Source organism: Pinus tabuliformis, chromosome 9, assembly GCF_031772625.1.
Source record: "Pinus tabuliformis cultivar Carrire ecotype Pingquan chromosome 9, CPIR1, whole genome shotgun sequence".
In the NCBI taxonomy this organism is placed as follows: Eukaryota; Viridiplantae; Streptophyta; class Pinopsida; order Pinales; family Pinaceae; genus Pinus; species Pinus tabuliformis.
Window position 1 is genome coordinate 931,598,912 of NC_142307.1, and position 72,089 is coordinate 931,671,000.

At 38.6% G+C, this 72,089-nt stretch overlaps 6 pseudogenes; all 6 read right to left on the minus strand.

Annotated features, from left to right (window-relative positions):
• Positions 1 to 41,265: 41,265 nt before the first annotated feature.
• Positions 41,266 to 42,287, minus strand: LOC149151809 (putative inositol transporter 2 pseudogene; annotated as a pseudogene).
• A 1-nt stretch (position 42,288) lies between these two features.
• On the minus strand, positions 42,289 to 43,324 carry LOC149151810 (putative vacuolar membrane protein YML018C; annotated as a pseudogene).
• Positions 43,325 to 46,485: 3,161 nt separating this feature from the next.
• LOC149151811 (putative inositol transporter 2 pseudogene) lies at positions 46,486 to 47,507 on the minus strand (annotated as a pseudogene).
• LOC149151812 (putative vacuolar membrane protein YML018C) lies at positions 47,483 to 48,542 on the minus strand (annotated as a pseudogene).
• A 3,189-nt stretch (positions 48,543 to 51,731) lies between these two features.
• LOC149151813 (putative inositol transporter 2 pseudogene) lies at positions 51,732 to 52,753 on the minus strand (annotated as a pseudogene).
• LOC149151814 (putative vacuolar membrane protein YML018C) lies at positions 52,740 to 53,790 on the minus strand (annotated as a pseudogene).
• Positions 53,791 to 72,089: the final 18,299 nt, after the last annotated feature.

A 72,089-nucleotide genomic window follows, 5' to 3' on the forward strand; every position in this document is an offset into this window, starting at 1 on the left:
CTACTAACCATGACAGACATTCCATCAAACATGTCATAAATATGAAAACTACAGGTCATAACAACAGATCTGAGCATAGGGGTATCATACTTATCTAAGAATTGTTAAGAAGCATTGATGCCTTATCACAATAGCTACATTATCATCTATTAGGTCATATATTCATTGTACATTTATTTATTAATCAAAACATGATGAGAGCCAAACATCATCATTGTCATAAAACTTACTCATAACCAACATATAACCAACAGAAATAACAAAGATATGGCAGCGATAAAAACCACACACTAACCAATACATTTACACATAAAATACCGAGAAGGAGCTCTTATTAATGAATGCATAGACTGACCAAGTATGGGACTTCCACGAACCACCCGACCATAGATTGGGCTGAACCCAATCTCTCTTTCAGCTAATCACCCTCGTGCCATATTCCAAGCATGAATGTGAGATATCATGAAAAAAATCCAACATAACCGAACTAGGGCTTCCAGAGGCCAAACCACCTTAACCCTTAACCAGTGATCCCACCTCATGATCGGAAATCACTAACCATCACCAGATTGGTCTCCGCCCAAGTTGACCAGGGCTCCAACGTGTTTGTTCCTACCAAGGCTTCCAGGACTAGTAACTCAACCCATAAATGTTGTTGGGCTCGAGAGCATTTGTGCAACCAAGGCTCCACGACTAGTAACTCAACCCATCAAGGGCTCCAGAGCGTTTGTCCAACCAAGGCTCCACGACTAGTAACTCAACCCAAGCTGTTAGAGGGCTTCCAGAGAATTTGTCCAACTAAGGCTCCAGGAACTAATAACTCAACCCATAGCCACAGGAATATGAGAACCAACCAGAAAACAAAAGTAAAACCCACAATACCATGGCTATCGAGGAAATTGCAAGGCTAGGAAAAACCACTGTCAATCCAGGCAATCCTCCATGCCAATGATAGATCACAACCAAATAACCACATGCATATGCGATGCATGCCAAAACTAGCAAGGAAATCATACATGCAACTCGGTACCTACAATAAAAACCTGTTGTAGCTGTTGACCTCTATGTTCTCTTGCACTTTCTTACTTTTCCTTTGCCTTCTTGCTCTAAATCCCAAGTATGCCACACTCCTCCAAGATTGATCCAAGAAAACTTTGTTTCCAAGAGTATGAGAGGGGGAGAATAGAGATAAATCTCTAAAACTGAATTGACAAAAGCCATGAACTGATCCTCAGAAGCCTTTTTATTAATGAGGCCTCTATTTTCTTCAATTTCCATTATTTTCTTCATTTTCCTCCTCACATGCAACTTGTGACCTTTCACCTTCCTTTTCTCCTAATTTCCATTACTTTCATAAATAAAATGCCAATCAATGCCACTTTGTCTTTCCAAAGCCTTAGCCATTTCCTTTTCCAATTTCCATAGCATTAATTAATCACAAGTGATCCCCATCACTATGTTTTTTCCCAACATTTAGCTTGGAATACGTGGCCCATTACAAAGGTCTTATTTTTCCTTTATTAACTTTTTTACATGGATTTTTTACCAGGTTTGTTACACACCCATTTGTTGGTCAAAGTTCCCAAAGTCAAAAACCTATTTGTTTGTCAAGGTCCCTAAAATATGATGATGTGGTAGAATAATATATGTTGAATTAAATTGAAAATTTCTCCAAGGGAATACGATCCAGGGAAATAGTTTTAAAGGATCATGGAAACTATTTAGAAGGAAATCAAGTTAGCCCAAAAAAGGGGGATTCTTCAATAATTCGTTAATCCAAGCATGGGTTTCTATTAGTTGTTGGGCTAAAGAAATAAAAATTAAAAAGGGGTTTTTCTCTTGGTAAAAAAGAATTCAAATTTCAAATTTCAAAAAGGGTTTTTCACTCCGAAGGAAGGATAACTTGGCACCATTGAATCCTCTCCTAATTTCTATAAATTGAAGCTAGTTCTCACTTGATTTATGAGGAAGTGTAGCATGATTCTATCTCTGAATTTCGATCTAGCTTTGTCATGCCTAATCTGAAGGGAAAATCGAAGCTTGAAATATTTCTTGTGGAGTTTATTGATGATACTTTGGCCTTGGAACAAACATATATGAGGCATCTAATTCGACATTATTTACAACATGTGGTTTGCGGATCTCAAGCAGAGTTAAGGCTTTTGGTTCAACCTTCCTATTGGGATTCGTTGTTTCTTTTGCACAAGGGTTTTGGTTCGGGGTTCGTCAATTATGGGTTTTGCTAGTTTTTTTTTTGCAGGTGGATCATAGCTATGTCAGTGGCTTTGTTAACCATGTGACATTCACCTTTGCATCCATCTATGCAGCTAAGTGAGAGGAGTTCACATGGTGTAGAGTATGAAGTATATTATTCCAAATCATGTATCGTGTCATTCTTAAACCTTTGTAACTAGTAAACTCGTTGAAAGATGTTGGCCCTCTACTAAGGCATGGTTATTTGCCAAGATCAGACCTTTGAGACTTGTTTTCTCTTGGAGAAAATATGAAGAATCACTCTCACATAATGTGTGTTGATCTTTTACATTCTCTATAACATTGTGACCAATTCACTACGACAGATACAAGTCAAGATAGTGTGAGGTGTGACAAGTATACAACTCCTATGGTGTAGGCATATCATTGAGAATTTTGACTTGTTGAAGTGTTATAGTGACCTGTGAAGTGCATTACACTCGCTTGCTCTGATATGAAATTTGTTGGGATAATAGATGCAAATTAATTTACGTGATGTATGACATAACAATGATTTTGAGGTGTAGTAGTGAGCTTAAATAGGACAGTGACCTTAACAGCTTGATAGTGATAAATAACCCTAATGAATGTCTTAATCTAGTTCATGAATTCTAATCGTTGAATAGTGATAAAGGTTTGTAACATAACTAAAGGCAAATCCTGGAGCAGTGATGAAGGACCAATGGAAGTCATGACCTTGAATTTCTAAAACTGTGATAGTGAATTTTTTGAGCATGAGATCTTCAAAGGTTGACCATAAGGGTCTTTTCCTGCATATCTTGAAGGGTTTGCATAGTATTTAATTAAAACTAATAGAAGTGCACCTTCATGCATAATTACAACATTGAGATAGTATTTTATGCAAGTGGAATCTATCATAAACATATGGTGAAGGGCTTCAGTACTAGATGGTGTATGTTGGTATTGCAAGTGTATCACCTATGCATTTTTGAGCTTGTAATCCATATCCTACATACCTAAGATATTATTCATAGGGTTCACATTTAAGGTATGTCATTGGCAGGGTTCTTATATACTATGAGGTAGACAAATGTCCAAGGAAGTGTAAGGGTTGTTCTAAGAAGGATTGTATTAAATGTTTGAAACATTAGTATAGGAAGTATTTGAAGATTGTATTGCTTGTAGCACAGACCTGAACAACGACTGGAGCAGTTAGGTTGTATTAGTCTGTTACATGACAATATGTCCTATGACAGTTTAACCTTGGCAACAATAATGGAAAGACTCTTATGGCAACGAGTGGTATTTTAATGGTAGTGAGTGCCATATGACAAAAGGTTATGGCGGTGATAGAAAACTTGGTAGGTTTACATACCTAATGACAATGTGATGTATGAAAATACATTTAGGACAATCATGAAACTCTATGACAGTTGTGACCTTCTTACATAACAAATATCTTTGATATAATGATGATCATTAACGTAACACAGTGAGTAGTAACCTTGGCGTATATCTATATATGACAATGACTTGGAAGTATGACTACAATAACCTTTACAGATCTTGATGACAATAATATTGTCATATAATAATGATGACAGTGATATTGTGATTGTATGACAGTAGTATTGTGATTGTACAATGATGGTGTGATGACGGTAATGACACAATCTTGTTGTGGACTTGTAGCATGATGGTGACACCCTACAAAAAAATTTATGACAATAAACTCTGCAGTAACCTCATATAGCAGCTACCTTGGATAGTGACATTTGATGTGGTAGTAGTAGCAATAGCAGACAACAACACCAAAAACAATGGTGAAGTAACAACATGAGTAATAGTGAAGTAGCAACAAGAAAATGTGGATTAGTGGCAAGGACGGTAGTAATGACAACAATGGACAGTTGGAGCAGTTCCAATAGTAGCAGTAGTGGTAGGAGTGGATAGTTAGAGTAGTAGTAGCAGCAGTGGCAGTGAGAGTGGATAATGTTAGCAGAAACAACAATAGTTGAAGTCGCAATTTGTAGTTGGTTCATTGTCCTTGGTACGAGATCCCAAACTCTTTCAGGGAGCATTTGCTTCCTTCCAAACATGATGTTAAAACCCCTTGGGGAGTCTTATACTTCCTTCCAAATTCTTCTAGTAAATTTGCATGTAAATCATACATAACAAAGCACTTGGTTGAGGCAAAATTTATGTGTATCATTCATGTGATGTTGATTTATGTTGATATGATTTTAATGATAATTAAATCTCTATGAATTTAAAAATACTAATTGAAGATAAATATTGATTCACACCCCTCTTAGTATTTCCAACGATTGGTATCAGAGCATGTCCTTCTTAGAAACTTAATTGCTTGAAGGCAGATTCGTAGCATTTAGAGTTGATTAATGGAGACTACAATTGAAGATACGATGGTCGTTTATCCCAAAGAAGATGTTAATTTCCTTAAAGACAAACTTGAAAAAGTGGAACGTGACAGGAGTTGACCACATATATGTATAATAAGCTTAGTTTAGAACATGAAGAGTTGAATAAGGAGAATATGAAGCATTATGATAACTTGAGATGGTGCATAGTTGAAAACACCCAACTTGAAAATCAAATTAATAAACTACAAATGATAGAAAAGGATCGTGAGCTCAATGAAGCAAAGAAGGAAGTGGATCACCTCAAAAGCATGTTGCAAAGGGCAAACAATATGGAAATCACCTTGAAAAACTAGCTCAAGGAAAAGGAAAAGATAAGTGGAATAAGCACGATAAAGAACTTGGCAAGCAAATCACTTCCTTGAAGAAGCCAAAAGGACTGAGGAAGTCTTAAGAAGTCAAATGAAGAATAAGAAAGAGGATTGCATAAAACATGAACAGGGAATTGTCACCTTAAGAGTAGAAGTGAACAAGATAAATAAAAATTTTAGGAGCTCATAAGTCTTGGATGACATTCTAATTTTCCAAAGATCACCACTTATCAAGACAGGTCTTGGATATGTTGGTGAGTCCTCATGCTGCAAGGATGAATATGTCAAATAAGAAGAGATGTCACATGATGGAGATAAGCCTCATACAAAATATGAAGGTAAGCCACATGTCAAAGAATAAATGAAGCCTCATGCCAAAAATGAATAGAAGCCCAAAGTCAAAGTTTTGCATAAATCAACAAACGCTGAAAGATGGAAGACCAATGCCTCAAGAAGTCAAGATGATGGATGCATTCAAGACACCAAATCATAGAAGATAATTCATAAGCAGAGAGTAACAAAGCCTTGGATATTCTCATCATCACCCTATACAAGCACATTTCACGGTTATTGTTATGCATGTTCTAACTATGGACATAGAGTTGGAGAGTGCAGGGAATATAACAGGAGTAATGATAGAGGGTTTTATCAAATCCCTAGAAGAAAATTTATTGGAAGGTGAGATAGAGTCCCATATGTGTATGACAACAGAATCTACAACACCTTTTCTTCATTGTTCAGACCAAATGTTGAGTGCTACCTATGTCATCACTTTGGCCATTTTGCATGAGATTGTAGAAGTAGCTTGACATGGACCTCACAGAACCAAGAAAGAAAAGCATTCACCAGGCAAGAAGACAAGACCACTAGGGTCTAGCAAGGAAAAAAAGTTTCACAATGAATTCTTTGACAAAGACATGGAGACACAAGGAATTACATCATAGGATTAGATGATTCCACAAGTAAGCATATTGTCAGGGGGGGTTTGTGTAATGGAAGAGATGATGTAGTAGGTAAGAGCATTGTCAAGCGGAGCCATTTTACATGAAGATATTGTCAAGGATGCATCAACCACTATTTTCCATTGATGTCAAAGGGAGAGAGAATCTCAGAAAGGAACAAAGAGAATAAGCATAGCTTATGAAACACACCATAAGATGATCAGTGTGTTCAAATCAATGACAAAGGGGGAGATTGTTGAGTATGTTGTCATTGTTGTCAAAGCGAGAGCATGTGTAGGATGTCAAAATAGTTGCAGGATGTCATTAATGTCTTCAGTAGGTTGGTATGCATGGATGAGATGATGCAGTTATGAAACCCTAGCTCTAGGGTTTGGATTCCCTAGACGATGAACATACCCCCACAATTGTTGGAGATATTGATGATGTAGATCACTGAATTTGCCTTGGATACCATCGTGAGTGGATTCTAATTTTCATGTTGCTTCCATTGGTATGTGGATCACCATGAGAGGCCTCATGGTTGGAGAGATATTTTTAGTCAAAGATGGTGCACCCATTTGTTGGTCAAAGTTACCAAAGTCAAAAACTATTTGTTGGTCAAGGTCCCTAAAATATGATGTGGCAACACAATATATGTTGAATTAAAATGAAATTTTTTCTAGGGAATATGGTCCAAGGAAATAGTTTTAAAGGATCAAGGAAACTATTTAGAAGGAAATCAAGTTGGCCCAAAAAAGGGGGATTCTTCAATAATTCGTTAATCCAAGTAGGGGTTGCTAATAGTTGTTGGGTCAAATAATAAAAAATTAAAATGGGTTTTTCTCTTGGTCCAAAAGGAATTCAAATTTCAAATTTGAAAAATGGTTTTTCCCTCCAAAGGAAGGAAAACTTGGCGCCATTGAATCCTCTCCTCATTTCTATGAAATTGAAGCCAGTTCTCACTTGATTTATGAGGAAGCGTAGTGCAAATTTGATCTCTGAATTTTGATCTAGCTTTGTCATGCCTAATCTAAAGGGCAGATTGAAGCTTGAAACATTTCTTTTGTATTTTATTTATGATACTTCGGCCCTAGAACGTACATTTGAGGCATGTAATTTAGCACTATTTATAGCATGTGCTTTTTGGATCTCAAACAGAGTTAGGGTTTCTGGGTCATCCTTCCTATTGGTATTTTTTGTTTCTTTTACACAAGGGTTTTGGTTTGGGTTTCATCAATTATAGATTTTGTTTGCTTTTTCTTTTTACAGGTGGATCATAGCTATGTCAATAGCTTTGTTAACCACGTGACATTCACCGTCGCATTCATCTATGCGACTTAGTGAGAGGAGTTCATATGTTGTAGTGCATGAAGTATATTATGCCAAGACATGTATCATGTCATTCTTAAACCTCTGCGGCTAGTAAAGTCATTGAAGGATGTTGGCCCTTTGCTAAGGCATGGTCATGTCACCAGATCAAACCTTTGACACTTGTTTTCTCTTAGAGCGACTATGAAGAATGACTCTCACATAACGTGTGTTGATCTCTTGCATTCTCTGTAGCATTGTGACCAATTCACTGCAACAGATTCAAGTCAAGACAACGCGAGGTGTGACAAGTATACAACTCCTATGGTGTATGTGTATCATTGAAAATTTCGACCTATTCAAGTGTTCAAGTGTATAGTGACTTGTGAAGTGCCTTACATTCGCTTGCTTTGATCTGAAATTTACTGGGATAGTAGATGCAAATTAATCTACATGATGGACGACATAACAATGACTTTGCGGTATTACAATGAGCTTATATAAAACAATCACCTTGGTAACTTGACAGTGATAAATAACCCTAATGAATGTCTTGATCTAGTTCATGAATTCTGATGGTTGAATTGTGATAAAGGTCTGTAGCATAAATGGAGGCAAACCCTGGAGTAGTGATGAAGGACCAATGGAAGTCATGACCTTGAATTTCTAAGACTATGACAGTGAATTTTTCAGAGCATGAGATCTTAAAGGTTGACCACAAGAGTCTCTTTCCTACACTATCTCAAAGGGTTTGCAGAGTATTTAATTAAAACCAGTAACAATGCACCTTTAGGCATCATTACAACATTGAGACAATATTTTATGCTAGTAAAATCTAGCCTAAACATATGGTGAAGGGCTTCAATACTAGGTGGTGTATGTTGGTATTGAAAGTGTATCACCTATGCATTGTTGAGATTGTGATCCCTATCCTACATACCTACAACATTATTCGGAGGGTTCACAATTAGGCTTTGTCATTGGTAGGGTTCATATATACAGTGAGATAGACAAATTTCCAAGGAAGTGCAAGGGTTGTTCTAAGAAGGATTGTATTAAATGTTTGAAACATCGGTATAGGAAGTATTGGAAGATTGTATTGTTTGTAGCACATACTTGAGTGGTGACTAGAGCAGTTAGGTTGTAACAATGCGTTACATGACAGTGTGTCGTATGATAGTATGCTTTATGACAGTTTAACTTTTGTAACAGTAATGGCAAGACTCTTATAGCAGCGAATGGTGTTTGTATGGCAGTGAGTGACATATGACAAAAGGGTATGGAAATGACAACAAACTTGGTAGGATGACATACCTAATGGCAGTGTGATGTATGAAAATTAATTTATGACAATGATGACACTCTATAACAGATGTGACCTTGATACATAACAAAGACCTTTGATATTGCAGTGATCATTGACATAACACAATGAGCAATAACCTTGGCATATATGTATACATTACAGTGACTTGGAAGTATGATTGCAGTAACCTTTACAAATCTTGATGATAGTAATCTTGTGATATAATAGTGATGTATATCATAATGATGATACTAATATTGTGATAATATGACAGTAGTATTGTGACTGTATAGTGATGGTGTGATGACGATAATGACATAATCTTGTAGTGGACTTGTGCATGATGGTGATACTCCACATAATTATTGATGAAATAAACTCTGTAGTAACCTCATATAACAATTACCTTTGATAGTGACATTTGATGTGACAACAATAACAACAGTGGAAAACAACAACAAAAACAATGGTGAAGTAGCAACATGAGTAACAATGAAGTAGCAACAATAGGAGGAGTGGCAGTGGCAGTAGTAATGATAACAGTAGACAGTTAGAGTTGTGGTAATAGTGGATAGTTGGAACAGTAGTAGCAACAGTGGTAGTGAGAGTGGACAGTGGTAGAAGCAACAACAACAATTGAAGTGACGATTTTTAGTTGGTTCATTGTGCCTCGTGATCCTGTTGTAGTGAAAACACAACACCGCCATTTTATTCTATCATAATAAGCACGGGGACCCTTTTTGCATTGCATGCAGGCTTTGAGTATGTTTGCATCATTTCAAGTCTAAGTTTTCTTTTATTTACACTTGTTTTATTTTTATATTTTGCCCAGGTTTGATTAAGTTTGTTTGTTAATAAACTTTGTAAGTAAGTTTTTCTAAACAGATTAGATTAATGAATAAAAAATAGCCCCGAGACCAAGATCTTCATTATTATTTATCAGTGTTTATATTTTCCAAATAGTGGTTGTAACATATCAGAATCCCGAAACTTATCGATATCAAAAGATCCCTTTCAAAATCCACGATATCATAAGTCCTAGGCCCATTTAACAGTGATTGTATTTTATTGGATGGAATACCCATATATATCATAATTCTCCTCCGCTCCCGTATATTGGAGAATCCTATATCGGAGTTTTGTTATTGTCACCACTCAAAACCTTCGATCTCCGAACTCCGATATCATATTTCTCTGATTTCAACTTTCTCCGATCGTTTATATCCCTAAAGGCCTCCACTCCGATATGCGATATTCATTCACCTCTGATCTCTAAACTCCAATATCATATAATCTCCTACTTTTGATAGGCATTCACTCCAACCTTTGACATACCATTCCTTTCGATACGTGGACCCAATATGCATATTAACTATGGTCTTATCGGAATTTCATGTCCACCTTCATATCAAAACTGTCTAATCGGAAAAATTGTAAACCTTCGATATTATAGATCCGATATAGTTATTCAAAAGAGTTGATTATGAGATCACATCCACTCCATATCAAAGCTACCCAATATCAGAAATACTTTGTGTTGTCTCATTTTAAAAGTTGTGATGATATCTTATCCGATACCACTAAGATCTTGACACGTGTCACCCCTACAATGGTCACTATTATTATTATTACAAAATGCCACTTATTAAAATTAAAAAGTCCCACGACATATTAAAATTCATATGTGTATTGAGTTTTCTGTTATTTTTAATGACTAATTTCGATTTCTTTGTTACAGGGAAATGCTTGGGCCAAATTGAATAGATCATTCGATCAACAGCCACTCAACCACGTGTCAAGATCCAAACCAAAATAGATAGAGGAAGTCAAAGCAAAATCTTAAATGAAGACTAATATCATGAAGAGCGTGACCTTGTCTGGAAATCTGCTCAGTGGTTATCAACAGAAGCAGACACCTAATTTAATTGCTTTTATTATTATCTCGGTTGTTGAGAGATACATGGAGATGTTATTTTCCTGATTTCACCTTAAGCTCTATATAATACAATCTCTTTGACAGGAATAAAAGGGGGGTCACGATCACACAAAGGGGGCTCTGTAATAATTCGATTTGTGCTTCCACACTATTGTAGAGCGCAAAGAGTTTTGTTGTAGAGATTGCAGAGGAGTTATGGCTCTTCTATAATTATTTTTCACTATTGCGGGTAGTTTTATCAAGGGCCAGAGCTACTCTAAGCACTGTGGTAATATAAATTTTACATGGTTTTAATTTATTCTTGTTCTTGTGTACTATTACTTGAATGCAAAATTATTGTCTCACTATTAAATTTTCATTATTGGTTCTGATCTTTGTTCTAAAAAATATTATGTTTATTTGATATTATGCACTATTGTTGTGTCATTGACATTTTGTTGTTGAAGCTTTGTTAGAGCCACCTTTTCATGGTAGAATGAGATCAGAAGCAATCTTAGTTCATTGAAGTATTCCTGTAGTGACTAATAACTATTTATTATTCATTTGCAAGCTTATTTTGCGTTCACTTGAATTAGTTAATGTGAACTACTTACTTTAACTAATACAAAATCATATGATGAATTATATCAATTCTTTACCCTTGTTTTAGTTAACTTTCTCTCGGATTAGGAGAGGGCTATCCCATTCTAGTTCGAGATAGGTTTTTCATGTTTTAGATTAGTTCTGCATCTACATATTAGTTTGCATCAAGTCCTCTCTCAAAGAGGAAAACTTTAGTTGTGGCTTGGCTGAGCCCCAAATCAGCTTAAGGATCACTTTCTTGCCTGATCAGCAAGAGAGCTGATCTAATGTCTCTTCTCTATTGGTAGGTGAAAGTCATATTTTAAGTTAGTGGAGATAGAGAGAAGGTAACTGGACCTAGTTTAACTAGTTAGAACCACCATTTAAATGGAAAAGGAGATGCTTTAAGTTCTTGATCGAGTGGTCTCCCTTATAATGTTGTAGGGAAAGATTTTCGGCCTTCAACATTTTTGGCATTAGAAGGAGGCTCTCAAGACTTGTTTCCTTTTGAAGTTTTTTGTATTTTAAAGTTTTTATTTTTTATTCATAATGGTTCCTCTTAAACTTCCAATTTGGAGTTGTATCTTTGGACATTCATCTGCCAATACTCCGCTAGAAATAGTAAGACACTTGTCAAAGGTAAAGTTTAATGGTAAGAGCAATACTTCTGCATTTGATCATGCCTTACAATTTATTAAATTTTTTTCAAATTCTACTTTTCATGATATTGATGAAGGTATTCTATGCAGGATTTTTACTCTTACATTCTCAGGAAAAGCCAGAAATTGGTGTCAATCTCTTCCAGTTGCCTCTATTCATAGTTGGGATCAATTTATCACAATGTTCCTTTATAAATTTGACGGTTATGATTATGAACATGTATGTGATGAATTAGAAGATTTACGAAGATTTGAAAATGAATCTCTCTTAGATTTTACTGTTAGATTTCAATTAATTTGCTTGAGATTCAAAGCTGAAGATAAACCTTCAGGAAATGAATTGATAGATTGGTTTGAATATATTTGTTCTCTTCCTCCCATTTCAAATCCATATGAAACAATTTCAAGTTTTGATGACTCTCCTTCAACTTCCAGTAGTATTATCAAAAACTCTGATATAGAGGTGCATATCAATCATGATGAAGTGGCCTCAACCATGTATGATAAATTCTTAAATCTAGTACACACCTCTTACAGTGTTAATGATAATCAGGCTAATGAACCTTTATCACAAAACTTGCAAGAATTTGATAAACAACTACAAGAAGAAATCACAAATAAACTTGAAGGACCATCTGCCACGAAATCTGAAAATCACTATGAATTAAATTCAGAAAATCAAATTATAAATCAGCGAGAACAAGCGAAAATTAAAATGTCCAATAACATGCGACTTGTTGTACAAATTTCTGAATATGATCATGTTTATCAAATACAAAATTCAGGGCATCTAGAGAACATTCTTCAAGAAATCACAATTACCTAAGAAAATGACATGGAATCTGAAATTTGCAATGAAGAAAATGCAAAAAAATTCACAAATAAAGATATTTTTAAATTCATTGCTTTTGATTCTCATTTTCACCTCTATCCTAATATTTTTACTAATAGCAATCTATCCCTCTTTATTTTAATGTTGTTTCAGAAAAGAGAGAGGTTGATATAAATAAATTGTCAATCAGTTTTCACAATATAGAGAATCATTCATTGATCATTATTCTCGCATTAATAAACATGTGCTCCATATTCCTTCTTGTTTTGATACATCAAATGAGAGTGGTGAGAATTTTAATGAATATTCTAAAGTCATTTACGATAATTACTCTGACTTTGAGGATGTTCGTTTATCTTCTTATACATTAAATCCTCATAATCAAAGTCAAATCATTCTTAAAAATGAAGAGAAACTCAACTCAGAAATTGTTTCAACTAGTTCTCATTTTCAAACAATTAATCATACTCATGATTTCAACATTCAAAAAACTCATTCCAATCTATGATTTTTATGATGATCAAATTCTCACTTCTAATCATAATCCTGAGCTTCTCTCTAATTCACAAATTAGTGTTGGAAATCATTCTAATTCCATTATTATGGCCAATCCTTGTGAAGAAGAAATCACTTCAAACTAGTCCCAATTGTGTTGTAACAATATTGTAAATTGTGATTTGATTTCATTGTTGTTCCTTCACTTATTTTGTTTTATTTTAGATCTATTTTCTGTTTTTATTTTTTAGTTTTTTGATATCTTATGCTAGCATATTGAACATTCAATTGATGCATTGCCTGAATGGGAAAATGAAGTTTCAAATCATAATCATGAACATCAAGAGCTATTACTCTTCCAATTTCAATTGATGTTCATCTCTTATCAATTGATTCTTTCTTCTTAAAACCAGTGCCAACAAGAAAGTGTATTCTTACAACATGACCAACCATCTAACACAATTGACGATCTTCCATCATATGTACATAAAAGTGACAATTTGATGCAGGTCATTGAATTTAATAGAATATTTTCACAATATGACTTGTTATCCTCTTCTTCAGATCACTTCCAATCTCTAACTAATATCCATCCATATTTTTATGATCCCATCGAGATCTCTTTGGAAGAAAATATCCAAGAGAGGGTGAACGTAAATAAGCTTCTTCTTGTAAATACATTAACAATAGTTGTACATAATGTTTTTAATTTTATTTATTTTGGTTTAATTATATTTATGCTTTTATTACTGATGTTTGATGTATATATTCATGCAAAAAATAAAATGTTTGAATGGCTTCATTGGAAGTATGATTTCACTTATCCTTAGTCTACTTTTTAGATTAGGATTAGGTGTAGTTTATAAATTAGTTTAAATTGAATAAGAAGATGATTTTGAACTTTGATTAATACATGGGAGAATATGAAGATTCATGAGGTAAAATTATGATCGAATTCTTCTAGGTACACATTTATATGTTCATCCTCATCTGATTTGAGTTTTATTTCATTTTTTATTTTCTCATTACTCCTTTCTTATATTTTGTTGTTCTTCTTGCAGGTTCCCATGGATTTGATTTGTAGATTCAGCTTTGCTGGCAACTAACATTTCGGAAGAACAATCATCATATGACATTAGGGAGTTTTCTCTTTTCTAAATTTGCTTACATTTTTAAATTGATTGTCAATCTTATTCTTAAAATACAATCTTTAAATATTTGTAAGCTATCTTTAAGAAAGTTTAGCAAAAGTAAGAAAACCCCCCTCAAAGCACACAACAATAACTCTAAATCAATAACTATGCTTTGAAACAAAAAGAGTTTTATTAACAAATCATCATACAAGATAAAATCAACATAATATCATTTTTATGTTAATCCTCTATTTATCTTGTAAGATGTATCTCAAGATTCATTCTCTTGATTGTCTTCTTTCTGATTTGATAAGCATTTTAGGCTTAGCCGAATTTTCATTTCATTTCATTTCACAATAAAAACGAGTAATGTTTTCTCTTACAACTTGGTGGTGGGTCTAAAATGCGGATGCAAATTACAGTTTCATTTACTATTAATCTGGATAAGTAAACTTCGAGGATCATCCAATATATATGGACTTAGAGACAAACTAAACTAAGCTAGGTGAAGAAATGCCAAAGCTTCCTTACATGAGGTCTTTCATTGGGATCTCCAACACCTATTTAGTCATTTAATCAAAATGAAATCTAAATACATTATGACAAGTGTAAGAAATATTAAAGTTCCCTTACAGGAGACTGTTCATTAATATTTCTAATCATCTTAATCAACAAACTCTTTAAACTAATGAAATTAAAGCGCTTAAAACTAATTTTGATTGATTGCATGAAATATTAAAGCTCTCGTACAAGAGATTATTCATTTATATCTCAAGCATATGAATCAAAAACTTAAACTAATGAAATCAAACATGAAATAACAAATCAGATTCATTGAAAGAAACATTAAGAATTTGAAAGAAACATTAATACTTTCTTATGAAAGGTCATTCATTAATATTTCAAACATATGTACCAATAATTTAATCTAATTAAATTCACAAACAAACATGAAATGAAAGTTTACAAAAACAAAATGAGCATGCAAGTGAGGCAATGGGGGCCCTCCATAGCTCCACAAGCACACCTAGAAAGAAGTCAAATGTAGAAGAAAATCCAATCCACTTTATTTATCATCAATTGCAAATTGCAGTTACAAGCTCCAAGTTCTACATTCCAAAAGGTCCTAAACTCTACATTACAATGATTCTAAAATCTAAAATTACAAATGAAAGATTAAGTTTCTAAATTCTAAAAATTAAGATTACAAATGAAGGAGATAACACTCCTTTTTATACAACAAGATGAGATAACAAACTCATAATGATGATCCACTATTCCCTCTTCAAATCCACATATCTCTCAATCAATGGTGACACATAACCCTATCCTCCATGATCTCCATAAGGTCCATGATCTTATCCATGATGTCCATGATCTCCTCAAATTCGAATTTGAACATAGAGTGCCACATAAGGGTGCCTTAGAAGTTTCCTTTGTACCTACACATGTTAACAAACTCATTCTGATTGTTAGGTATAAGTATATGGATATTATTTTCTAAAGTTTAACCACAAATTCACTTAAAAATACTAAGAATTAATAACGTTTTGGAAAAAACAATGGTAACCCATTTAATGATGAAAGTGAAGCTAATGTGATGACATGGTGGTGGAATAGAGGTGAGAAAATGTGTGAATGGAGAGAAAGAGAATGTTGAAGGGAGTGAAAGTGGATGAATTTTAAGGATAATTCTTAGGCCCAACACGAGCATAATCATTAGGCTAGTCATTTTTATGCTCTAATTTTTATTAATGAAACCTAATCTCTAAGGATCACTTCAATGAAGTTGATTTAGTTTATTTTCATTTTTAGCTTTCATAACCAAGTAGAGTCCCTAGTTTTTGTTCTTTGAGCTTAAATCTTTCCGTTATTTGTTAATGAAATATCTTTAACCCTTATCTCTGAAGAAAGTAAAACACATTTAACAACAGTTACTTAAAGTCATGAGTTCTTTTGGTGAGCAGGTTTAATCGAGAGAATAGTAGTCAACTTAAAGATTTTTACGCCATCCCTTGCTTTTGAGGAGCAATATGCCACCCCATATATTAAGTAATCTCTATGAGATTAAATATAACTATAGTTTAAAAAAATGGTCAATTGAAAAATAGGAGGTCTCATCACGAGCCGACCTACTATGATCATGAGTTTTAACATTGTGACGTTACCATTATTGGTCACCAAGCCAAGGTAATGGCTTTCGATCGCAAGGTTGAAGGACAAGAGGTCCCATCACGAGCCGTTGGGATGGGGTCCCCTGGATTAGTTTGGGGTTAAGATAACCCAAATTTTGGTACAATTTTGTAAATAATGTAAAGTCTCTGCGATTTGTGGATGTGGAGCACGTAAATGAATAGGAGCCAAAGGGGCTTAGCCCCTTGTTTTGGACAAGTTTTGAGACCCATGCATGGTCTGCGGACCATGGAATTGTATGAAAAAGACTATAATTAGGTGTGTCTTAGAGAGTCTAAGGCAGTAGAGTAGAAGATGGTGGGATAGAAGAGTGAAAGGCTCAGGAAGGCTTAGAAGAAGAAAGGCTCTGCAGCTGAGTGCGCAGAGGCCTAGGTAGAGTCCGCAGTTGAGTGCGCGGACCCCTGCAATTGTGTGCATAGGGTAGTTTAAGTCTGTAATCCTTGAATTGAAGATCAATAAAGACAAGTTTATAAAGAATTCTTGAGTATTCCGGTTTATCTCTGTTAATGTTATATGCTGCTGATAAATGACATGTTTTATGAATTATTGATAAATGCTACACGATTATCTTGAATCTATCTTAATAATGTACGTAATGAATGTTTAACAACTTATCCGAAGACTCTAGTGATTTCTCTTATGTTTATTGACTACGTAAGTAGATTTTCGCGAACACCAATTTAGGATTGCTTTTTGATGCATGTAAGTAGGTAAATCGACTGTTAGAGGTCCGCAAGGACTGATCGTGGACCTTCGCGAAGGTGTAAAGGCTGCCCTAACAGAGTTACAGTAACGAGCCCAAGGAGTCTATTGATCTGCGCGAAGGTAGATCTAAGGTGCTGGAAGACATCACACTAGTCTCTGGATGCAAAAACTTGGTTCTTGCATCCCCCCATACTGCTTCAGGTGAGACTGCAGCCTACGCTACACGGGTTGTTGCCGAAAGGGCCAGTAGTGTAGGGTTTGTTGGTTGGCGCAACTAACTCCAAACTTGGGTCAAGACCCCCTAAGCCAACAAATGGTTTATTGTCGGTATCGAGATCTTCTCAATGAGATGTGTGATGTCACATCATTGGAATCCGACTAAGAAAGGAATTGAAAAGTGTTAGATCTAAGACTTTTGTGATCCATAATGTAGAAATATGTCTTCCGAATTAATCACATTATTAGGATTTGGTCGATGTTTCGAACCAACTAATGTGGTTCATCCTCAGGACAAGGTGAGAAATCAATTGATCCATAGGAATAAAAAGCATGGATGCATCATTGCCCAGAGTTAGCCGTTGCAAAATTAGTTACTAAGGTAAGAAAAATATTATTTAAATTTTTTTTGGTAAAGAGATTGTGTATGAGAATATTAAAATTTTATGAATTTAGTTAAAAATTAGCTATTATGAATAACTAAATCTAGAATATTCTATTTCAATGAATTTAATAATTATTTCTATAATATTAGAATATTAAAATATTAAGAGTTTAGTTAAGGACTCGCTGTTAGGAATAACTAAATCTAGAAAATTCTATTTCAATGAATTTAATAATTATTTATATAATATTATTTGTTACGAGAGCACCTATTCTATTAAATAGCTAGGTTGACTTAAAAAATATAATAATATAAAACAAATAAATAAAGAATCTTATTGTTCCCAAATAAGGGGAAAATATATGTTAACTAAATTAATAGAAGTAGACGTTTTAAAATAGATGAAAAAAAAGAAGGAATAAGATAGAAATAAAGAGGAGAAAGGAGAAGAAGGGGAGGAGGAATCATGCTAAGAGAGTCCGAATCCATCTTTTACTCAGTTTCCAACCATCATCCCTATTGAGATTTCTGGGATGTCTCTTGATCTCAATCGCTTCTCTAAGCTTCCTGTGGTGGAAGTGATCAACCCTAGCAATGACTCTGGAATCTTCAATGCAAACATGGTGTTTCGATTTCTCAGTATGTTTTGCTAGGGCTGATGAGTGAGAGTGATTGTGCCTAATATCGACAACATGTTCATTGATTCTCTGCCTAATAGACCTACCAGTTTCTCCAATGTAGGGAATACCACATGAGTAGGGAACCAGGTAGACACCCTTCGTGTCCTTAGGGTCAATGGGGTCCTTAAAAGATCTAACAAAATTTTTAATGGTACAGAGAGGTTTAAATGAAGAAGAGACATTACTCTTCCTAAGGATATGGGCAGTCTTGTCCGTGGTTCCTTGGATATACAGGAGATGAACCTTGGAGATAGGATCAACGCGAGCAGTCTTAACTCTTGGCACTTTGCAAGCCTTGTGAAAGGCTTTGAGGGGTTGGGATCTGCTATACCCATTAATTCTAAAAAATTCAAGAAGATGGAACTTCTCTTGTTCAAGGTGGCTATCATCAGAGATTATTAGAGCATGGGTAGCAAGAGTGCTTAGAACATCGAGTTTCTGCCCCGGAAAGTGATGAGAACTAGCATGGAGATATTTTTCCGTGTGAGTTTTCTTACGAAAAATTTGGTGACAGACGAAACCATCATCCATCCTTGAAAAGAGAATGTCTAAAAAGGGAAGGCAATCATTCACCTCGACTTCCATCATGAACTCGAATTCGTCAATTAATCCTCTCTCCTAAAATCTCATTGAGATCAATCCCTCACCCTAGAATTTATGGCCTTCCGAAGATTCATAAATATGGGGATCCCTTAAGGCCTATTATTAACACAATAGGTGGACCTACCTATCTTTTTGCTAAGTTCTTAGCTTCCAAGCTTAAACCTCTTGTTGATTGTACCGATTCTTTTGTTAAATTCTCTGCCTCCTTTCTTCAAGAGTGGAAGGATATCAAGTTGGAACCTGGGGATTTATTGATTAGTTTTGATGTTGTATCCTTATACACCAAAATCCCCATCCAAGAGGCCATTGATATCATTAATCACATCACTGACAAAGACACTACCAAGTTAGTTGGCCTCTGCCTCACCTCAACTTTCTTTAGTTTCCAAGGTGAGTTCTATGAGCAAATGTGCGGTGTTGCAATGGGTTCCCTTCTTTCCCCTATCATCGCCAACTTGTTTATGGAAGATTTTGAGAACAAGGCCTTAGCCTCAGCTCAATTTCGCCCTAAAAAGTGGAAGAGGTTTGTTGATGATACTTGTGTCATCTGGCCTCATGGTCGAGAGAAGCTAGACTTGTTTCTTGACCACCTCAACTCTCTTTCAGACTCCATCAAGTTCACGATGGAAGTCGAGGTGAATGGTTGCCTTCCCTTTTTAAACATTCTCCTTTCAAGGATGGATGATGGTTCCGTTTGTCACCAAGTTTTTTGTAAGAAAACTCACACAGAACAATATCTACATGCTAGTTCTCATCACTTTCCGGGGTAGAAACTCGGTGTTCTAAGCACTCTTGCTACCTGTGCTCTAAGAATCTCTAATGATAGCCACCTTGAACAAGAGAAGTCCCATCTTCTTGAAGTTTTTAGAATTAATGGGTATAGCAGATCCCAAGCCCTCAAGGCCTTTCATAAGGCCTGTAAAGTGCCAAGAGTTAAGATTGCTCGCGCTGATCCTATCTCCAAGGTTCATCTCCCATATATCCAAGGAACCATGGACAGGATTGCCCATATCCTTAGGAAGAGTAATGTCTCTTCTTCGTTCAAACCTCTCAGTACCATTAAAAATTATCTTATATTTGTTAAGGACCCCATTGACCCTAAGGACACAAAGGGTGTCTACCTGGTTCCATGCTCATGTGGTATTCCCTACATTGAAGAAATTGGTAGGTCTATTAAGCAGAGAATCAATGAACATGTTACCGATATTAGGCACAATCGCTCTTGCTCATCAGCCCTAGCAGAGCATGATGAGAAATTGAAACACCGTGTTTGCATTGAGGATTCCAGAGTCATTGCTAGGGTTGATCACTTCCACCACAGGAAGCTTAGAGAAGCGATTGAGATCGAGAGACATTCCAGAAATCTCAATAGGGATGATGGTTGGAAATTGAGTAAAAGCTAGATTTTGGCTCTCTTGGCATGATTCCTCCTCCCCTTCTTCTCCTTTCTCCTCTTTATTTCTATCTGATTCCTTCCTCTCTCTCTTTTTTTTCCATCTATTTTAAAATGTTTACTTTTATTAATTTAGTTAACATATATTTTCCCTTGTTTGGGAACAATAAGATGCTTTATTTATTTGTTTTATATTATTATATTTTTTAAGTCAACCTAGCTATTTAATAGAATAGGCCCTCCTATAACAAATAATATTATATAAATAATTATTAAATTCATTGAAATAGAATTTTCTAGATTTAGTTATTCCTAACAACGAGTTCTTAACTAAACTCTTAAACATCAAAGTTACATCAACAAGATCCCTGACTGGTGATAAATTAAGTTATAGCAAAAGGAGAATGAGGCTCACGGTTTATCTGAAGTGGAGGCCCGACAAGGGTTAGGGTTTGGGCTCATGTACTCAAGACTGAAGCGGTTCCCTCCTGCGCCTGTTCTGTTCTGGCCACACTGAACCGTACCTGCCTGACGTCATTTCACCTCAGCCACCTTCCCGTTGCGGTTTGGGTTTTACCTCTCCGTTTTTTTCACCATTTTCACTTTGACCTCCCCTACCCGCTCTCGGTCTCAACAGTGACGGGCTTCAAAAATTTTATGGCGGCAGCTAGCGCGGGTCTTTCGGAGCGGTTATGGAGGACCCTGTGGACTATTCGGAAGACCCACTAGAGGGCGCCTCCATCTAGGCATCTTCCCATGCAAACCCGATAGGCATGTTCCCTTATAGTTGTGAAATGACTGACACCATAGTGATGTTGCCCTCGATCTCAGGACCCTCGTGCTCGGTCGTTACCCTCCCAGAGGTCACCCTCGCCTGGTTGGCTTTTTCAACTCTGCCCCTGTCGCTGTCCACCCTAAACTTTGTGGCTCATTCCATAGGCCCTAATATAGCCGTCTGCTCCACGGGCTACCCATCTTTCCCTCCATCTATCGGTTCTCACAACCCCTCAGTTGCTCCCTCCAGCGAACCCTTGGCCACTTCACTTGGGTTTCCTCTGGTGGTGAATACTTCGCCCCCCCCATCAGGTAGTTTCACCGACATCCCTCCCATCTCTAGCGCCTTCCCCTCTGGTCTGATTTTAAACTCTGCAAACCCTCATTCAAACCCTCATTCGAGTGGCACTCAGCCAACCCCCTCTAATGCAGGGCACAAACCAAGTAAGAAACAGAGGTGTGTAAAATCCAAAGCACAGGATGTCATCCTTAGCTTGGGTGAAGATATTCAATGGGGAGACATCATGGACACTGCGGATAGAGTTCTGGTTGGAAGAGTTTGGGGAGGGAACTATACTGCGCTTAGCTGAAATAATGGACGGTTGAAGTTTGGGGACAACACCTGGTCGAGCTTCCTTTCGTCCAAACCTTCATCAGGGGCTGGTTCGCATTGAGGTTCGCAAGAGCTGAGCATACAAACTGGGTCCTGTCATTAGTTTGGCATATTGAATAGGCCCTCGTCCTCCTGCGCTGGTGGAACCCCCTATTTGATCTAGAGAGAGAGCAACTCGAGGTTGGCCCTCTTTGGGTCCACCTACCAGGACTTCCTATGTAATTCTGGAACATGAAAAATCATTCCTTTCCACTAGCATAATGGCATACGCAAGGATACTGGTACACTTAGATACCAGGGAGGGCTTACAGGAACACATTACCCTCCAATGGAGGAACTTCTCTCGACAACATATTCTTGACTATGAAGGGGTGCCTTTTAGGTGTAGGAGGTGCCATAAGGTGGGTCATCTCTTTCGAGACTACCTCCTCAACAACAAAGCAAGAGCAGGGGAATTCGGCAAGGCTATACTGACCAAGGAACCACAAGCTCAAGGGGATCACCCCCCTCTGAAGATGCAGAGATTCACACCGACCCTGAAGAAACAAAGGAGACACCAGCTAAGGAGACCCTGAAGAAGCGTGGCAAGGCACCACATCGGCCTCCCTCTCCTCCTCTCACTAGGGTAAGAGTGGTTGTCAAGGCTACGTTATCTTCGGGTATGAATACTTCTATACCATGCTCTGTTCATAATTTTTCTCCTTCTGAATCTGTATTTAATAAGGCCTAAGTCTTCACCTCTCAGCCCCCCATTTATCTGGCATGCCCCCTCTATAATCTCTCTCCCACATTCTCTAGTACTCCACCTTCCCTCTTGGACAATGCCCCTAACCCCACCCCTTCTTCTGATCTTGGGCCACCATCCCCCAGATATCCAATTCGATCCCGGGTGAAAATACAGGCCCCTGATTATATTGGCATCAGCCTGGATACTACTCCCATCCCTCCGAAGCCTCCCCAAGGATGTCCTTCCTCCCTTTCCAAAGCAAAGTTGCAGCCGGAGAAGAGATTGCATCTGGGAAACAAAACACCATCGACCAGGCACTTAGAGCTATCAACACTCTGGCCATCCCCCTCCATGAAGCTTTTCTCATTCAATTGCCGAGGGCTAGCTAGGCCTGACAAAAAACTAGCTCTTTGAAGACTGATCGTCTTTGAATCAGTAGATATTATCTTCCTTCAAGAAACCTTGGGCATTGCTGAAACCATCTCCCACCTGCTTGAATCGATGCTCCCGAGCTGGTCCTTTCTAGCTCTTGATGCAAATGGACGCTCAGGTGGCATAGCACTGGGGTATAACACTCGATCCATCAATATTTGCAACAGCTGGGGAGGCAGTGGGCACATTGGGGCAGACATTTTCTCATCCGACCTGGGCATTAAGATTAGGCTAATTAATGTGTACGGGCCATGCCATCACCGACCAGAATTATGGGATCGTCTTTTGAGCTCTGATATCTTGCAAAGGGGATCTAAACTTTTCCATAAGCCTCTCTGAATATTGGGGACATCGTGCCTAGATTGATCCCCTAATAGCATACTTTGAGAACATCCTGGAAATCCACAGTCTTATGGACATCCCATCAACAAAATTGCAGCCCACTTGGAGGAACAACAGAGTTGGTGAAGACAGCCTCGCCAGAAGACTTGACCATTTTCTTATCAAGGAGCGCCTTCTGAACATGGGTCTTAATTATAGACAATGGGTGGGATCGGGAGGTATCTCAGATCATCTGCCAATATGCTTAGAAATAAGAGGGGGGTTTGATAAGCCTAAAGGCCCTTTCAAATTCAACTCTTCCTGGTTAAAGGATGCATCTTATGCCTGCATGGTTACTGATTTCTGGAAGTCCCACCCCCTTGATGCTAGAGGGCATATAGCAGAAGGCTTTGCACATAACCTAAAAGAGCTTAAGAGACTCTCTAAAATCTGGGCTCACAACAAGAGAGTATAGGATGATCAAACCCTAAGGGATATCGAAGCAGAGATTACTGACTTTGAAAACAATCAGGGAGGGGTCTTCACCTCAATTGAACAAAAGGAAAAGCTCACATACTTATATTCTAAGAGATGCAAAATACTAAAGGATAGAGAAGAATCCTGGAGATTGCAAAGCAGGGCAATCTGGCTGCTAGAGGGAGACGATAACACAAAATTTTATCACAAATTTGCAAATGGTCGAAAAGCAATCAACTCCATATGGAAGCTCACGAATGAGCAAGGGAATACAATAAACACCTTTCCACACCTAGCATCCTTGGCCACATCTCATTTTAAGCAGATATACAGGGCTCCTCCAAATGCCACCCTTGCTGAAATCATTCGAGTGGCACAACTATTTCCCTGATTTGTGGATTAGGAGACTGCCATGGAACTGAACAAGGAAGTCACTCTAAGGAACTTGAAGCCACACTAAAATGGTTCAAGCGAGACAAGAGCCCAGGGCTAGATGGATGGTCGGTGGAGTTCTATTTGGCTTTCTTTGAGACACTTGGAGCAGACCTCCTCAAAGTCGTTGAGGATTGCAGGATCAATGGCAAGATGTATGAAGCTTTCAATACCACTTTCATTGCCCTCATTCCCAAATCCGATAACTCGATCTCTTATGATGATTTCTGGCCCATATCCCTGTGCAATTGTATCTATAAAATCATTTCCAAAATCATAGATAATTGCCTCTGCCCCATCCTATCCACCCATATCTCTCCAGAGAAATTTTCTTTCTTGCAAGACCGACAAATCCATGAGGCGGTTGGAACTGCACAAGAGGCATTGCACACTCTGCAGTCCAAGAAAATGAAAGGTATGATATTAAAGGTAGATCTTTCAAAAGCATTCGACAAAGTAAGTTGGCTATATATAGGAATGCTCCTAACTCACCTTGGTTTCCCATATGAGTTTATTAAATGGATCATGTGTTGTATTACTAATATATCCTTCAGTGTTCTGGTAAATGGAGTGGCATCGCCTTTCTTTCACTCAGAAAGAGGTCTCAGACAAGGATGCCCACTATCTCCACTGCTTTTCCTTCTCATCATGGAAGGGCTTAGCAGACTCATCAAAGAAGATCATAACAGGGGAAGGCTCCAAGGAATCAAAATTACTGAAAAATGCATCTTGACTAACTTATTATTTGTGGATGATGTGCTGATATTCCTCAATGGAGGCATAGGGGACCTAACTATAATAAAGAATACCTTCTCTTTGTTTCAAAGTGCCACTGGCATGGAATTTATCTGCAACAAGTCCATGATGACATATCTTGGATGCTCTCCCCATGAGATTCAATTTGCTCTCCAAAGATTCCACTTTACCCTGCTGCGAATGGAGGATGGTCTTAGATATCCGAGATACAATCTAAAGCCCCTGGAATATAAAATAACAAAGTGGACATGGCTTATATTCAAATTGGAAAAAAGGCTCAACATATGGTATCACAAGTACCTATCGAGGGCAGGCAGATTAGTTCTCATAAAAGCAGTACTAGAGGCCACACCGATATACTATATGTCTTTAGCATGGATTCCCTGGGGCATCCTCTCTAGAATACAAAACCTATGCTGCAGGTTTCTTTGGAAGGGTAAACAGTCAGGGAGAATCTTTGCTTGGGTCAAATGGGAAGCACTTACCCTACCAAAGAAATGGGGAGGATGGGGCATTAAGAAGCTGGAGGACTTCTCCTCAGCGCTGGTAGCAAAACTTGGTTGGCAACTAATCACCACGAACAACTTGTGGAGTAAGGTGGCCATCTCAAAATATATTGCACCTCTCAATCTGATGGACTGGCTAAGACAGCCACAACAAAGCAATACAGGGATATCAGTCATATGGAAGGCAGTGCTGAAATCACTGGCCATCATTAGAGCAGGCCTTACTTGGAGAATACAATCTGGCACATCTGTGTGTATAGGGGAAGATCCCTGGATTGGCTGTGGGAACGCCCACAGATTATCTATAGAGCTTAAAAACCATCTTAGCTCTAAAGTCATCACCCACATCTGTCATATTGCGGACCCTGATCATACCACTTTGTTTCAACAAGCTTGGAAATCTGCCTGCATCCTGCACATTCCACAGCAGTGGGAGCAGTAATGGGCTAAATACATTGTGGCCTTAACTGAATCTCACATTAGAATTGTTGAAGGGGAGGACGAGATAATCTGGGCGCTTGCAAAATTAGGGAAATACTCCCCCAAGGAGGGCTATCTTGTTTTAGCCGAGACTCATCGACCTCAAGCTATCGAGCTCTGGTGGAAACACTTGTGGAAGCTCAAAGCGCCTCCCAGGACCCGACTTCTCATGTGGACAATTCTCAAAAATAAGATCCCCACTGGCGATAACCTCCTTAAACGTGCTCAGCACGGACCATTTTGGTGTTTCTTGTGCAAGAACAACAACGAAAATGTAGACCACCTTTTCCTCGATTGCCAGGCTACAAAGGATCTTTGGAGCTCGATATTATTGACCTCTTCCTCCTAGAACAAATGGCAGGGATTGACAATTAAGGAGGCCTGGTCTTCATGTTGGACCATTGCAGACTCGTCAAAGGCTAGGAACCTACCCCTCCTTATTTGCTGGGCAATTTGGATAGCTCGCAATAGACTCATCTTTCATAATATTGCTCCCCACTGGCCCTCCATCTCAGCTCATATCCTGACTAACTACAACATCATCCCTGATGATGAGGAAACCCCCCAGCCCAAAACCATTGTCCCCAAATCCATAAATCACTTACATCCATGGGCATTTTTTGATGGATCAGCACAAGAAGCTGGATGTGGGGGAGGTGCCATTTTGCACTTATCTGAATCCCACCACTTTCATATTCAAATGGGACTGGGGAGAGGCACAAACAATTTCGCTGAGCTAATCACAGCAAAATACCTCATACAATTTGCATTGGAAAAACACTGTAGAAATCTACAATTGTTTGGCGACTCAAAAATTGTCTATAACTGGATAAACAAAACATCAAACTGCTTTGCATATTCTCTGAGACATATCTTGGATGAGGCACACCGACTTACTACACATTTTGACTCATTTGTATGCCATCATATTTACAGGGAATGAAACACAACTGCCAATCTACTATCCAAAGAAGTTGCGGTCAGGCCTTTCGGCACTTGGCTGATTCAGGAACAGAGGGATGGCACTCATTACCAGTTTTACCATCAACCATTTATGGACATCATAGACTAGATGGCTCAGCTGGAGCCTGGTTTTATATATTTTTGCTACCATTTGTAAATATTCATACATGCTTTTAAATTATCAGATGTATATATAACAGACATGCACTCTCTATGTAGAGTTATTTTGTTTATTTTTTCTGATCTTCATCAGAGAACAGTGCCTCCCTGCGTGGATACAAGGCACTATTTTTTGTTAAATTGGATACTTCTTATATACGACAGGCACTCTACCTCACATACAGCAAATGCATTTTTCATATACAACATGTAATTTTCTTTCACATAATGAAAATTGTGATTTTTCCAAGGGGAAAAAAACTAAACTCTTAATATTTTAATTTTTAATATTATATAAATAATTGAAATAGAATTTTCTAGATTTAGTTATTCCTAACAGTTAGTTCTTAACTAAACTCTTAATATTTTAATATTCTAATATTATATAAATAATTATTAAATTAATTGAAATAGAATATTCTAGATTTAGTTATTCATAATAATTGATTTTTAACTAAATTCATAAAATTTTAATATTCTCATACACAATATCTTTACCAAAAAAAATTTAAATAATATTTTTCTTACCTTAGTAACTAATTTTGTAACGGCTAACTTCGGGCAATGATGAATCCATGCTATTTATTCCTACAGATTGATTTATTTCTTACCTTGTCCTGAGGATGAACCACATTAGTTGGTTCGAAACGTCGACCAAATCCTAATAATGTGATTAATCCATAAGACATATTTCTACAATTGAAAAGTGGTTGGATTGCAAGATTCACGAGTTCGTGGCACAAGAAAATAGGAATCCACACCTGTCAAAGGAAGATTGGTTGAACAGGTAACTATATGTAGAGATACACGAGATCTTCTTTGCACCTTCCCAATTGAACTATACGAGTGGTTAGCCAAATTGACAGACAGTCAAGGAAGGTGGAATCTCGATAGTCCTATAGTGTGGACTCCAGAACTAGTGCGACGACTAGAAGACTTTGAAAACAAGATTGCGCGGGTGGTCGATCATTGGCTCGATCAAATTCTAGGAGGATTTGTTACAGAATTTGCAGTTGATATCTCAGTCAGCTATAACGAAGCAGAGTGAAGATTCTTCAAGGGGCCGCTAGGTAAGTACTTAAGATCATTAAATACTTGGATTAAAATGTTGTTATTTGAAAAAAAGGTGATGCCATTACCTTGATGTTCGGAGCTACGCGAAGCTGACGATTCTTTAGAAAGCGCAAAGGATCAGGACCAGAGTATAGTCCATTGATTGTACCCCTTCAAGCGACGATGAAGGGGCAAGACATACTACGTCACGAAGCGTTATTCAACTAATCACTCGGGGGTTTCCCAGAACGAATCATTCGTTGACCCCACCTCTGCCTCCACCTCCACCACACACACCTTTACCCACCTCTCCACCTCCACCTCCACCCTTCAATATGGCAAATACAATGAAGATGTCGGTCTTCAAGGGCATAGGAAGTGAAGAACCAAAGCAATTATGGTTTGTTGCGGACACTGTATGGATAACGCAACATCTTAATGATGACAATACAAAGAAGGCACAATTGGTTACCGCTTTGCAGGATCACACGCTAACTTGGTACAATAAGTATTGTTCCGATAATCCTCTTGCAACGCTAGCAAAGACTAAGGAGGTTTTCAACAAAGAGTTTAGTAAAAACATAGTTACCGATCAAACGAGAATGTGAACTGGTACCCGTTTTTTGAGGTTGCAAAAAATCACCCGATTTTGAAAAGTGGTGATGCCAGAATAAACTTTTTTTTAAGCATATTTTTGGCACTTTAAATTTTCTTATGTATCTCCAGCTCGAGAGCTCCTTTCAGACGCAACACTGGATTTACACCGAACTCCGACACCTACCAAGTAAGATAAACATTGCTCTCTTTAATCTCTATTTTCCTGTACTCTATATAGAAAAGGAACAATGCTGGCAAACCCTGACTGCTTTTTCGGAAGCTTACTCCCTCAATAATATAAGCATTTCCGAAGACTACAATCTATCCTAGACCCAAAGGAAAAAAGAGGAGGAACCAGCAGCAGGGATCGCTTCCTCCCCTTAGTGGAAAACCTAATTCAACATTGGGATTTAATGGACTTCAAGCCAAAAAAAGGGCTATACACTTGGACAAATAACATAATAGGGGAGGAGCATATCTCGGCCAGGCTGGACATACTCCTTCTTCAGAGCTCCTTCCTCTTCGAGAAGATGATCATTTCCACAAAAATTCAGCCAAAGTGGAACTCAGACCATAAACCCATCCTCCTTCTGATGGAAGAAGAAGAAAACTTGGGACCAATCCCCTTCCGGTTCAACCCACTATGGGCAAACAGGGAAGGGTTTTTGGATACAGTGAATAAGGCATGGTCCATTCATGTTCAAGGATCACCCAACTATGTTTGGGAGAAAAAGATAAAATCCCTAAAGCAATGGATAAAAATGCCCATAGTCACTCCCACTACTTAAAGAAAACAGAGCATAAAGCAACTGCTGGATCTCCAAATGGGCCTGGACACTCAAGACATAACTAGAGCATAAATTCATAGGGAGCAAGAACACCAAATCAGCACCCTCCGAACATTTAGAGAAGAGGAAGAATATTTGAGGCTCAAGTCACGCAATCTCTGGCTTGTGTCTAGAGACAAGAATACAACCTTCTTCCACAAGAAAATTCGTACCCGTCTCTCTAGAAACCACATTGCTGAAATCACCTCGCCAGATGGGACTGTTCTTAAAGGCACAACTCTAATAAAAGAGGTGGCAACCTCTCATTTTCAGCTATTGTTCAAAAAAGAAGGAGTGGAGGATAATGAGGAAGCTCAAGACTTCCTCAAGCATGTTCCAAGGATGGTTAACGAGGAGGACAATGCAACTCTCCTGAAGCCATTCACTGAAGAAGAAATCAGCAATGTCATATGGAAGATGGAACTAGACAAAGCCCCAGGACCTGATGGATTCTGAATACACTTCTACAGACTTTGTTGGAATATCATCAAGGCTGACTTTTACCGAATGATCAAAGGATTCCTTCAAAAAGCCAAAGTGGAAGGAAGCACAAACTCCACCTTCCTAGCCCTAATTCCCAAAGAAGCCAACCTGGAGACTTTTGACAGATTCAGACCAATCTCGCTTTGCAACGCGTCCTAAAAAATTCTCACCAAGCTACTTGCAAATAGAATAAAACCTCTGCTGGACAACTCATCTCTCCCAATCAAGGATGGTTTGTCAAAGGAAGGCATATCCTGGACAATGTGATTCTGGTGCAAGAAATCATCCATTCCAGCCACCAATGCAAAGAGCAAGATATGCTCATCAAACTGGATATGGCGAACGCCTTTGATAGAGTAAGACATTCCTTCCTTCTCCAAGTTCTTTCTGCATTTGGTTTCAGTTATGAATTTGTAGATTTGATTAAAGCATGCATTGGAGAACCCTGGATAGCCCCTCTAGTAAATGGTAGACCTGCAAACTACTTCAAAGCTACTAGGGGAATCAGGCAAGGCTACTCTCTGTCCCCCTTCCTGTACATTCTGATGGCAGACCCTTTAAGGCGAAAACTCTCTGATGAGAAGCTCAAAGGGACTCTTCCTGGCATCAGGGTGATACCCGAAACAACCCCTATCAACCATGCCTTGTTCACAGACGACTCTATCCTTTTGGGTGGAGCCTCTATTAAAATAGCAAGAGCCTTCAGTGGAGTAATCCAAAGCTTCTGCAAAGTCTCTGGAGCTATGGTCAATAATAGGAAAAGTGCAGTGTACGGCTGGGCTGTAGACCAGCAATCTATTCTCAGGATTGCCCAAGCCCTAGGCTTCATCAGATATGTATCTTGGGAAAAATTCAAGTATCTTGGCCTGCCTTTAACCTTGGGCACTACTAAGGCCCCTCATTGGATGGAAATTGTCAGCAAAATCTAGGCAAAAATGACTGCTTGGGGTGGAAAGTGGCTTACCACAGCAGGGAAGCTCACTCTGGTCAAGTCAGTCCTCTCATCCCTTCCTATCTACCAGGCCTCTTTCCTTTTAGCACCAAAAATGATCACCGATCAGTTAGCAAAGCTGATTCGAAATTTTCTATGGCAAGGAGGAAAGGGGAACCAAAAAAAATTCCATATAGTAAGCTGGGACATAATGAAAAGGCCAATACCTGAAGGTGGACTTCAGGTAAGAGATCCTGTGTTGGCCAATCTGGTAATGGGAGGGAAGATCCTTTGGAAAATATTCTCAAGCCAAGACACCTTGTAAGTCAAGTTCTAATTAAAAAATATTTGCATAGACTCTCAATAAAGAATATGGAAGAAGGAGCTTCACACAAAGGAACCACGCTGTGGAAGTTGTGCAGCCAAGGCTGGAATTTTTTAAAAGAACAACTCTACAGAATTCCAGGAAATGGGAAAATAATTATATTGTGGGAGGACAAGATCATGGGTCTCCATCCCCTAAGCCTTGCACAAGAAATAACAGACTTGCGTAACTGGCTCATCCAAAAAGGTATCCACAAACTTGCTGAAATTTGCACATGGGATTCAACAGGGAACTTGAATAACTGGGACCTACATTACCCCCTTGATTGGATGCTGCCTCAGCTCCACCAATTATTAAAAAACTCACTGGTCTGGCTCTTGTGCACTTGCATTCAAGGGACAAGTGGGGCTGGGGGAAGACCAGATCTTACTCAGCTTGGCTGGGTTTTGTAGCTCTCCAAGAACAACAAAATCAGATCCATACTGCAAAGCTTTGGCAGCATATTTAGGACCCATTTGGACTCCCAAAAAATCAACTTCTTCTGTTGGACTCTCATGCACAGAAGGACCCTCACTGGGGAAAACTTAGAGAAAATAGGTCTAGTACGTCCTCACAGATGCCCTTTATGCTGCAAGGATCAGGAAACGATCGATCACCTATTCATTGACTGCCCCTTTTCTCAAGAGGTCTGGTTGCAAGCAATCATGGGGCTCAATGCCCAAATCCCTCATCAGTCTTCAGTGGTTAGTCTTTTCGCATCCTGGAAAGATCGATATCCACACTCTTTGAACAACAACTCAACTTGGACTAAAATCTGGAATGCAATCCCAAAATATATCTGCTGGGGAATCTGGTTGGCTAGGAATGAAGCCATCTTCAACAATAGACTTCAATCCACCAACACAGTAACTACCAAGGCCAAAGCCTTGCTGTTGGAAACTTTTGAAAATAGACCTCATAAGTCAGACAACTCCCTACTCCCTGAAGAGCTCAACTGGCTAGGTGATTCCTTGAGACGGGCAAGCATCAAGAAGAATATCTACTTGCCTAGTCATAATCCAGAGTGGCGTCTCCGGATCTTTGAGGCGGACTTTAAAAAATGGTGGAAAAAATAGGGAAAAGTCACGATCTTCTTCGACGGAGCCTCCAAAGGAAACCCGAGGATTTTAGGGGCAGGAGGAATAATTTACTCCAAAGATGGACAAAAACAGGACAACTATAGTTGGGGTCTAAGACAAAGCACCTACAACCAGGCCGAGATCCTAAGTCTACTCAAAGCGTGTCAGTTGGCTCAAAGGAACATAGGGGAAAACCTTTAAATCTTCGAGGACTCAGAAATCCTGATCAAAACCCTTAATAAGGGCAACCAACTCAATATCTCTGCTCTAAACAAGACTCTAGAAAGAATCAGAAAGATGACTCAAAACTTTGCATCCTGCTCATTCTACCATGTCCTGCGAGCTCAGAACAAGGAAGCTGATATAATGGCTAACAAAGGATGCCTTCTAGCTCAAGGTGTTCTAGTGAACAATGAAGATGAAGCTGAAAGGCACCTAATCCCTTAACAGGCAAGTAGAGTCGTTCAAGGACAGATTCTCGCAGTACAAAGACTGGCACAGACTGACTTTCACTGTCGAGAAAGAGTAATAACAGTGCGCAGATTGAATTTCATACAGAAGAAGGCCTCGATGGACGAGATGTGTTGGCTCAGGGTGGGGGATGATCCGACGACCATCGCACGCTGGAAAAGGTGGGGGGTTAAAGATGCGGGGAGTGGTAAGTAGTTTTTTTCGCACCGCTTTTGGCTGCTGGGCAGTGTTCCACGAATTGGATGCAATGTACCTCTCGGCCTAATGCGTGGCAGGATAAAACTAACCATTTCGTGTGCTCTTGTGGGAATAAAGGTCGGGCAGCAATTGGATGCGATTAGCGTTGGATTTGAGTGAGGGAAGATCTGACGGTCATCGCGCGCTTTTCATGGCGGGGTCTTATCCTAGTCGTGGGGCTGGGTACGGAGATGGTTCAGGTTAATTCTCAGACAACGAGGGATGCGATAAGCGTCAGATCTGGGCGGGGTCGATCTAATGGTCACCGCACTTTGCAAATGAAGGGGAGTTATTTCACTAGGAGCGGTAAGCGGGTTTCATCGCACCGCTCTCGGCTGCTTGGCAGTTTTTTATGAAACAGACGTGATGCCACTTAAGGGCCGACGCGTGGCAATACAAAAACACCCATATCGCGCGCTCCTGAGGAGATAAGGATCAAAAAGCGTTGGACGCGATATGCGTTGGATCTGGGTGGGGGAAGATCTGACGGCTATCGCTTTTTGAACTCGGCGGGGGTTAACCCTGAAGTGGGGTCGGGTATGGTGGAAAAGTAAAGTTTTAAATAAAATCATTTTAATATTTGTGGGTTTGTAATTTGGTTGTGGAGCAAGGAAAAGAGGAAGGAAAGACAGGACACTAAGTCGACAGCAACAAAGCAAGCATCTCTCAGCCTGCCAAGTGTGTCAAATTCAGCGGCTAATCTCAGATACAAAAGTCAGATTAGGAGGACTCTATTGAGCCAAAAGTCTCGCATTTGTCTGTATTCGAGGTGTTTGGCACGCCCAACCTCTTTTTTATAAATGAAAATCAATTGTTTCTGTTAAAAAAAAATAAAAAAAAATCTTATGTATCAAGTACAAACATTTTTTTTTCGATGTTAGTGATTTTCATGTTGATTTTGAAAAGTGTTGATGCAGCATCAACCCCTTTGTTTTAGAGGGTTGATTTTTGACACTTTAAATATTTTTTATGTAGCAAGTATGAACACCTTTTTTAAATGTTAGTGCTTTTCATCTTGATTTTGAAAAGGGTTGATGCAGCATCAACCCTTTTTGTTTAGAGGGTTTATTTTTTACACTTTAGATTTTCTAATGTATCAAGTGTGAATATTTTTTTTAAATGTTCATGATTTTCATGTTCATAATAAAACATAAAAAATAAAAATAGAAAAAGATGACCAAAAAACTTAAATAATAAAAAAACTAAAAAAACGCCCATAAAAATGTAAAAATAAAACAAAAAAAATATAAAAAAATAAAAAAATAAATAAAAATATTAAAAAATAAATAAAAAAGTAAAATATTTCAAAAAAGCATAAAATTTAAAGAATTTTTTTGAATGTTAATTAAAAAAAATACATCCATAGCGATCTTTTTAAGTTAAAAAAAAAAAAATACAACCACATAATAATAATTAAAAAAAACCTAAACAAAATTATAAAAAAAAAGATTGAAAAAAAAATTAATATTTAAATTAAAAAACAAAATTAATTAAAGTTTCTAACTGTTTTCTTTCTCCTTTCTCTTCCCCCAATTATCATGTAGTAAAGTTTCTAACTTGTTTTCTTTCTCCTTAATTCCTCTTTGATTTTTTGGTCCTTTTTGGAAATCTCCCTCATTTTTCTTTTCCTTATATTTATTAGATAGTCATTTTCATAACTAACTTAATGGGTTAAAATTATCTATTATAGATAGCTATTGATCTAAAATGAGATTTAAGTAGAAAGTTCAAGTTTACACTAGACAACTCAATTAGTAATGATAATAATAAGAATAATACTACTATTATAAGAATAATAATAATAATATAATCTTATGAAATAATAATTAATTTTATAATATTATTATTTTAGTTATAATAAGGATAATAATAAATCCATACTATTACTAATATTTATAATCCCTAGATCTATTAAACATAAATATGTTAACATTTTACTCAATTATTATTATTAATGTTCCCCAGATTTATTATTTTTAACACTAATATGGTTAACTCAGTGAAAGAGTTAAGAACATACTCTATATATTCTTCGCATATATTCTTCGATGAAAGAGTTCTGAGGCTCGGTGAAAGAGTTAAACACGTACTCTATATATACTTCGGTGAAAGAGTTCTGAGGCTTGGTGAAAGAGTTAAACACGTACTTTATATATTCTTTGGTGAAAGAGTTAAACACGTACTCTATATATTCTTTGCATATATTCTTTGGTGAAAGAGTTCTGAGCCTCAGTGAAAGAGTTAAACACGTACTCTATATATACTTCGATGAAAGAGTTAAACACGTACTTTATATATTCTTCGCATATATTCTTCGATGAAATAGTTCTGAGGCTCGATGAAAGAGTTAAAAACATACTCTATATATTCTTTGCATATATTCTTCGGTCTGCGGGCTGCGGGCTGCAGTGGGCACGGGCGATCTGCAGTTAGGTTTGCTGATATTAGGTGCACACATTCCTTATCTTTTTCTTTTTCTAATACATATTTGCTCATATAATTTCAAGTATGAATATTTCACCACAGTTACCAAAGATTACCAAGGGCAGACCTAGCACAGTTACTCTACAAGGCCTTTATGAGTATATAGAGTCTTTAGAGAAACGTAGAGAAGAAAGAGAAGCCAAGCTACAAAAAGAGTTAGAAGCCATGCTGGAAAATAAATTTGCATCTCTTGAAGACACGATCCAAAAACAAATAGAAAATAAAATAGAACTACTGGAGAATAAAATGGAGGCAATGGAGACTAGATTGCAGGTTATAGAAAAACAAAACCAAGATACTAACCAACCATCCCAGCAAGGAGATGCTGATACTTTAGAGAGTCTTAAAATGAAAGACATGATTAAAGAACTAGAAGAAAAAGTTAATAGCCGCCTCACCCTAAATAATGTGGTAGATAAGTTAGATATCAAACCAATTAAAGATGAAATGAAAAAATTAATAAAATTAGACCACGAACGTAACAAAAGGGCCTTGAACCTTATAATCTTCAGTTTAAAAGAGGAAGTAGATGAGGATATTTTAGCCTTAGCCCAGACAAAATTACATAATAGATTACAAATTGAAATAGTGTGTCTCACAGAAGCAACAAGGTTGGGGAAATTAACTGAGAATAAAGGAAGACTAATCCACATAAAGGTGAGCTCCACTAATCATAAGTACGACATACTTAGTAAAACCTCAAGTCTAAAGGGAATGGGAATATTCATAAATGAAGATCTCATTCCAGAAGATCAAGCAGAATTAAGAAAGGAGGTTCAAAAGATAAAAGAAACTAGAAAGGAAGGAAAATGGGCAATAATTAGAAATAGAAAAGCCTTTATTCGAGATAGAAACCAAAAAGATAGTAATCAATAGCAATTAAACATGCTCCGGATCCTTTCTTGGAACTGTCGGGGCTTCCCATGGAAGAAAGGCCCCAAGCTAAGTTGGATTTCAAATGATGTTGATATTATTTTGCTTGTTGAAACTTGGGAGCACGAAGAATCTAAGGTCCCTAACATAGATGGATTTACGCTATGGTCTACCTGGAACAAGCGATCCTCCCATAGAGGCATTGGGGGAATAGCTTGTTACATTAAGAAGAACATCTCCCCCCATGCTAGGATTTATAAAAACGACCCTCACAACCAATATAGTTGGATAGAGATTAGTGACATTAATAATAAAAAGTCCTACATAGCAATATGTTATTTCCCCCCCATCAATTCTAACTTCTATAAGAAGAAGAATATAGATAAAACTAACCCTTACAATGGTTTAGAGAATGATATTTCTAGCCTAAGGAATGACGGTAATATCCTTTTAATAGGTGACTTTAATGCTCGAACTTCAAACAACCAAGTTATTATTCTAAGTAATCATTCCAAGCCTAATCCTCTTTGGTTAGACGAAGACCCTACTCTGGCTAGTAGGTACAAAAGGAGCTCTGAAGACCTCGGGGAAAATTTGTTTGGGTTGGAGCTAGTCAAGCTCTGTAGTGCTCAGGATCTCATAATTTGCAACGGTCTAAAGAAGTGGCCCAATTCCAGCAAGATGACCTGCATCCATGGACTTGGTAGCAACGTGGTAGACTACGTTATTTCCGATCTCCCATTATACAACGAAATAATAAATTTTGACATCTTAAACAACCACGAACCTGACTCTGATCATAGGCATTTACTTATAACTCTCAATTTTGTCATGCATAGAGTTCCCACAGAAAATAATACTTACAGCCAAAAGAACTTAATATTTGATTGAAATAAAAATGATCTCTTTCTAAATGAATTAAAAACTAATTTGCTTCCTTTATCTAGTATAGACAACATAGAAGACCTCTATCATAATTTTACTACAACCCTCTCATATTCTATTAACAAGTTCTCAATTGAAGTTTCAAATAATAAAAGAAATAGCAAAACCAATCCATGGTATGACAAAGATTGTAAAAGTGCGAGGAGAGCAATTAAGGAAGCTGTTGATGAATCTCTTAAAATGGACAAGATAAAAATATACAAAGCCCTAACTAAAAGGAAAAAGAGGAAGTACATTTGTCAAAGACAGGAGAATCTCTTACACCTCTCTAAGGTAGCTCCTAATAAATTTTGGAGGTAGATTCTAACTAGGAAGACTAATGATAATAATAAAATTGCTCTTCACGATTGAAATTCCTATCTTAAAAAGCTTTATGAATCTCCAAATGTCATGGATAATTTGGAAACCCTGCTCACAATGAAAGAAGTTTTCTCTTCAGAAGACATTAAGTTTGGGGTTAATCGCCTCGCTAATGGGAAAGCTAAGGACATTGAAGGTTACCAGGCAGAAATCTTAAAAATTGGAGGTCCTATCCTCATCCCCCACATCCATAAGCTTTTCAATCAAGCAGTCAAGCAAGGGTTCCCTAAACCTTGGACTGAGAGCCTCATTATCCCTATTTTTAAAAGTGGGGATACAAATAACCCCTCTAATTATCGGACAATTATGATCAACCTTCTCTTAGCCAAGTTATATTGTAGTATTTTGGAAAAGACGTTAAGCATATGGCTTGAAAGTGAAGGTAAGCGGGCTAAAGGCAAAGCAGGTTTCAGAAGGCATCACTCAACAACAGACCACCTTGTTACGCTTAGGATCATTGTGGAGGAATGTCGTAATGATCAATCCAATTTATTTTGTTGCTTTGTGGACTTTAGAAAGGCTTTCGATACGGTTCCTAGATACAACCTTTGGAATAGATTAGAAGAGCTAAAGGTTCCTCTCGAGTTGAGAGCCGTCACTATAAGGTTATAAGAGAATGTAATTTCCAAGCTAAAGAGCAATGAGGGGTGGTCGAAAGATATTAAGTGTAACATCGGAGTTAAACAAGGTTGCCCCCTCTCCCATACCCTATTTGGCATTTACATTGATAAGCTCGAAGGCTATTTAGAGGAAGCAGGATGTGATGGCACGATCTTAGCTGGGATAGTCGTCATCCTTCTTCTCTATGCTGACGATATTGTTATTTTCGCAAGGTGCCCATTTGATCTTGATAAGCAACTCGGGATTCTTAAGGATTTTTACACTACCATGGGTATGACTGCTAACACTGACAAAACAAAAGTTATGATTATCAAATCCAAGAAGGACACTTATGCTAATTTTATGTATGACAATAATAACTTGGAGGAAGTGTATTCTTACAAGTACCTAGGAATTGATATTCATCACAAGCTCAACTGGAACCATAGCATTGAGAAAAGGATTAATGGGGGGTGGAAAGCTTATTTTGGTCTTGAAAATAATTGTAAAACAACAAACCTCGTAATGTGGGATAAAAAGAAGTTCCTCTTTGGAACTTTAGTCACTCCTGCTATCTTATATGGCTATGAGGTTTGGGGTTGCAGCATCTCCAGAGAATCATGGAGAAATATTGAGCAAATCCAGAAGCGTTTTATAACTTATAACCTAAAAATTAAAAGTAATACACCCTATCCTATTCTCCTTATAGAAGCAGGTCTTTCCCCTATTGAGAACCTAGCTATGATTAGGTTTCTGTTGTACAAGCACAAACTCAATAACATAGATGAACATAGACTTCCTAAGCTAGCTTTAAATTCCAGCCAAAACCACCTAAGGCTCAATCGAGGGTGGCATAAAGACACAAGGGCCTAGTTAAACTATTGGGAGATCAACGAGAATGATGCATTGCAAAACATAAATAACATTAAAGATATTGTTACTTCTAAGTTTAAAGAAAAAATGTGGTGTGAGAAAGATTTAGCGGCTAAAAGAAAATTAAGTTATTATAAGAAGGTCATCAACCCCATCCTAGAAGATCAAAATTATCTCTCTATTTTAACTAGCTCAAAGAAGAAAATTAATATAGCAAAGATTAGAACAAATTCTCATGAGCTCCATTGTGAAACAGGTCGTTGGGCAATTCCTAAAACACCATGGATGGAAAGGATCTGCCATATATGTGAGAATATGAACATCGAGGATGAAAACCACTTCCTCTTAGAGTGCCCCGCGTACGACCACATTATATCTTAGTTTCACAATCTTTGTTACAATACTGACCTTCCTAGCCTTTTACAATGTCAAAATTATAGTGAGCTCGAGAGGCTTCTCTCCAAGTTTTTTGAGCATAGAAATAAAATCTTAAATCAAAATAAATAATCTGTTTCTTTAGGTACGATAGAACTGTTATCTCAAAATCAGGCCCTGGAAGGCTACAGACCAGGAAGACTTCAAGTAATTGTTTCAAACTAATCTTTTAGCTAAGGCTTAGCCTCCTTAGCCTGAGAGGGCTCTCTCAAAGGATTAAAGATTTTGTGATTATGATTAAGATGGCTAACTCTTTGTGAAACAAATAGGAATGAGGCTGGTGAAATCAAAATTAACAAGCATCCATTGGGCTTATGGAGTCATATGTCATTTAGCATTAACAGTAGAATTGGCTTTGCATGAAATCAAGGCATTCAGATTTCAATATAGAGTACACCAAACACAAAAGGACAGTCTATGAGTATATGAAGGAAATTAGAACACTGCAAGTGATTTCTAAGTAATCAAATACTCATAATACTGTAGACAACATGAAAAGATAACAAGAGGAATTCATACATTGAAGTCTATATGATTCTTGAGCAGCAGAAGCCAGTACTATATTACCAAAAGAAACAGAGTCTTTACATAAGCTTAACAACAGAGCTTTTTTACATAAACTTCCAACCCTTTTTACATTTCCCTTTCTCCTATTTATAAAGTTCTTCCACCTGACTGAGATTCCTCCTCAAACCTGAGGGGAACTCGAAATCTATTTCTAATGACACCTGTTCAACTTTTAACTGTCTATTTAATGTAACAAATTGTAACTAGAGTTTCTAGAGATCTAAATCAAGTAGGAGTCTAACTCCTTATTATGCTAATAATAGTCTTGATTACAATCATTCTCGTTCTTTGACATCTGGTCCCTTTTTAGTTTGGCTGTGGTGAATGTTCAAGACTCCATGCTGGTCTTCAATGTCACATCTTCTCCATTTCCCTGAAACATAGGAAACCACCCTTGTTTATCGGTCTTTGGTTTGCTTCAAAATGTTCGAATCCAAAGTAGCATGTCCTTTATCTTTGATTATCCAAAATATAACAGATGGCCACGTCCTTGATGTGCTATCCACCTCTTTTATGTGTAAAGGTAAAAGCTCTTCCATGCTCTCTGACATATCTTGGACTGTGGTAAATGTGCTCACTTTATGACAAAAAGTTTAGAGATTGGATTCGAATTCATGTTTCCTCCACCTGTCTTGACCTTGTTGAAAGTTGATAGCTTCAGATGATCCCTTGTAGATATTCCCTTTTCAAAATTCCCGCTTATATTTCAAAACCGGTTGACTGAGATTGGATTGTGTAGCTTCAACAGTTTCGTAGCACACTACGAAACTGCTATGCATTATGTGTATCTACCAGCAGTTTCGTAGCGTGCTATGAAACTGCTGTGTAATCACAAAACACAGCCTAACACATAAATCCGACTGACTTGAGCCTTTATTCTTGAGTTGTTTCTTTATCTGCCTTGTAGCTGCTTAAAACTGAATGCAAAGGCCCTTTTTAACTCTTAAACACCACATTCCTCTTCAGAGATAGTTGCTTTACCTCTACTGGAACAGACATTGCAGTTGCAATTTCCTCCTTCCGATTTCTGCTGAGATCCAGAAATGACTCAATCAAATCACCGTCCAGGAAACTTTTTTGCATCCACAATCTTCCTTTCATTGCTAAATGATCGCCACTGTTCATGGCTTAAGCACCCTACTCCCTTATACCTGTGTGAAAACAAAATCTCTTCAAAGTCGTTTGGGATGTCATGAAAGTGCCAATGGTTACAATCATAGTGAGAAATGTTTGCACCACTTATCAAATTAGAAACCCAATTTGCTGTCGCAGCCAGACCTCCCCAGATACCTCGGTACCTCAAAGGATAAATCTCAGAGTTTATGACCCAAGGAAGTGTTCCCATGCAAGGAGCAAAGAAAATAATGTACAGTGCCAGTCCAAGAACAGCCAACCACCATACTGGCTTAGGAATCCTCGGGTAAACCATGGTCGAGAATCACTTTCATAAACATGCTTCATTGTTGAATTTGACAGTAAACAGGCTCCTGGCAACAATTGGTTACCTTCAGATGCACCGAATTCACAATCAGGGCTGGCCTGGTATTTAGGCATTGCATACAGTCCCATGTTGCACTTGTTGAAATGTTTTGTGGACATTGGTAACCTGAAAATTGTTGGATTGTTTTCCTGCTTACTAAAGGAGAACTATCTGTAGTTATGTGGAATACAATATTTAATAGGACTAGTGATGTAATTACTCCAAGCAAACTGGAAATAAGAAGTTTTCGTCTTCCAAATCTGTCAATGAGGTAGATCGCCAAAATAGAGCCAAGAGCATTCAAGCCTGAAGTTATTAGAGACAACAACAGAGCAACTATGTTGGACGCAAATCCAACCAATTGTACAATGGTAGGACTGTAGTACATGACAGTGTTGATGCCAACAATTTGTTGAAATATTTGAATTACACAACCTGCAATAATTGCATATTTCACTTCTTTTACCTTCCATAATTGACTGAACTGAATTTTTTGTGAAGGCCCGTGCAACTCAATTTCTCGCTCAACAGATTGCTTGAGCTCTTGAATTTCATTTTCAAGATCCTCAGGGGAATGTATCCTCTTCATGATGGCGATTGCCTCTGCTTCCCTTTTCTTTATGGCTTGTAATTCTTCTTCAAGCGTGATTGAACAAGAATCCTCGAATTGCATTGCCATATCAGGAACCCAGCTTCTTCGAACATTGTTCTGAAAGATTTGCAATCACAAATCCTGCAAATACCATGTCAGCTATCATGGCAAGAGGAATAGCGAGAGACATTCCCAATATCGCAACTAGAGGTGTTGTCCACACCACAGATAGTGCCCAGAAGTAGTCTGCAAGAACGCTTCCTATGAAGCCATTTGCAATCAACACTTCATCCACTTTAGCAGAGGTTGGAATGCTAAACTTCAGCTCAATGCCAATAGCAGCTAAAGGCCATACTGGCCACCAAAGAGCGAGTAAAGTGAATAACCCAATATAGCCAAAAATCTTTTGCACATCAGCCTTCTCGTCTTCAACACCCGTGAGTTTTTTTTAACATTACAGTGAATAAGCCATAATAAACTGCTGAAGAAGTCCAAATATATCTCCCACAATTGAGGGTTCGTCATTCAAAGAATTACTTTGAACGGCATCATCAGCAGCTCATGTCTTTCCAAGAGTGGTCATGGCTACTCCAGCCATACTCACACATACTGCAACGACTTTTGCAATATTGAGGGAATCCTGGTTAAACAGTGCTCCAAAGAAGAGTGTGAATAGCACTGAAGTTGAAGATAAGATGGTTGTGCTTGCCACACTTGTTCTTGCCAAGGCTGCATTAGAAGAATACTCTTTGATATATGTACACCAAGGTTACGGTGAACCCCTGAACATTCGATGCAAAGTAACACACCAAGGTTCAGTGAAGCTCGGTCTGGTTCAGGTGAACCACAATCTGCACAAACATTATTTCTAGGAACCTTTCTAAAGAGCTCAAGGGGCTCTCCAGCTTGCCATGTGTCCTGAAACCCTGCAAACCTCTGCCCGAATGGTCACAATGTCCTAGAAGATTACAATTCTGTAATGCATTGTCTTCAGGTATTGTGTGATCAAAATCAGAAGGGCTGCCCAATGAGCTGCTCTCACTGGCTGTGCGTTGATGTCCACTGCTCATTGGACTACAAGGTAGCTTCTGCTCTGGCATTTGAGAACACAGAAGTGAAGCCATTACTCCTGTTATTTTCTCAATCCAATCCATATGATCTATTGCACTCTCTGCTTGGCGGTGATCAATTTTATTTTCCAGCTGTCATCTGTAAGGGGTGCCATTTGACCCAGCAATACCAATTTTGTCCATATCTTGAGAAATATAAGCCCAAAAGCCCAATCTTGAAAGAAAACTAAACTCGGACTAACACTAAACCTTTACAATCAAAATGATGTGAACAATTTAGAAATTGTTTCTTAGGTGATAACAGGTGGCTCCACTTGGGATAGTGTGCCCCTGTGGTACACTAAGAACATGCAGGTCCAGTGCTTTGTCCTCTTTATAACAAACATAGATTTGCTTGACAAGCATCCCCTTCAAGCTTCTTGGGCCTTCACCTCGGGCTTAAGCTTGATGATCACTGTAGGAGAAAGAAATCTACATCTACTGAAAAATGCTCAGTTAACCTTGAGCTTATTTGCATTTTCCTACCTACCTACCCTATCAATTCAAACTTCTTTCGGCTCAATCAATGTGAAATTTCCAATGTAGCCAATCATTTGTCTTATTTGATATTTGAGTTTTTTGACTACATTGGAGTTCAGAGCCACTATGATATTGTGATGACCACTACCACTAAAATTGCCTGTGATCTTCATAGAAAAACTGAAACACTGGAGAGTAAAACTCTTCCAAGTATTTAGCTATAGGATCCCAGAATAAATGATCAGCTTGATGGTTCTCGTAACTTTCTGGTTGTGCCAACTGATCTTCATTAACAATGTATTCTTCCTTAATCACGAAAGAGAAAGGAAGCAACACCCTCTCCTTGTGTTCTAACATAGAAACCTTTTGAAAAGAATGATTATGACCATGAAGACTATATGATTGAATTTTACCTTGTAAACCTTCAATGTCTTTCTCAATGTTCTTAGCAACTTCATCCAAAAATTTCATCTTATCTTCTGTCTTGTATTCAAATGATTTTAAATATGAAGACAAGGACAAAGAAAAATTTTCATCTATTTCTTCATTAATATGATCATCATTCCATTGTTTGAAACCTCGAACTGAAGGAGAGTTTGCCACCAACTCTGATCTATCTATCCATTCCTCCAAAAACATAAACCAAAAGTCTTCAAATGACTTAATGGATTTGGGAGGAAAGCTTTCAATCCACTGTTTGCATTTCCCTTGAAATGAATCATAGAACAACATAATGCAAACATCTTCATGTTTAACTCTAAGAAGCTCAATAAAATCACAGAACTCAGATAGATGCTTCAAAGTTAAACTCAAATCTTCTCCATTGAATTTTGGACCATTCCTTAGAAAATATGCATCCTTGGGAAAATGATTTGGGAAACCATGAATTCCTGAAAAATATGCATCTGGGTCTTTCATAATTCCAGTGGAATCACCATGAATCTATGAATTTAGAATTCTTCAACAATGGAGTCGCCAAGGTAGATTGCAGCCTCGAAAAGTCTTCTGAGCTCCTGCTACCTTCAGAAGTTCAGTCTCTTGTTTTTCGAGAATGAATAATTTTCAGGCTCCCGGCAGACGCACCAAAATGTTATCTCAAAATCAAGCCCTGGAAGGCTGCAGACCAAGAAGACTTCAAGTAACTGTTTCAAACCAATCTTTTAGCTAAGGCTTAGCCTCCTTAGCCTGAGAGGGCTCTCTCAAAGGATTAAAGATTTTGTTACTATGATTAAGATGGCTAACTCTTTGTGAAACAAATAGGAATGAGGCTGGTGAAATGAAAATTAACAAGCATCCATTGGGCTTATGGAGTCATATGTCATTTAGCATTAACAGTAGAATTGGCTTTGCAATGAAATCAAGGCATTCAGATTTCAATATAGAGTACACCAAACACAAAAGGACAGTCTATGAGTATATGAAGGAAATTAGAACACTGCAAGTGATTTCTAAGTAATCAAATACTCATAATACTGTAGACAACATGAAAAGATAACAAGAGGAATTCATACATTGAAGTCTATATGATTCTTGAGCAGCAGAAGCCAGTACTATATTACCAAAAGAAACAGAGTCTTTACATAAGCTTAACAACAGAGCTTTTTTACATAAACTTCCAACCCTTTTTACATTTCCCTTTCTCCTATTTATAAAGTTCTTCCACCTGACTGAGATTCCTCCTCAAACCTGAGGGGAACTCGAAATCTATTTCTAATGACACCTGTTCAAATTTTAACTGTCTATATAATGTAACAAACTTTAACTAGAGTTTCTAGAGATCTAAATCAAGTAGGAGTCTAACTCCTTATTATGCTAATAATAGTCTTGATTACAATCATTCTCGTTCTTTGACATCTGGTACCTTTTTAGTTTGGTTGTGGTGAATGTTCAAGACTCCATGCTGGTCTTCAATGTCACATCTTCTCCATTTCCCTGAAACATAGGAAACCACCCTTGTTTATCGATCTTTGGTTTGCTTCAAAATGTTCGAATCCAAAGTAGCATGTCCTTTATCTTTGATTATCCAAAATATAACAGATGGCCACGTCCTTGATGTGTTGTCCACCTCTTTTATGTGTAAAGGTAAAAGCTCTTCCATGCTGCCTGACATATCTTGGACTGTAGTAAATGTGCTCACTTTATGACAAAAAGTTTAGAGCTTGGATTCGAATTCATGTTTCCTCCACCTGTCTTGACCTTGTTGAAAGTTGATAGCTTCAAATGATCCCTTGTAGATATTCCCTTTTCAAAATTACAGCTTATATTTCAAAACCGGTTGATTGAGATTGGATTGTGTAGCTTCAGCAGTTTCGTAGCGCGCTACAAAACTGCTGTGCATTATGTGTATCTACCAGCAGTTTCGTAGAGCACTACGAAACTGCTGTGTAATCACAAAACACAGCCTAACATCTAAATCCGAATGACTTGAGCCTTTATTCTTGAGTTGTTTCTTTATCTGCCCTGTAGCTGCTCAAAACTGAATGCAAAGGCCCTTTTTAACTCTTAAACACCACATTCCTCTTTAGAGATAGTTGCTTTACCTCTACTGGAACAGACATTGCAGTTGCAATTTCCTCCTTCCGATTTCTGTTGAGATCCAGAAATGACTCAATCAAATCACCGTCCAGGAAACTTTTTTGCATCCACAGTCTTCCTTTCATTTCTAAATGATCACCACTGTTCATGGCTTAAGCACCCTACTCCCTTATACCTGTGTGAAAACAAAATCTCTTCAAAGCCGTTTGGGATGTCATGAAAGTGCCAATGGTTACAGTCATAGTGAGAAATGTTTGCACCACTTATCAAATTAGAAACCCAATTTGCTGTTGCAGCCAGACCTCCCCAGATACCTTGGTACCTCAAAGGATAAATCTCAGAGTTGATGACCCAAGGAAGTGTTCCCATGCCAGGAGCAAAGAAAATAATGTACAGTGCCAGTCCAAGAACAGCCAGCCACCATACTGGCTTAGGCATCCTCGGGTAAACCATGGTCGAGAATCACTTTCACAAACATGCTTCACTGTTGAATTTGACAGTAAACAGGCTCCTGGAAACAACTGGTTACCTTCAGATGCACAGAATTCACAATCAGGGCTGGGCTGGTCTTTAGGCATTGCATACAGTCCCATGTTGCACTTGTTGAAATGTATTGTGGACATTGGTAACCTGAAAATTGTTGGATTGTTTTCCTGCTTAGTAAAGGAGAACTATCTGTAGTTATGTGGAACACAATAGTTAATAGGACTAGTGATGTAATTACTCCAAGCAAACTGGAAATAAGAAGTTTTCGTCTTCCAAATCTGTCAATGAGGTAGATCGCCAAAATAGAGCCAAGAACATTCAAGCCTAAAGTTATTAGAGACAACAACAGAGCAACTGTGTTGGACGCAAATCCAGCCAATTGTACAATGGTAGGGCTGTAGTACATGACAGTGTTGATGCCAACAATTTGTTGAAATATTTGAATTCCACAACCTGAAATAAGTGCATATTTCACTTCTTTTACCTTCCATAATTGACTGAACTGAATTTTTTGTGAAGGCCCGTGCAACTCAATTTCTTGCTCAATAGATTACTTGAGCTCTTGAATTTCATTTTCAAGATCATCAGGGGAATGTATGCTCTTCATGATGGCGATTGCCTCTGCTTCCCTTTTCTTTATGGCTTGTAATTCTTCTTCAAGCGTGATTGAACAAGAATCCTCGAATTGCATTTCCATATCAGGAACCCAGCTGCTTCGAACATTGATCTGAAAGATTTGCAATCACAAATCCTGCAAATACCATGTCAGCTATCATGGCAAGAGGAGCGAGAGACATTCCTAATGTCGCAACTAGAGGTGTTGTCCACACCACAGATAGTGCCCAGAAGTAGTCCGCAAGAACGCTTCCTATGAAGCCATTTGCAATCAACACTTCATCCACTTTAGCAGAGGTTGGAATGCTAAACTTCGGCTCAATGCCAATAGCAGCTAAAGGCCATACTGGCCACCAAAGAGCGAGTAAAGTGAATAACCCAATATAGCCAAAAATCTTTTGCACATCAGCCTTCTCGCCTTCAGCACCCGTGAGTTTTTTTTTAACATTACAGTGAATAAGCCATAACAAACTGCTGAAAGAAGTCCAAATATATCTCCCACAATTGAGGGTTCGACATTCAAAGAATTACTTTGAACGGCATCATCAGCAGCTCATGTCTTTCCAAGAGTGGTCATGGCTACTCCAGCCATACTCACACATACTGCAACGACTTTTGCGATATTGAGGGAATCATGGTTAAACAGTGCTCCAAAGAAGAGTCTGAATAGTGCCGAAGTTGAAGATAAGATGGATGTGCTTGCCACACTTGTTCTTGCCAAGGCTGCATTAGAAGAATACTCTTTGATATATGTACACCAAGGTTACGGTGAACCCCTGAACATTCGATGCAAAGCAACACACCAAGGTTCAGTGAGGCTCGGTCTGGTTCAGGTGAACCACAATCTGCACAAACATTATTTCTAGGAACCTTTCTAAAGAGCTCAAGGGGCTCTCCAACTTGCCATGTGTCCTGAGACCCTGCAAATCTCTGCCCGAATGGTCACAATGTCCTTGAAGATTACAATATGTAATGCATTGTCTTCAGGTATTGTGTGATCAAAATCAGAAGGGCTGCCCAATGAGCTGCTCTCACTGGCTGTGCATTGATGTCCACTGCTCATTGGATTACAAGGCAGCGTCTGCTCTGGCATTTGAGAACACAGAAGTGAAGCCATTACTCCTGTTATTTTCTCAATCCAATCCATACGATCTATTGCACTCCCTGCTTGGCAGTGATCAATTTTATTTGCCAGCTGTCATCTGTAAGGGGTTCCATTTGACCCAGCAATACCAATTTTGTCCATATCTTGAGAAATATAAGCCCAAAAGCCCAATCTTGAAAGAAAACTAAACTCAGACTAACACTAAACCCTTACAATCAAAATGATGTGAACAATTTAGAAATTGTTTCTTAGATGATAACAGGTGGCTCCACTTGGGATAGTGTGCCCCTGTGGTACACTAAGAACATGCAGGTCCAGTGCTTTGTCCTCTTTATAACAAACATAGATTTTCCTGACAAGCATCCCCTTCAAGCTTCTTGGGCCTTCATCTCGGGCTTTAGCTTGATGATCACTATAGGAGAAAGAAATCTACATCTACTGAAAAATGCTCAGTTAACCTTGAGCTTATTTTCATTTTCCTACCTACCTACCCTATCAATTCAAACTTCTTTCAGCTCAATCAATGTGAAATTTCCAATGTAGCCAATCATTTGTCTTATCTGATATTTGAGTTTTTTGACTGCATCGGAGTTCAGAGCCACTATGATATTGTGATGACCACTGCCACTGAAATTGCCTCTGATCTTCATAGAAAAACTGAAACACTGGAGAGTAAAACTCTTCCATGTATTTAGCTATAGGATCCCAGAATACATGATCAGCTTGATGGTTCTCGTAACTTTCTGGTTGTGCCAACTGATCTTCAATAACAGTGTATTCTTCCTCAATCATGAAAGAGAAAGGAAGCAACACCCTCTCCTTGTGTTCTGACATAGAAACCTTTTGAAAAGAATGATCATGACCATGAAGACTATATGATTGAATTTGACCTTGTAAACCTTCAATGTCTTTCTCAATGTCCTTAGCAACTTCATCCAAAAATTTCATCTTATCTTCTGTCTTGTATTCAAATGATTTTAAATATGAAGACAAGGACAAAGAAAATTTTTCATCTATTTCTTCATCAATATGATCATCATTCCATTGTTTGAAACCTCGAACTGAAGGAGAGTTTGCCACCAACTCTGATCTATCTATCCATTCCTCCAAAAACATAAACCAAAAGTCTTCAAATGACTTAATGGATTTGGGAGGAAAGCTTTCAATCCACTGTTTTCATTTCCCTTGAAATGAATCATAGAACAACATAATGCAAACATCTTCATGTTTAACTCTAAGAAGCTCGAGAAAATCACAGAACTCAGATAGATGCTTCAAAGTTAAACTCAAATCTTCTCCATTGAATTTTGGACCATTCCTTAGAAAATATGCATCCTTGGGAAAATGATTTGGGAAACCATGAATTCCTGAAAAATTTATGCATGCATACCTTGAAATAAGAATGGTAGCATCTGGGTCTTTCATAACTCCAGTGGAATCACCATGAATCTATGAATTTCGAATTCTTCAACAATGGATTCGCCAAGGTAGATTGCAGCCTCGAAAAGTCTTCTGAGCTCCTGCTACCTTCAAAAGTTCAGTCTCTTGTTTTTCGGGAATGAATAATCTTCAGGCTCCCGGCAGACGCACCAAAATGTTATCTCAAAATCAGGCCCTGGAAGGCTGCAGACTAGGAAGACTTCAAGTAATTGTTTCAAACCAATCTTTTAGCTAAGGCTTAGCCTCCTTAGCCTGAGAGGGCTCTCTCAAAGGATTAAAGATTTTGTGATTATGATTAAGATGGCTAACTCTTTGTGAAACAAATAGGAATGAGGCTGGTGAAATCAAAATTAACAAGCATCCATTGGGCTTATGGAGTCATATGTCATTTAGCATTAATAGTAGAATTGGCTTTGCAATGAAATCAAGGCATTCAGATTTCAATATAGAGTACACCAAACACAAAAGGACAGTCTATGAGTATATGAAGGAAATTAGAACACTGCAAGTGATTTCTAAGTAATCAAATACTCATAATACTGTAGACAACATGAAAAGATAACAAGAGGAATTCATAAATTGAAGTCTATATGATTCTTGAGCAGCAGAAGCCAGTACTATATTACCAAAAGAAACAGAGTCTTTACATAAGCTTAACAACAAAGCTTTTTTACATAAACTTCCAACCCTTTTTACATTTCCCTTTCTCCTATATAAAGTTCTTCCACCTGACTAAGATTCCTCCTCAAACCTGAGAGGAACTCAAAATCTATTTCTAATGAGACCTGTTCAACTTTTAACTGTCTATTTAATGTAACAAACTTTAACTAGAGTTTCTAGAGATCTAAATCAAGTAGGAGTCTAACTCCTTATTATGCTAATAATAGTCTTGATTACAATCATTCTCGTTCTTTGACATTTGGTCCCTTTTTAGTTTGGCTGTGGTGAATGTTCAAGACTCCATGCTGGTCTTCAATGTCACATCTTCTCCATTTCCCTGAAACATAGGAAACCACCCTTGTTTATCGGTCTTTGGTTTGCTTCAAAATGTTCGAATCCAAAGTAGCATGTCCTTTATCTTTGATTATCCAAAATATAACAGATGGCCACGTCCTTGATGTGTTGTCCACCTCTTTTATGTGTAAAGGTAAAAGCTCTTCCATGCTGTCTGACATATCTTGGACTGTAGTAAATGTGCTCACTTTATGACAAAAAGTTTAGAGCTTGGATTCGAAATCATGTTTCCTCCACCTGTCTTGACCTTGTTGAAAGTTGATAGCTTCAGATGATCCCTTGTAGATATTCCCTTTTCGAAATTCCCGCTTATATTTCAAAACCGGTTAACTGAGATTGGATTGTGTAGCTTTAGCAGTTTCGTAGTGCGCTACGAAACTGCTGTGCATTATGTGTATCTACCAGCAGTTTCGTAGCGCGCTACGAAACTGCTGTGTAATCACAAAACACAGCCTAACATCTAAATCCGACTGACTTGAGCCTTTATTCTTGAGTTGTTTCTTTATTTGCCCTGTAGCTGCACAAAACTGAATGCAAAGGCCCTTTTTAACTCTTAAACACCACATTCCTCTTTAGAGATAGTTGCTTTACCTCTACTGGAACAAACATTGCAGTTGCAATTTCCTCCTTCCGATTTCTGCTGAGATCCAGAAATGACTCAATCAAATCACCGTCCAGGAAACTTTTTTGCATCCACAATCTTCCTTTCATTGCTAAATGATCGCCACTGTTCATGGCTTAAGCACCCTACTCCCTTGTACCTGTGTGAAAACAAAATCTCTTCAAAGCCGTTTGGGATGTCATGAAAGTGCCAATGGTTACAGTCATAGTGAGAAATGTTTGCGCCACTTATCAAATTAGAAACCCAATTTGCTGTTGCAGCCAGACCTCCCCATATACCTCGGTACCTCAAAGGATAAATCTTAGAGTTGATGACCCAAGGAAGTGTTCCCATGCCAGGAGCAAAGAAAATAATGTACAGTGCCAGTCCAAGAACAACCATCCACCATACTGGCTTAGGCATCCTCGGGTAAACCATGGTCGAGAATCACTTTCACAAACATGCTTCACTGTTGAATTTGACAGTAAACAGGCTCCTGGCAACAACTGGTTACCTTCAAATGCACAGAATTCACAATCAGGGCTGGGCTGGTCTTTAGGCAATGCATACAGTCCCATGTTGCACTTGTTGAAATGTATTGTGGACATTGGTAACCTGAAAATTGTTGGATTGTTTTCCTGCTTACTAAAGGAGAACTATCTGTAGTTATGTGGAATACAATAGTTAATAGGACTAGTGATGTAATTACTCCAAGCAAACTGGAAATAAGAAGTTTTCGTCTTCCAAATCTGTCAATGAGGTAGATCGCCAAAATAAAGCCCAGAGCATTCAAGCCTGAAGTTATTAGAGACAGCAACAGAGTAACTGTGTTGGACGCAAATCCAGCCAATTGTACAATGGTAGGACTGTAGTACATGACAGTGTTGATGCCAATAATTTGTTGAAATATTTGAATTCCACAACCTGAAATAAGTGCATATTTCACTTCTTTTACCTTCCATAATTGACTGAACTAAATTTTTTGTGAAGGCCCGTGCAACTCAATTTCTCGCTCAACAGATTGCTTGAGCTCTTGAATTTCAGTTTCAAGATCCTCAGGGGAATGTATCCTCTTCATGATGGTTATTGCCTCTGCTTCCCTTTTCTTTATGGCTTGTAATGCTTCTTCAAGCGTGATTGAACGAGAATCCTTGAATTGCATTGCCATATCAGGAACCCAGCTGCTTCGAACATTGATCTGAAAGATTTGCAATCACAAATCCTGCAAATACCATGTCAGCTATCATGGCAAGAGGAATAGCGAGAGACATTCCCAATGTCGCAACTAGAGGTGTTGTCCACACCACAGATAGTGCCCAGAAGTAGTCTGCAAGAACGCTTCCTATGAAGCCATTTGCAATCAACACTTCATCCACTTTAGCAGAGGTTGGAATGCTAAACTTCGGCTCAATGCCAATAGCAGCTAAAGGCCATATTGGCCACCAAAGAGCGAGTAAAGTGAATAACCCAATATAGCCAAAAATATTTTGCACATCAGCCTTCTCGTCTTCAGCATCCGTGAGTTTTTTTTAACATTACAGTGAATAAGCCATAATAAACTGTTGAAAGAAGTCGAAATATATCTCCCACAATTGAGGGTTCGTCATTCAAAGAATTACTTTGAACGGCATCATCAGCAGCTCATGTCTTTCCAAGAGTGGTCATGGCTACTCCAGCCATACTCACACATACTGCAATGACTTTTGCGATATTGAGGGAATCCTGGTTACACAGTGCTCCAAAGAAGACTGTGAATAGCGCCGAAGTTGAAGATAAGATGGTTGTGCTTGCCACACTTGTTCTTGCCAAGGCTGCATTAGAAGAATACTCTTTGATATATGTACACCAAGGTTACGGTGAACCCTTGAACATTCGATGCAAAGTAACACACCAAGGTTCAGTGAGGCCCGGCCTGGTTCAGGTGAACCACAATCTGCACAAACATTATTTCTAGGAACCTTTCTAAAGAGCTCAAGGGGTTCTCCAACTTGCCATGTGTCCTGAGACCCTGCAAATCTCTGCCCGAATGGTCACGATGTCCTAGAAGATTACAATCTGTAATGCATAGTCTTCAGGTATTGTGTGATCAAAATCAGAAGGGCTGCCTAATGAGTTGCTCTCACTGGCTGTGCGTTGATGTCCACTGCTCATTGGACTACAAGGCAGCTTCTGCTCTGGCATTTGAGAACGCAGAAGTGAAGCCATTACTCCTGTTATTTTCTCAATCCAATCCATACGATCTATTGCACTCCTTGCTTGGCGGTGATCAATTTTATTTGCCAGCTGTCATCTGTAAGGGGTGTCATTTGACCCAGCAATACCAATTTTTTCCATATCTTAAGAAATATAAGCCCAAAAGCCCAATCTTGAAAGAAAACTAAACTCGGACTAACACTAAACTCTTACAATCAAAATGATGTGAACAATTTAGAAATTGTTTCTTAGGTGATAACAAGACCAATGTTCGGTCTCAGCAGACGTTAACCATCATCATCATCATCATCATATTACTTAAATAATAAACAAAACCAACAAAAAGGTATTAAAATAATATTCGTATGTAGCATTTCATAAATTTATCATTCTAGACTTTAATGGTATTCAAAAATAAAAATAAAAATAAAATATATATATAATATTACATATAATATAATATAATATTAGTCGTGGTCCCCACCCCTTTGTCCAGTCCATTGGCTAGTCAAATCTAGCTGTTTCATAATCATGTATAGCTGTTAGTCCAGTCTAGTCTGATATAGCCGTTTTTTAGTCAAACCTAGCCGTTGGAAGATCTGCTCTCCCTATTTAACATGCAACCATGATTTGATTCCTCAACTTGTCCTGACGATGAACCACACTCATTGGTTCGAAACACGTCGACAAATGTATTATCATGTGATTTACGCCGAAATTTTTTCTCATAAAACTAAAAGAAAATCATAAAAATTATGAAAAAAATGAAAAATATAATTAAAAAAAAAAAAAAAAAAAAAAAAAAAAACACTAATCAAAACCAAGCGATTAAAAAAAAAAAAAAAAAAAAAGTTTAAAAAAATATTTAAAATAAAAAAAATAAAAGACAAATGTTATAATTTTTATTTTTATTTTTTAATAATAATAATAATAATAAAAAAATTCGTGCACCCCCAGGTGGGGTTGGCTGAGGGCACGGGCGGGGAGGTGAGCTGCATGGCCAACCCCGCCCGGGGGGTGGCTGGGCAATAATAATAATAATAATAATAAAAAAATTCGTGCACCCCCAGGTGGGGTTGGCTGAGGGCACGGGCGGGGAGGTGAGCTGCATGGCCAACCCCGCCCGGGGGGTGGCTGGGCGATTCCGTGAATCGCCCAGCCACACCCCGGGCGAGGAGGCGGGCTGTACGACCAACCCTGTCCGGGGGGTGGTAGGGTGATTCCAGGAATCGCCCATCCACACCCCGGGCGAGGAGGCGGGCTGCATGACCAACCCTGCTCGGGGGGTGGCAAGGTGATTATGGAATTGCCCTGCCACCCCTCGGGTGGGGTTGGCCGAGGGCGGGGAGGCAGCTGCAAGCAGCTCGCCTCTTCGCTCGGGGGGTGGCTGGGCGATTCCCGGAATCGCCCAGCCGCCCGCGTCCCCGCCCGCTCCCGCGACCAACGCTACCTGGGGAGTGGTTGGGCGATTCCCAGAATCGCCCAGCCACCCCCCGGGCGGGAAGGCGGCTGGGCGATTCCGAGAATCGCCCAGCCACCCCCCGGGTGGGGTTGGCCGCGGGCGCGGGCGGGGAGGCGGGCTGCACGCAATCGCCTCCCCGCTCGCACCCGCGACCAACCCTGCCTAGGGGTGCACGAATTTTTTATTTTTATTTTTATTTTTTTATTATTATTTTTTAGTTATTTATTGTTTTATTTTGATTTTGGATTTTTTTTTTTTGATTTTTTTTTTTTTAATTGTTTGTTTATTTATTTATTTTTAATTCAGTATAAGATATATATATATATATTTAATGTTTTGTATTTTAAAAAAATTACTTTTTATTTGTTATTTTTTTGGGCTAAGTTATGTTTATTTTTTTTACTTATTTTATGATTTATTATTTATTTATTTATTTTTTAATTTTTTGTCTAATTTTTTATATTTATAAGTTTCTTTTATGTTATTTTTTACATTTTTTTAGTTGATTTTTTTGTTATGTTTTTAAGGTTTTTTTTCTATGGTTTATTTCTTGTTATTATATATATATATATATATATTATTATTATTTTTTTTTTTTTTTGAATTTTTGGTGTTTTTGTATTATTTTTTATGTTTTTTTTACTAATTTTAATTTTTTATAATATTAAAAAAAATATTCTTTTGTATTATTTTTTTTGTTTTTTTGTATTGTTTTTTTTTCAATATTTAAAATTTGCTTTCTTTTTATTATTTTTTTGTGTTTTTTCTTTCATTGTTTTTTCTTTTTAACAATATTTAAAAAAAAAAATTAAAAATGTATTATTATTATTATTATTATTTTTTTCAACATCTGAATTTTTGTTTTCTTTTGTATTTTTCATTTTTATTTCTTTAAACATTTAATTTTTTATTTTGGTTTTTATTTTCATTTTATTTTTCTATAGGGTTTGTGTCGATGCTCGTCTAACAACCTGATCCCATTATGGGCAATTTGATAGTTGATTTTAAAATTTTCATTATAATGAATCGAGTCTGCCCCCACAATGTATCAATTTCATGGTTGGTTTTTAAGTTTTCATTACAACGGGTCGAGTTCACCTACACCGCGTGTCAATTTGATGGTTGATTTATAAATTTTTGTTGCAATGTATCGAGTTGTCTTAGGCTAAGATTTTAAAATCGCTATATATTTTGCATTTAAAAAATAAATTACTCTTGAGTGTTCATTTTTAAAGTTTTTTGTCATAAAAAAATTTCATAATGTCATGCTTGAAATATTTTGAAAACTTGAGATTTTTTTGTAGTCATAATCTTTGGTTTTAATTGCATGGTTGAAAAATTGTCAAGATTTTAATGTTTTTCTAAGTCACGATATTTTATCTTTAATGTTATGGTCGAAAACAATTACAATTTCAAGTTTTTTTAGAGTCAAGATATTTTATCTTTAACAACATGGATGGAAATAATTGGAATTATCAGGATTCGAGACATGATATTTTATCTGTAACATCATGTCCAAGAATTGTTGGAATTTCACAGTTTTTCAAAGTCCGGATATTTTCTCTTTAACTCCATTGCTAAAAAATCTCAAAATTGTAACCTGTTTTTTTTTTTTGTTATTCCATAATAAACAATTTTTTTTGAGGGTCTTTTTTCATCCATTTTTCCAAAAAAAATTGTTTTTACTTCCATTTAAAAAAAATGTTGAAAATTTACCCTAAAAAAACATCGTTCTAGAATAAACAATTTTCATTTTTGGGTTGTTTTTTCATGTTTTTTTGGGGTTTTTGTGCTCGAGTACCCGTTTTGAGGTAATAGTTCTCGTTTTATCCGTAACTATGTTTAAACCTAAATCTGGTTCACAGTCAGTAATTGGATTTAAAGAGATCATGATGAGGGTCGAGGAAACGCCTTGGGAATTTGATCAGAGGTTGAAGTGTCAGATCAGAGAGGCTAACATGCAGATCACAGATAGCCAGCATCACGAATGGTTTATAGCGTCACTTTTTCCCCACTTAAGAATTGCTTTGTCACAACAGAAGATAGAAACACAGGCATAAGCCTTGGAGATCGCGATGAGGCTGCATGCCTCACCTATTCAGAATACAAACCTGGGAGTACAATAGATCCACTCATAGTTAGAAAGCTTACACTTAGAAATACAGAGTTTGAAGAAAGACAAGGAGATTAAACTAGAAGCATGCACATAAGTCTAGTGTTTGAAGTGCAAGGGCCATGGGCATGATAAAGATCATTGTCTCGTGTACGCGAATTATATTACAAGTGGGGGGCCAATTCCCCTGAAGCCAAAAGACCCAATAGGGCCGAGCATGGGGGTTACGTTGTGGTGCTTCATTTGTCATGTTATTGGGCAGCATATGACAGACAATTGCCATTTACTTCAGAAGTTCGTTTATACACACCAACAGTTGTTCTATAATTTCTGCAAATCTGTGGGCCATGACAAGCGCCACTGTCGGAGCTATGAGTTAATGATGGAAAGAACCCCTACGTACTGTATGCAAGTAGAAACTTGACCTCCAGATCAAGGTGTCGAGGAGCGTGTGGAGGTTATCAGGGTCGAGGAGGAGGAGGACCTGGTAGAGGTCGCGGTCAGATTATCTGCTACAACTTCGGACAATGGGGCACTATGCGCGAGACTGACAGAATCCTACACACCCATCATGTCAATACTGCAGACAGTTTGACCATACTATAGAAGGATGCCCGGTGCTAATAACTAAAATGCAAGAGAAGAAAATGCAACCTCAGCAGCCTACGCAGAATTTACAGATGATGAGGGATGAGCCTTGTGAAGAAGATCAAAGTGTTAATATTGTGCTAAGAAGTGGAGTGACGACTGATGCTGATAAAGGTAAACAACCTGAAGAAGAAGGGTGGGTTTGCAAAGTGCCAGAGAAAGAAGCCGTCTTTGATTTGGATCGCGCTAAGGAAACTTTTATGGAAGCCAAGAAGAGCTTCGTTGAGGCCTCCACCTTAGGAAGCTAGGACAAGATGCAAGAAATCAGCGCACCTGCAAATGTTGATCCCTCTGTGCTCACTACGTTTTTAGAAACATGCATGAAGCTGTTGTGCCATAGTAAGGCGTGGAAGGCCTGCAGGAACTAATAAATAAATGTGCTAGTAAAGAAAAGGCCCCTGATGGACACCGCATAGTTAGAAAGATTGGTAAGCATAAGGCATGAATAGGGTGAGAAATGTGGCTAATAGCACAGATAGGTGATTATGAACTGGACCAGGTCATTTTGAATCTGGGGTACGATGTGAACGTATTACCGAAACATACATGGGAAATTATGGGGAGGCCTGTGCTGTAGTGGTCTCCAATTCAACTTAGAATGGCGAACCAGTAGAAAATCATCCCCATGGGATAATTATATGGAGTAACAGTTGACATTGAAGGTGTGAGTGCGATGGCAGACTTTGAAGTTATAGAAATTGTTGATGATAGTAAACCCTACCCCGCGCTCATGGGAATTGACTGTGCAATTGATATGAATCGGGTCATTAATATCATTTGAAAGAAAGTCGCTTCGAGTTATAGTGCCACTGGATCTAGCAGAAGGGGCACGCTATACTGAACCAGTCCGCAATTATGAATAAAGTGATGATGAGCTGGATCAAATTTACAAGATAACCGCGCGAGATCAGCACTGGATCAACCTGACAACTGATGGGTGAATTGCATGGGACCGAGAGAGTTCCTACACCTTTGATTCAGACGAGGAGTTAGAGCATTGGCAGAATCACTTACATCAAGTTTTGACATTGCGATGCAATATGATGATGAAGGCGTTGCATTGTGTCTCGTCGGAGGTAAGAAAATTATCGTATTATGATGGTTTAATTGACGTAGATCTGTTTTTGGATGAATTTGAGCGTGAAGTCCCCGAGGACCACCGCTTCCAAGCATTAGAGTTGGCACTGCACACTATGCCTGCGCAATGGTGGGGTAAACATAAGGATAGTTTTGTTGGATGACGAGATTACAGAAGAATGATGAAGCTAAGGTTTGGGCGTGCTAACACTAGAATGACTGAGAAGTATAATGGAAGGGATGATCCGTGTGATCACCTAGCGAAGTGGATTAAAGTGTGGGGAACATAACCACAGCCATAATGGGTACACATATTTTGTCATACTTTGGATACAATTCCCATGAACTGGTATATGGAGATAGAGCTCCGCCATGGCACTGTGGAATGGGATGTATTAAAGGAAGGGTTCTTGTTGACTTTCATTTTTGAGGACGGGTTTGCAAGCATCGATGAAGCACTACATGAAATTAAAGCAGTTATCTTCAGAACATCGATGGAACCTATGGAATGGACCCAACCGTAGTAGGGCACCCAGTTGCACCACGCTCTAGAAGGCTGTAATGTGATCGCTGAAGAAAAAGAGGAAGACCCCAGGAACATCAATATTCCGGAGGTGAAAGGGTATTGCGAAGTCAAGGTCCCACAAATAGAAAACCCGGATATATCCGCACCTCTGAAAACAAAGCAAGTAAACACTAGCACTGAGGAAGAACCGAAGTTCGCGAATATTGGATATGACTGGGACGACGCTACAGTAGATAAAGTTGTTGAATTACTCCGAGAATACTAGGATCTATTTCCAACTAAGTTTTCATATCTAAAGGGCATAATTGTTGATTTGGGCATTATGAAGACCACACTGAAGCTGGACATGAAGCCTATTAAACAGAGGCCTCACCGCCTTAATCCTAAGTATAAGGAAAAGTTTCAACAGGAGCTGGAGAAAATGTTGGAGGCGGGCATCATAGAACTTGTCGAAGAATTCGATTGGGTGAGCCCGATGGTGGTCTAGGAAAAGAAACAAAAAGGTGAAATAAGGATTTGCATAGATCTATGGAAGCTTAATGATGCATGTGTTCACGATCCATTCCCAATGTCTTTTACAGACGAAGTGTTAGACAATGTTGGAGGGAAGGAGGCTTATTCCTTTACTGATGGGTTTCCCGAGTATCATCAGATCAAGATCGTGCCAGAAGATAGGAGCAAAACGACCTTCACGACAGAGTGGGGTTGTTTTTAGTACACCGTGATTCCATTTGGACTCAAGAATGCACTTGCGATATTTTCCCGCGTAGTCATAGCAACATTCAAGGAATTCATTCATAAGTTTTTGGAAGTATATTTTGATGATTGGATGGTGTTTGGATTAGTGAAGCACCATGTAGCAACTTTGCTCCTGATGTTGGATACATGCCGTAGATACCAGATTGCGTTGAATTTGAAAAATGCATATTATGTGTTCCTTTTAGCATCTTACTCGGTCATGTTGCGTGCAAGAAAGGATTGATGGTGAACCCTGCAAAGATTGTGGTAATTGTGAACTTGGAGGCCCCTAGGAACGTCAAGCAGTTGCATGCAACGTTGGGACATACGGGATACTATAGAAAATTTACAAAGCTTATGCTCAAATTACTACACCTATGGAGAAACTACTAAAGAAGGACACGACATTCTATTGGGACGAAGAATGTCAGCTCAACTTAGATGTGTTGAAAGAAAATATGGTCATTGCGCCAATCTTGGTATTCCCTAATTGGAAAAAAGAGTTTCATGTACATGTGGATGCCTCTTGCATTGTGTTGGGTGCAATACAAATGCAAGCCAGTGAAGGAGAAATGGACCATCCTATAGCCTTCGCAAGTAGGAATTTATCAAAGGCCGAGAAAAATTATTCAATGAGTGAGCGCGAAGGGTTGGCCATGGTGTACAAGCTGCAAAAACTCAGGCATTACCTATTAGGAGGGAATTTCAAGATGTACACAGATCATTTTTACTTGAAATACTTGGTCAACAAGCCTGTGTTGGGGGGGGAGATCTGCAGATGGTTGTTATTATTTCAGGAGTATGACTTTGAAGTTATTGTGAAGTTAGGAAGGTTAAATGTGGGACCTGAACATCTGTGGCGAATTGAAATAGGAGAAGAACCTAATAATTTGGAGGAAGGGTTTCCAGATACACATCTCTTTGTGGCGCGCATTGTAGATGACCATTTTGTGAACATTATTCACTTCTTGACAACAAGGATGGCACCAGAAGGATATACAAGTTAGAATAAGAAGAAATTAGTAGTGCGCGCGATCGATTTTTCAGTTATTGCGGGACATTTGTATAAAATGGGTGCAGATGAGATATTACAAAGATATGTGCGGGACTTTGAGCGAGACAGAGTTCTCGCTAAAGCTCATGGGGGAGCTGCGGGAGGCCATTATGTAGACAAAGCAACTGCACAGAAGATTTTGCGCAGGTCTATGGTGGCCAAAATTGCATAAAGATTCCAAGGCATATTGTAAAGCATGTGATGCATGTCAAATAACTGGCAGACCATTGTAGAGAGATGAGCTACCATTACACCCCCAGGTATCTTTGCATCCCTTTGAAAAGTGGGCGATTGATTTTGTAGGGCCAATTCAGCCGCGTGGAAAGAAAACATGTGCGCTATATTATCACTGCGACAGAATATCTAACCAGATGGGAGAAAACACAACTGGTTAAGGATTATATAGGGGCTACGACAACCAAATTCTTATTTGAGTACATCTTAACTAGATTTGGGTGCCCGGAAGTGTTGATGAGTGACAGGGGTATGCACTTTTTGAATGAAACGATCAACGCGTTGACTGAGGAGTTCTAGGTCTACCATCAGAAGCGTACACCATATCACCCGTAGGAAAATGTAACTATCAAAGCTTTTAACAAGATTTTGGAGAATGCACTGACAAAGGTATGTAACGCGCAGCGGAATGATTGGGATGTGCGCGTACCTACAGTACTTCGGGCTTATAGGACTACTTGTAAGAAGTTAATGGGGCAAACATCGTTCAGATTAGCATATGGGGTCGAAGTCGCAATGTCGATGGAGTACATTGTGCCTAGTCTGCGCATAGTAGATCTGATAGATATGGCAGATCACGAGGCCTTGGAGGAATGACTCGTGCAGCTAATATTAGATCTCGAAGAAGATCGATTTTTGGCAGGATTCCATCAACAAGTACAGAAGGAATGTGAAAAGGCATGGCATGATTGTCATATCAAGCTTCGCATATTCAAGGTAAATGATCTTGTCCTATTATATGATAGTAAATTCATTAAATTTCTGACTAAATTCCAGATGCATTGGTTAGGGCCCTATATTGTCAAAGAAATTACAGATGGAGGTGCAGTTAACCTCGTGAAGCTGAATGGGGAACCCTTCCCGGGAAGAGTGAATGGGAGCATATTGAAGTTGTATACAGGGGATCTTGCGCAATGACTATATGGTAGTAGGATAGTCTTAGTGCTCTAGGAAGTTGCAAGGGAGCGCGGGACTATAAACTACACTGCTCGGCTCGGTGGACAATGCAGTGAGTAGGCTATGCGGAGAGTGACAAAGATGCAACCAGTGAAGTTGCGCCAAATAGGAAGGTATTGTGCAACCCAGCAGGAAAATGACCATGGGAGTTACTTTTCATGATTTGATGGCAAGAAAATGATTAAGAGGAGCGGGGTTGCGGCAATTAAAGGAAAAATATTAGAAGATCTGCCAACAAAACAACATTTATTATCCAAATTTGGGGGGAATGGTCAGATTTGAATTCAAAAAACCTTATACATTACACGTGTTGGTCCAACAGTGAACACTTTGCGCTCTAAGAATTGTTGCTGAATTTCGCTGTCTGTCGCCTATGAGCTGAGCGTTTTGAGAAGATTTAGTTGTGAGCCCCATGTTTTCCGAATTGCCTGGGAGAAACCATAAGCTTATTCTTGAGAAAATGTCTACACCAAGCCCTGCTGAAACTGTTAGTGCTAGCGATGTTGTCTCTGACGCAACAGCCCCAGAAGTTATAAGTATGGAAGCTCTAGCTACTGTGCCTACGGCGCCGAGGTCGCCTAGGCCGAAGCACATCCCTACCAGAGAAAACCAACCGGCCAAGCCAAAACAATCCGTGAAGGATAAGCAGAAGAAGGTGTCAATGCACGCATCCCTAAGGAAGCATACCGAACCACAGGCAAAGTAGAAGAAAGATAAGAAGCCAGACAGAGTAATGGACCTAGAGGTAGAAGAATTCCATGGAACGGAGGATACTGATGTCGAATGGGTGGAACCCATGATGAGGCTGCCAAAGTATATCCTTCGCAGAAGGGAATAGCAAAGGTAATGAAGGACCCTGATACTAGAAAATTTACAATATCCATGCCCCTGCCACCTGAGCAGGTCCACTTTGAAGGTTCTCGGCTCGTGTGGATCCCGTTGTTAAAAATGGAGGATTGGGACCTCGCGAACCACACTAAGTTTTCAAATTTGGTGACAAACAAATATATGAGAAAGATTTATTATGAAGAAACTGGTGTTACAGCGTTGGAGCCGATGGCATGGGTCTACTAGTGCCGCATTATCACCGCTCTAACATCAATATCGTGTGTGCGTGCCAACTCCTCATGCTGGTGCATGATGGGTGCTTATGGCTAGGAGAGCCTATCCCCATCATGGACATGTTGATTCACAGAATCACGCGACTGCCTTACAAAGGCGCGAACCCTGCCAAGGAGTTTGGAGGGAAGACTGGGGAGAAAGAGCTTGCAGACAAGATGAAGAAGGAATACAACCTCCTCAAGAAGTCGCGAGGGTATTCCAATCTATTTAATACAGACCAAGTAGTTCAATTTGCTACCCAGATTTTAGCAAGAAAGGTTATGAGAAAATGTTGCGCGGACGAAGTTCCAACGCCAGTAGTTTCACTTGTTGCACAGTGCGCGAAATGCGTACAATTTAATTGGGCTAGGTACCTTTGTCAGGAGTTCCTAGCGAACTGCTGCAAGGCCCAAGAGGAAACCAAATCATTCCACTGCGCTTGGTTGTTGCTCTTAATTGTGCTTGTTGCATGGAGATTGTTGGAGGATAGCCAATTTCCTCCTCTCAAGGAAGGATTGTCGGAGGCAGCGCAATTCGCCTCTTTATGGTCTACGAAGGATGTCACGCGGATTACAGAAACAAAGATATTTTGGACTTTTATGGAAATGGATCTCCATATGGCAATCAATCAGCATCCAAGGTTGCCTCCAACCTTATTCACGCAACTATTAGCCTACATAATGTTCAACGTTGACTTCCATAGAGTCTATATCTAAGCGCGGAAGCATCCATAGCATAAATGGCACCAGTTGCCCTATTTAGTGTCAGAAACGGACGTTCAAGAGATTGTAGGGTTATGGCCTATAGAGTGGTATGCCCTATCAGAGTTAGATGTTGGAACAAGCACGGGTGCGGAAAGTTCTGCTACGCAAAAAAGAAAGTTGGCTGCTAAGAAAGATGTGCATACCCTAGTAGAGCAGAAAAAGAAGGAAGCTGTAGAAAAGGCTCGCATAGAGAAAGAACGCACTACTAAGGAGAAGGTAGACAAAGAGAAATGTGAGTCCCAGAAAGGTGTTAAGTCACCTTCACCGGATACAGAGGAAGAAGAGATTCTAGACCAAGGCGGAGGAGGTGATGAGGGGAAGAACACCCCCTTTATTTTGAAAAGATGTGGCACGGAGCAGCGGGGTGGAACACGAAAAAATCAGAAGTCTGATAAAACACAGGTTGATCTCATGGTATTAACAGAAAGCGATCTCGATGAGATTGATGATAAAATTAGGGATACCACGACAAAAGTGCTGCAACAGTGTGAGCAGCAATACATGTAGAAGCTGGGGAGTGTCCAAAAGGATCTTCGTGAGCTGCAGATCCAAACAAGCTGAATACAGGCAGGCGTTGGACAAGCAAGCGCGGACCAAGCAAGCCCAACACCCAGGACAAGCCAAGAAACAGAGCTAGTAAGGACCCTGGATCTCTGAACTATACCATTTCCAAATGGGTCCATTCGCGCAGAGTCATCCGATGATCGTATTATACTTAGTACAATCAAGGATATAGGGCTGAATATAACGACACTATCCAATGAAACCCTCCACGTGCTGCATAAGGGGGTGGAAGATGAGTTAAGAACTAGGGAGTAGTGTGCCCTCAACCTCATCAGTGAGTACAAAGTAAACAATGAACAAATGTTCGTTGAAAAGACGCAAGCTATAAAGGAAAAGGAGGCACTACAGGCGCGTAGTTCAATTCTGGAGTCAGTAGTAGCGGAGGCATGTAAGACAGTGCCTAAACTTCACATCCCGGAGGATGCACAGCTTGAAGCCAAAGTCAGAAAATTAGTCGCTTGTGTGCGTGAGGCTAGAGCAGAAGTTGGACGAGTAACTTTCGATTTCAACATGAAGATCACAGAGCTACAGTTGAAGTTGTAGGCCACAACTCCGCCTGAGGTCCGGGAGTAGCGCAAACTCGTAATTAAGGAGGGCATGGCTTCCTTGGATACAACATTCACTCATTGTGCGACACTGTTTGATAAGGCTATAGAGCTATTGACCAATCTGCAGGAGGATCTGAACCTGCAAATATTGAACACATAGGTAAGGGAGATGCAACGCCAATATGATGAGGTCAGGGTGACTACACGCACCTTAGCACCAATGCAGCGCCTTGCCAATTTACGGGAAGGAAAGCAGCTACTGGCACAGGTAGAGGAAGTGCAAAAGAAAGAGGCCTTGCTAAAGGCCAGGTTGCAGCCTTGGTTGGATGAGTCTTATCGGGTTATGATCTCCATTCAAGATAATCTTAAGGGACTGCAACAGATGCAACAGACAATGAGGCTGGAAGTAGAAGGACCAGCCACTGAAAAATTGGTCGAGGAGGTTCAACAGGTAGTGGCACAGAGCGCTGCTGAAGTTGCAGTGATCCAGGTGGAGCTCGAGGATCTTCGCAGTAAGATCGCAGTGCTAGCAGAGTGACTCGAGGGCGAGTCACAATCTTTGTGTTGGGGGCCTATTGGGATGGGGTCCCCTGGGTTAGTTTGGGGTTAAGATAACCCAAATTTTGGTACAATTTTGTAAATAATGTAAAGTCTCCGCGATTTGTGGATGTGGAGCGCATAGATGAATAGGAGTCAAAGGGGCTTAGCCCCTTGTTTTGGACAAGATTTGAGTTGGTTTTAAGACCCACCCATGGTGTGCGGACCATGGAATTATATGAAAAAGACTATAAATAGGTGTGTCTTAGAGAGTCTAAGGTAGTAGAGTAGAAGAGGGTGGGATAGAAGAGCGAAAGGCTCAGGAAGGCTTAGAAGAAGAAAGGCTCTGCAGCTGAGTGCGCATACCCTTGCAGCTGTATGCACAGGGAAATTTGAGTCTGTAATCCTTGAATTGAAGATCAATAAAGATAAGTTTCCAAAGGATTCCTGAGTATTTCTATTTATCTCTGTTAATGTTATATGAATTATTGATAAATGCTATGCAATTATCTTGAATATATCTTAATAATGTACGCAATGAATGTTTAACAACTTCAGCGAAGACTCTGGTGATTTCTCTTATGTTTACTGACGACTTAAGTAGATCTGTGCAAACACCAATTTAATATTGCTTTCTAATGCGCATAAGTAGGTAAATCGACTGTTAGAGGTCCGCAAGGACTAATCGTGGACCTTCGTGAAGGTCTAAAGGCCACCTTAACAGAGTTACAGTAACAAGCCCTAGGAGTCTACCGACCTACGCGAAGGCAGATGTAAGGTGCTGGAAGACATCACACTAGTCTCTGGATGTAGAAACTTGGTTCTTGCATCCCCCCATTCTGCTTCGGGTGAGACTGCAACCTACACTACGCGGGTTGTTGCCGAAAGGGCTAGTAGTGTAGGGTTTTGTTGGTTGGCGCAACTAACTCTGAACGTGGTTCAGGACCCCCTAATCCAACATGAGCCAACTTGTTCACCATGTTAGATCTCGTGAATGACATTGTCATTAGCTGGTTACCAAGCCATGATAATGATCTTCAGTTGGCATTCAAATAAGTTTAATATAATCTTTTACAACTATGCATTTATTCCTAATAGATGGGACACTAGCACATAAAAAGGTTAAAAGGCATCTTTGTCGAGGCCATAGATGCCTGCTGGTAGCATTGGCCATGCCTATGGTATGGAGTTTAAATTAATACTATGTTTTCTTGATTAGCTTGTTTACTCGAAAACTGATTTCCAACTAAGTTGACTGTTGTACATATAAATTTATTGAAACATTAAATTCATGGGGTAAATTTTTATAAGTTCGTGAACGATAATGGTATATCTATTTATGTGACAACATATAATAGGGACAAAATTGTTAGGATATCTGAATTTGAGCTTTTCAAATTATCTAATTTTGACTGCTTCATTTTTAAACTAAGTTTCGTATCTTTATGACAGAGATAACTACTTCTCCCCAGGGTGTTTCCATTGTTGTAGTGAAAACACAACACCCCCATTTTATTCTATCATAATAAACATGGGGACCCTTTTTGCATTGCATGTAGGCTTTGAGTATGTTCACATCATTTTAAGTCTAATTTTCCTTTTATTTACACTTGTTTTATTTTTATATTTTGCCTAAGTTTGATTAATTTTGTTTGTTAATAAACTTTGTAAATAATGTTTTCCTAAACATCTTAGATTAATGAATAAAACATAGCACCCAAGACCAGGATCTTCATTATTATTTATTAGTGGCTATATTTTCCAAATAATGGCTGTAACATATCAGAATCCCGGAACTTATCGATATCGAAAGATCCCTTTTAAAATCCACGATATCATAAGTCCTGGGCCCATTTAACAATGGTTGTAGTTTATTGGATGGAATACCCACATATCTCATAATTCTCCTCCACTCCCATATATCGGAGAATCCCATATCGGAGTTTTGTTAACTCCGATATCATATAATCTTCGACTTTCGATAGGCCTTCGCTCCAACCTTCGACATACCATTCCTTCCGATAAGTGGACCCGATATACATATTAACTATGGTCTTATCGGAATTTCGTGTCCACCTTAATATCAAAAATATTTAATCGAAACAATTGTAAACCTCCGATATTAAACATCTGATATTAAAAATCCAATATAGTTATTAAAAAGAGTTGATTACGAGATCACATCCGCTCCATAGCGGAACTGCCCAATATCGCAAATACTTCATGTTGTCTCATTTGAAAAGTTGTGATGAACTCTTCTCTGATACCACTCATCTCTTGCCACGTGTCACTCCTGCTCTGGTCACTATTATTATTATTATAAAATGTCACTTAATTAAAATTAAAATGTATTAGGGCATAATTAAAATTCATATGTTTTCCGTTATTTTTAATGGCTAATTTTGATTTCTCTGTTACAGGGAAACTAATGAGCCTAGGTATTGCAACAAGAATGTTGCAACTCCCAGGGCTACCAGCTTTACTTATCAACCTAGGGTTCATACAAACTTGGAGGTGACAGTGCTATATGCACAAGTAAAATTGAAGGTACTGCTTGTTGTCACTGCTCATCTGGCAAGAGACCCCAGGAGTTCCAAGCTAGACTTCTATAGGGTCAGAAGAAGCTTAACTCTTTGATGGAAGAAGAGAAAATCTATCCTAAGGGAGAGCTACTTCTATTGCAGTATTGAAGAAAATGACATGAAATGCTAAACCATACCATAACCTAACTAACCATCCAAACAATTATGCTAAGCATAATTGCTAAATTAACACTAATCTAATGCTGCTATCTAAGTTGTAGAGGTAAAGAGCATCAAAACCAGACTAAGGTGTAAGCAAAGGAAACTAAGCTAAATCGATATTCGAGTGGAAGAACAACCAGAGGTCGAAATCAATGAAAGGAGGACGTAAGGATGCAGTAGCGCATAGGGACCGTTGGATCAATCAATGAACAGAAGATGGACTGTGGAGATCTTATCGTGGGGCTTAAGCGAATAAATGGATGAATGGGGTTAATGAACAGGCTGAACGACGAAGATCGTATCGCGAGGGATTAATTGAGTGGATGTATGAACGAGGTTAACAGAAGATGAATGGTCGAGATCTAATCACGGAGATTAAGTCAAGAGACGGATGGAGGAGAACGTATCGGGGGAAAAGGAAACGTGCGTAAATGATGGATCATGTTTCTAAGGTGGTAAGTATTTTCTCGCGTGCCCTCGAGGTCGTAAGCGGAATTCTGAAATTTCACACAATTAGCCTTACTGCACGACACGTAGCACGAGGAAACCACTTTTCTCGCATGCTCTCAGGCGGATAACGGTCGTGCAAGAATCTGCGTGAGATTGCGTGATAGCCATTGGATCAAGCGGGGTTGATCAATGGTGGAGATCGTCCAAGCTAGTTGGTGATTGGGTGAAGCAACAACCATCGGATTAGGTGAGGAAGATTGATGGTGGGGGTTTAAAGCGTAGAAAGTGATCGGGTGGCGCGATAGCCGTCGGATCAATAGACAGATCAATGGAGGAGATTAAAGCTCATAAAGCAAGTGGTGGACTCCACGCGAGGCAGCAGTTAGAGAAAATAATGAATCGGACGATGATTGTGAAGGTTTGTTGTGGATCAGACGGTGAGGAAGCGATGCATGAAGAACGTGTTGAAGGCGATTTTTAAATGAAAACGACAGAAAAACTAGTGAGGGTGAACAAATAACTGCATCGAACAACAAACTTCATAGCTCATGCGAGAACCAAAAACCTGTGTTTTTGGGGTTTCCGAAGGGTCTCTTCCTCAAGTCATGGTCCTAGAGGGAGGAGATGAGGTTGAGACACCTGCGTACAACCTTATGGTGATCTTTTCTCCTAGCTAACCTGTAAACTGAAAGAAGGAACAAATGGAAGTAAACTACAGTAAATGTAGCTACTAAAGAAAATGAACAAAAAAACCATGGATAATCTACGCTATACTGCTGTAATGAAAATGATGCTACTTAAGCAAATAAAACAAAAAACCATGAATCTACTTAAGCAAATGAACAGAACCAGGAAGCTACTTAAGCAAATGAACAACACATAAATCTATGCTACTTAAGAAAATGAACAATGAAAACCAAGAATCTATGCTAGCATACATGTACAGTAAAGAGGAGCTTTGGCTGCTCAGGTCAGGCCCTAACCCAAGAGCTTCAACCCTCAGAGTTAACTCAGAGTTGGCTTAAAATGGAACTCCTTCTCATTCTAAAAATCGTGGATTACAGAACAAATTGTCACAAGTCTTGCAGCTAAGAAAAAAGCAGAGATTTTACAATAGAAGTCTGAATCCTAATGAGGTCATAAGCCTCTCTACTTATACATCTGATAAATTGGTTTCTGTCACTTTCACTTGCTCGGTTGTCTTCTAGTCTTCAAAGTGATGGATGTTTGCACTTCGATGATGGAGGAATATTCGAATGGAGGGGTAGTAAATGAGGAGGATTTACCTCCTATAATTACTCTCCCTTGTCCCATTCAAGTTTTGACCAAGGTATTTGCCATAGTTCCTTGCTTTTATCCTTTATGCCTGCATTTTTCCTTGCTTTTATCCTTTATTCCTGCATTACATGCACTTTAGACCACAAAGAAAAATATCCAACTCTAACTCATCTCATAAACAAAATAAAATGAAAAGTATGCAATAAGTTGTGAGAATAGTTGGTTTGACTAAGCTAGGAGGTGAATTAAGGACAATTAATGCCCATCTAATTACTCAATGATGAGCCTCATCAGAAGCCGAATCGAAAAATTCATTCAATCAATATCCACTCAACAACGTGTCGAGATCCAAACCAAAATAGACAGAGTAAGTCAAAGAAAAATATTAAACGAAGATTATTACCGTGAAGAACGTGACCTTGTCGGGAAATCTGCTCAGTGGTTATCAACATAAGAAGACACCTAATTTAATTTCTTTTATTATTATCTCGGTTGTTGAGAGATACATGGAGTTGTTGTTATTTTCACAATTTCACCTTAAGCTCTGTATAAATACATTCTCCTCGACATGAATAAAAGGGGGGTCACAATCGCACACAGGGGGCTCTGTAATAATTTGATTTGTGCTTTCACACTATTGTAGAGGGCAAAGAGTTTTGTTGTAGAGATTGTAGAGGAGTTATGGCTCTGCTATAATTATTTTTCAATATTGCAAGCAATTTTATTAAGGATGAGAGTTACTCTCGGAACTGTGGTAATATAACTTTGACATGGTTTTAATTGATTCTTGTTCTTGTGTACTATTACCAGAATGAAGAATTATTATCTCACTATTAAAGTTTCATTATTGGTTTCGATCTTTATTCTAAACAATATTATGCTTATTCGATATTATGCACTATTGTTGTGTCATTGACATTTTGTTGTTGAAACTTTGTTAAAGCTATATTTGCAGGTTAGAATGAGATCAGAATCAATCTTAGTTCATTGAAGTATTCCTGTAGTGACTATTAACTATTTATTATTCATTTGTAGGCTTATTTTGCTTTCACTTGTATTAGTTAATGTGAACTACTTCCTTTAATTTAAACAAAATCATATGATGAATTATATTAGTTATTTCCCCTTGCTTTAGTTAACTTGCTCTCGGATTAAGAGAGGGCTATCCCATTCTAGTTCGAGATAGGTTTTTCATGTTATAGATTAGTTCTACATCTACATATTAATTTGCATCAAGTCCTCTCTCAAAGAGGAAAACTTTATTTGTGGCTGGGCTAAGCCCCAGATCAAATTAAGGATCACTTTCTTACCTAATCAACAAGAGAGCTGATCTGATGTTTCTTTTCTATTGGTAGGTGAAAGTCATATTTTGAGCTAGTGGAGATAGAGAGAAGGTAACTGGACCTGGTTTAACTAGTTAGAACCACCATTTCAACGAAAAAGGAGTTTCTCTAAGTTCCTGATTGGGTGGTCTCCCTTATAATGTTGTAGGCAAAAATTGTTGATCCTTTAACAT